Genomic DNA, 72089 nt, shown 5'->3' with positions numbered 1-72089 from the left:
AGCCAGCTCTGTCAGTTTCGCCAGTAAATACAAAGTAAAACAAGTGTCGGTGGCCCCGCGAGTGTTACATACCCGGGCTGTGCTTTTGCATTGCTCTCAATGGAAGCGATCGATGCCCGTGTCACTGTCGCGTCCCAATCGCAGCCAAGTCCCAGCCTTAATCTAAGCAACACCCGAAAAGGCAGCGGCAGCCGCAGCCTCTCTCTCACTCTTGCATCCATCCACCCAACCCCAAATATAATTCGACATATGAGCTTTAACCACTCCACGTTTATAGGGATCAAGCCACTGAAACTCCAGGAGAACACGATAAAAAAACAAAAACAAAACCAAAAAACCCCCTCCTGTCTCTTGTCTCTCTCCTCTCCCCCTCTCTCTTCTTCGCTCTTCTCTCTGTCTCTCCTTTTGCCATCTACATGATCCTTGATTAAACATGGAACAGAGTTAATAAAGGGGGGGGGGCTGAAGGAGAGGAAATGCAACTGTCAGAAATCGGGATGGCCAGATTTCCTGGTGAACCTGCCTCTGTCTGAGTCAGTGTCAATCCACCATCTTCAGCCAGTGAACTTGTCTTTGGGTTTTTGTTTTGTTTGGGGGGGGGGTGTTGTTGTGTGTATGCTTTTTTTGGAAGGGGGGAGGGGTAAGGAAAGGTGGGGGCCGGAGGTGGGGGTTAGGGAGAACGAGTGTTTCTGCGTGTGTTGAGTGTGAGGGTGTCCGTGGGGGGGGGGGGTCCGTGTTTGCGATCTGAACCTTTGGTACCTACAAGGAGAGTGTCTCACCGAATGGTAGCTAAAACCTCACCAGAGCCGTGCGGAAGTGAGGAGACGCGGCCAAAGGCGCCTGCCGGAGCCTCTTCTCTCGGCCGGACCCCGGCCCGAACGCCCGAAAGGAGCCCCCCGCCCGGATTGCAGGTAACAAAAGAAATACCAACCAGTGCACCGTCTTCTAGGGGAAGGGGATAGGATGGGGAGCCTTCTATAACTTGCTCATCGGCAGAGAAACTTTATACAATTCCATAAGAAATTTTATTCTTTTTTCTGATAGAAAAGAACAGAAAGAATGGAGGAAAAGGGGGTAGAAGTAGAAACAAGGCGAGACCCGGCGCATTCCAGCCCCTTTCCCTTTAGCTGCTCTGGCCGGAAGGCGCGTTCGATGCCGGCAGAAGCGAAAGAGGTGAAGTTCATTTGTAGACGCGGAAGCCTTTTGGGGGGGCCGGGGAATGATTCAGTTCTTACAGCCGGCCACAGCCCCTACACACACACACACACACACACACACACACACACACACACACACACACACACGCAAGCGCGCGCGCACACACACACACACACACACACACGCACGCACTCCACTTGCCCTTTGCCAAAAAGAAAGGAAAAGGCTCATGATCGCCAGCCGCGGGCTTGGGTCCTCTGGTCTAACGCACACCCGCCGGCGAACGCGCCCCTAGCGAGCTGCGGCGCCTCCGGGTCCCCGGCCCAGGCGCGCGATCCCGCCTCCTAACGGACCTGCCTTTCGCTCGCCGGGGCCCGCGTAGCCGGGTAGCCGAGAGCTGCTCTCCGCAGCCCCTGGTCCGAGGGCCGCATCTTCCTGTGCCCCAGCCTCGTGCTCGCCCGGCCTCCCGGAACCTCTGCCCCGGGCGCACGGACGCCCGGGCCTCCGTCAGCCCCGAGCGCCCAGAGCCCTTCGGGGAACTTGAGAAGGGAAAAGGGGTGGGGGTAAAAGGAGGGAGAAAAAGGAGGCTGCCAACGTGCGGGGGAGGGTAAAGCGGGGAGAGAGAGGGAGAGGGGCTCCAAGCCCCACCGACCACCATCCAAACTTTCGGAGGATGGGTGCAGAGGAGAAGTCATCCTGATCGGGGTACGGGGACCTGAGGCGAGCGGGGACCCTTGGCCCTGCCTGCGCCGCTGCGGAGCTGACAGCTTCCCCGGCCAAGAAAGCGCCCCAGGCTCGCGGTGAAGCCAGAACCCGAAAAGACAGGAAAAAGGAGAGAAAACTGCTCGGCTAAATGTGGATGATCCGCCACTTAGTCCAAAAGTTAAATCCCGAAAAACGTAGCCCCCCAAAGAAAGTGGAAAATGAGGTTCCTCGGTGCCCTCGCCCTCCCTCAGCAAAGCAAATCCTTGAGCCAAAAAAGGGGGAAAGAGATAGAAAAGGGGGGCAGAGCGGAAGAGATGGTCGGGATGAGGGGATGTGTGCGAGAGCCAGCGAGAGCGAGCGAGCTAGGGGCAGAGAGGGAGAGAGGCGGAGAGGGAGAGGGAGAGAGAGGGAGCGAAATATCAAAGATTGTGCAAGATCAGGCTGGAAAGATAATCGATACTCGACCTAAATTTAACACAAACTACTCAATAAAAGTTAAAGAAAAAACTTACTTTCCATTTCCCCTGCAGTTCTTACTCGATCTTCGCCTTTTTTGTTTTGCTTTTATTTTACTTACAGCTGATCACATCCAAGTAAAACGAGAGGGTTCATTAAAAAATAAAAAAAAATAAAAAATAATCCTCGAACTTTATTGGGTGAAAATAAAAACGCCGGAGCAGAAAGTGGGGGGCATGGAGCGGTCCTCGGGGGTCCAGGAAGAGTTAAAGCATGTGCCGACCGCGGTCTCGCTGTTTGGTTGTGAAGGGGTTGGGAAAAGGAGGAAAGGAAATGAAAATCCGATATGTCTTTATTCTGCTAATTATTATCGTTTTAGCCCTGTTTAAAAAAATGGCTGATTAAGTTGAGTGCGCATGTCTTTGTGTGTCTATTCCCGATATGCACTCTGGGAATGAGAGAGGAGAGCGAGGGAGAGGGAGAGGGAGGGGGGGAGAGGTGTAATTAGTGAGGTGATCAACATTCCCCAGACTGCAAATGACGCGCAGCCGAGACTCAGAGCAGCCTGGGAGACTCGCGACTTCCAAGGCTCCGAGCGAGCGCTGTGGCTGGAGCCCGGGACTTGGAGACCGCGGAGAGGACAGGGGATGGGGACCTCCGGGGCTCGCGCCCCACGCTCGCCTGCGCTCAACTCCCAAACTTCTTTAAACACACACACATCCCAAAGAGAGCAAGAATATAAAACATAAATACTGTCACAGCAGTGGCCTTTAACCATTCGAGATTTTTTTTTATTTTAATGAGGTAAAGTAATTACTATCGGACCAGAGATTTGTTTACTAGGGAGCTTTAAGCAGAAATGAGTTAGAATAAGGAAGGTCTTTTCTCTGACTGTACTACGCACTTGAACGCACTTTAACGGCGAAATGCGAGGCCTGAGCAAATATGCAGATGTATGTAAATAGAGGGTCCCTGACTACGTGCAAACACCACTCAGCCCAGCCGGTTTCAAAGCAGGAATTGCACTCTGCGTCCGCACGCATTCTATTGAAGCTCGAACCTTTCTCCTACGCAGGAGTGAAAACCCAGGGCGAGAGAGATGGAAGTGGTTAGTTTAGTCAAAGTAAACTTCCAGATGAGAGAGTAAGTGATGGTTGCAAGGATGATACTGGGGTACAGTTCTAGCCTTTATGTAATATTCTTGAATATTTTATCAGAGTTGCATAAGTTCAATGTAATAGATTTAAGAAGATTTAGGGGGGAAAAAAACCTTTCATCTTTCGAGTCTGTTGAGTTATCTTTCTTGAAGCACATTATGATGAATTTTAAAACCCCACTACAGATCTCATTAGAATGAAATATACTTGGTATTTTCTGGTGCAAAATTTAAGGTGGCTGATTCTCATTTGAAAATCTAATTATCTCTTTCCAGTATTACAGATGTGAATATGAGTGACACTTTCATTAAAAGATAATTAACTAAAACTTGAAATAGACATACTTTTAAATACCCCCTACTGAATATGGAATATGTGTGTGTGTGTGTGTGTGTGTGTGTGTGTGTGTGCACGCATTGCTACTCAGATAGCATCTTGATTCACTGCTGCATCAGCGGTCACAAGTAGACACCATTTATGTAGTATTTCACAAACAGGACTTCCAGAGAGAAGGCAAGAGTAACAAATCAAATGGGCTAAAAACAGGAAATACTTGCAATGTCCAGCTTCCTGGACAGGTGAGGCATCAGTGGCGTTTGGGCTGACAGGCCTTTGAAGTTCCGGATTGCCAGGATCTGTTTCAAAACCTTGTTTTAGGCCTTAGGCATCAAACCTACTAAATACCAACACAGAGGTTTCTTGCACAAGCACTTGAAACTACAGGAGTTGTATCTTTCTATGCCTTAAACCTTGTGCTATCAGGGAACATTTGGAAAATTCTAGGACTGATTTAGATGGAATTAAAAACCTAACCAAACACCTGAGAGAATAAAAGCAGTGCTCAAAAGAGCAGACCTAGGCCCAGATCAGGAAAGGTTGTTGCCTTCAGCAACTGGCTAAGGTTACAATGAAAGTCCAGAGGCTTGCAGTAGAGAATAAAACCTAGATATGGTCTTTATTAAGGAAAAAAAAAAAAAAGCAAATCACCACCTTAGGAATCTGCAGTCAGTATATGTAGCAGTGTTTTAGAAACCAGTGCTACTAAACGTTAACAGAAAATTATCTACCTCTCCAAAGACACCTTTCCATTTCAAACTTCTTTGGGCAAAAATCTGCTCAAAGTGGAAAGATTTCTAAGATTTTAAAGTTATTTTATTTACAGTCCCACCTTCACACAGCAACTCTATCCCCAATTTGCTAGCAGTATCTGATTGCATCTCAGTGGGGTTTATCCATGTGCCTTAAGAAACATACATGCACACAGGGGTAAAATTTAAATTCTCTGTAACTTGCAAGTGAAAAAGGTGTTTATGTAGCGTTACTGTTTACTGAAAAACACCCCAGAGAGCAAACATTCTGACTTAAAACAAAATTATTTGAGGTGTGTGCATGGGGAAGAGGAGTGGGGGCTTTGAAAGAGACTGAGGGGAAATGAAGGCAGGGAAACTTTCAGGTTCAAATCAGAAAAGATCAAGCCCTTTGCTGGAAAGGGCTCCATGTACAAGCCCACTGATGGAAAAACCATTTCCTGTGATTTCAGATGGGTGAATGCCTGTGATGAAGGAAACACCTGAGAACAATAAGTCTGTTTCAGGCTCAGGTGAAGAAAGGAGTCTATTTCTGCCATGGAAGAATAGGGAAATCATGACCATTTAGTTTTCAAGTTATTTTATTGCTTTTTCTCCCTGCAACATCATCAGTAATATTAATGTCATTAATGTCAAAACAACAAAAGTCAAATCAGGAAAGCCATTTTTAAAATTTGGTGACTATCTCCTCTGTGTGTCCACCGTTCCCATCTTTTATTGGGAATTTCTCTCTCTCTCTCTCTCTCTCTCTCTCTCTCTCTCTCTCTCTCTCTCTCTCTCTCTCTCTCTCTCTCTCTCTCTCGTGCGCGTGTGGTTGGGGGGAGAGATTACTGAATCACAAGAAAACAAAAGGTATTGCGGGGGGACACTTTTACAACCCCTTCTGGAGAGTAGTCCCCTCCTAACGCACATGTGTGTGTGTGTTTTCCTTTTAATCCTCGCTCGTCTTCTTTCACCTCTTCCTAAGAAGAGAGGCTGGGGGTGAGGGTCGGGGGTTAATGGGCTAAGGGGAAGGACCAGAGAGGGAAGAGCGCAGAGTGGAGAGTTTCCTCCAGGGCTCGGCCCCAGTGGCCCGCGGCGAGCTGCGGGAAGAGGAGCGGAGCTGCAGGTCCGGGCGGGGGCGGGGGCGGGGGCGGGCGGGGGCGGGCGGGAGGCGCGGGGTGCGGCGTCGCGGGCAGGGGCTCGGGAGGCGGGCGAGCCCCTGTCTGGCCCGCGGGCTGCTTGGGGCGCGTCCGCGATCCGCTCCGCTCTACCCGGCTGAGCCGCTGCCTCCCGCGCCGTCCTTTTCCGTCTCTCTATCCAGGAAACCCAGCGACCTCACAGGTCTCTGCGGACCCCTTGCGGTCCACCTTTGACCCTAACACCCCGCCCCCCCCATTCAGCTGTCCCTAAACTCTGCGCGAACCCGCCGCAGCACCCCCCCCCCCATAGCTGGCTACTTTTTGATTTCAAAGTGAAACAAGGATAGAGTTCCCTACCTATCTGAGAACTTTTAGATCCTCGTCTACACTTTGCTAAAGAACCCCAGCCGAGTTAAGTCCACTCTAGAGAGCTTGGACCCTGACACTGAGTGCCATCTGGGTTGAGAACCAAACGGATGCCAGGCAGTTAGGTGTTGAATGTTGCAGGCAAGCAGTAATTAAGAATGAGACAAAAGGTAATTTCCACTTCTAGACTTTTTCCTTACCGCGTTTTATTTCCCAAATCTATGGGAGGAGACTCGGGGCTTTACAGTTAATGAGACTTTAGCTGTCTGTGGGTTCTCCTCACCTTCCTCTGTTCTACCCTCACCAGTTCACTAATAAATACCCCACCTCCCTCGCCCCCGCATCCCTACAGCTCAAGGCCAACTCCAGCCCGAGGGAAAAGGGATCTCAGTCTTTTGACCGCGCTTCCGGGGTCTATAGATGAGCTCAGTTTGAAACAAGGCATTACAGAATTTCAGCGTTAGGAACCCTTTCTATCAACACAGACACTTTCAGATCCTCAGCCCGCTTCTTCCTTTCCTCTTTTTGTTGGTACTTCTCCACCCGGGGGCTATTTAACAAAGGAGTATGTTAACTAACATTTTTGTTTAACTCAGCAACCCTTTCCAAAACACACTTAAACTTGAAACCAATGACTGTCATTTTAAGGGTGTGTGTGTGTGTGTGTGTGTGTGTGTGTATGTGAAAGGGAGATGTGAACTTGACAGTAAATGGAAAGGTGCAGGGTTTGTTTGAGAAGGTGTCACAAACACCTTATATTTACAGTAAAATAATTCAAGTGATAGTAGTATGTGTTTGTGTGTGTGGTGGGTTCCAAATCTCATTACTATGCACAAAGTGTATTTGCTTGAGAACTAACAAGGGGGGGGGCGTCAAATATGACTTAACGTGAAGAATGCACATTCACTTTGATGGTGAGAGTGAACTGAAGGGAATGAAATTCAAAAGAGAGGGGTATTTTGAGTGTGTATGTATGTGTGTAGTATTTGTGGGCAGTTAAATCCTTCCCTGATTTCCTCCACTCCTCCAGCCTGACTCTTATTTGCTTTATAGTCTTCTTTCTTTTATCATAAAAATACCCCCTCCTGGTCTACAGTCTCTGTCCTCCTTATCCGTGTATGTTTTTCTATTACTGAAGTCCATTTTTGGATTTTTCTTCTGAATTAATTTGTTTTAGCCTCTTGTTTTTTCCTCTAGAGGTCCTGACCTCCTTTTTTTCTTTTTCTTTTCTTCTTTTCTTTTCTCCTGAAGGTGGGCTTCATTATGTAAGATTAGACACAGGTAAAGAAAGGAATGATGAAGAAAGGAGGGATCATTCAGGGTGTGAAGGAGGAAGAATCAAAGGAGAAGAGAAGAGAAAGGGGAAAGAGAAAAAGACAAGTCAGACACCCTCTGGCCTTTGACAGGTCAGAGCTCAGACAGTCCCATGACCTCTTTTCCCTCCAGGCAAACCGCCCAGTGTTTATAAACAAAATCAGGCAGTACTCTCCTCAAACAATAGCAGGTCACTAACTTCTCTAGCACTTCTGCAGCTCTTATGCAAATTAAGGAGGACCCCTTACCACTATCCTCCCCTCACACCACACAATCACAGCACCCCAACCTGAGATCACAAGCACACCCTCCTCAAACACACATGGATATTTCCTGCAAGAGTCTCCAATGAAAATTTTACATTCTGTCTAGGGAAGAGCTCCAAGAGACATCCAGATGGGAAAAGATAGACCAGTAGAAAAAAAGACAGAAAGAGGCAGAAAGAAATAACTGGTTTCCTTGAAGAGGAGATAAAGTTGTGATCTTTTAAAACCTAAAAGCATCCCTATATAGTCCATAAAAGGCTACATAGGCAATATACTAAATGCTAGCCAACAAATAAAACCATTTAAAACAGGACATTGCATCCATACAAACATCCACATTTCCAAGACAAATCTGCAGATTATTTCTAGATGAAGAAAAGCCCCCACCATTGTATGCAATGCTCCTAAATATTAGACACAAAAGCACTATTAAATAGTACAATAAACAAATAGCCTACCTGATGTAAGTTACAAATGTGTAATTAAACACCTTTAAAGACAACTAGCAGAAACTAAATTAATGAAATATTTGAAAGACAATGTTGTTTGTCAAGGTACATAAATGACAGCTTTACATTAAATTATAACCAAAACTCCATTTCAGGAATGAATTATAAATAGTAGGGAAAAAGGTGAAAGCAAAAACAATACATAAAATGATTTTCAAACTTTTGCTTTAAAATGATTACCAGTGAAAGTCTAAGAGAAAAAGGTTAAAGAAAATATACCTCAGAGCAAAAAGATCATCGCCTTTTCTTCTTTGTCTATCAGTCCCCTCTTAAAGCATATGAAAAATGTTTTCAAAATGCCCAGATTTGGCACATTGTCATTGCAAAGAGAGGAGCACGGTGATGCTGTTGAGAAAATGGGAAATAAATTCAGGATTGGGTACTGCCTCCTTCAATGCGGATTTATCTAAGTTTAATTTAATATTCCGCAATCACTGAATGATCGCATATAATTCTCCAAGATTTTAAAGGGCTTTATATAAATACCTCGAGCAACAAGAGAATGAAATTTAAACCATTTCAGCCATTACTTATATTTTTGGTGTATTTTCCTATTAGGAGAACTTTAAGTGGCAACTTGTAGTAATAAAAGGAAAAACAATGAAGGCTTAGATTTTTAAAAGGCAAAATGTTAAAGGAAAACATTGCGTTTATTAAAATCATTCTGAACATAAAATCAAAAAGCACAAAATGGGTGTTTGTAAAACACTAAACCTTTAATCGATTTTATTGGCATTCCGATCGATTAGATAAACGGAAATCTATAGCAAACATCAAAGCATTTAAAACATTTTCCCTCTCATTTATAAACAAAACTTTTCTTTTCAGCAGAAAAAATGATTATCAAACGACTAACAGGAAATTCTTCAGATATCAAATTACGATAATAAAATTATTTCCACATGGAAAGGGATAATGACAATGATGATAGTAATTACAATAATGAATAATTCAACAACCCTTTGACATGTATGGAAGAACCTCGAGCAGAAACGGCGTTTGAAAGGGGGCTACTTTAAAATAAATTCTTTATTTTGAAAGGGATATTTTTAAAGACAACTGAAGGGGAGTAGTAGATGCGCCTGCGGTCCTAGTGTTAATTTCCCTGCAGATACCAAAAAAAAAAAAAAAAAGTTGGTTTCTTCTCTGGTATTTTCCTTCCAAACTGAGTTACTTCTGATTAGCAAAAATTAATATGCAAATGAAGTGAGAGTGAGCCCTCCTCGGTTCACAAAGTTGTGTCTGGACCTGTCTTCCACTTATTCTAAAAGGTGACTCCCAAATTATAGAGAGAAGCGAGCACTAGTCACCCCAAACCTGAAGGGAAGGGAAACGACTGATCTGGAGATGCGAAAACTGCTGTCCAGAGCAAGCGGCCATCAGAGCTTCTGGCAGTCTAGCTGCGGCCAGGGGAAGTGTTGCTGGAATGGATATTACGTTTATTTGTTAACGAAAATCAATGAAAGTGGCTGTAAAGTAGTGAGTGAGGCGTGTGTTTGGTGACTCCGGCGGGCTGGTGGAGCCGCTCTTCTAGCGCCCAGAGAAGTCCCTGCGCGCCCGGGCGCGGGCTGGCGGCACCTGGCGCCCCGCTCGCTCGCTGTCCCGCCCGGAGCGCGTCCCCGGCCGGTCTCCGCGCCCGCGTCCTCCCTGCCTGGTGCCGCCAGTGGCTCCCCTCTGGGCTCCTGGGAGCTGACTGCGGTTTCTTCCCACGCCCTCCCGCAGCAGCACACACCTTTTCCCTCCTTTCCTCGCACAGATTTTTGTCTTTTTCCCCCCTCCGCACGCTCAGAGCCTGAACTTCTGTTCTTTGCCTTCTGTTGGAATCCCCCTCCTGCGGATCTCCCAGTTCCCTGAAGAATCCTGGACCGCTCTTCTGCCGCTCCCCGCCCCCATCCCCTCTGCTGCCATTTATTCAGCAGCGGGGTCTTCTTACCCTCGCACTTCTAGCCTCTCCTCCAGACATTCCAGAGAGTTCTCATCACACCAGAATGCGCTGTTTCTCTCCTCCTCCTCCTCCCCCTTGGATTGGGGAGTGAGGGGGAATTTCGAATTGAACTCCCAAGGGTTTTATTCTATTCTTTTAACAGCTTTACTTTCCCTTTTCTTCTTTACGTAACCTTCACCTACCTACTAATTTATAACAGAAGCTGTTTCTTTCCCTTTCATTTCCTAGTTTACAATTTCCGTCTGGGCTGGTGCGTCGCACATGCATTTTCTGGCTTCCCCAGCCCCCGCCTCGCCCGCCGCCCTCCCTGGCCACTATTTTCATTCACTTTGTTGCCGCCTAATTACATTTTCTCTTCTTGGAATAAGTTAGTTTCCTTGATTTAAAGTTCTCAACAGAACACCTCTTTATTTCTCAAATTAGGGTATTGCCCAAATGAAGGGTGAGGTATAGAGGAAATTCATCAGCTACTTTAGGAAGCTTTTAAGATCTCTTTGCTCTCAGTCCCAACACTCAACCCGGGGCAATGTCTTGTGCGAATAATAACGAATTCTGGAAGATTTTTCCTCCCAGCGAGTGCAAAGTGCTTATGAGTTTAGTGGCTCTCAAACCCTTCACTTGGGTCTTCTGACTTCCGTGGTCACCATTTCAACCATCCACCCTCTCTTCTCCTTCCCTCGCTGGCGGCCCTGACCAAGGGAGCGAGCTCAGGCTAAAGACCTCGTCCTCTTGGTTCTCCTTTCTAGCTGCTGCAGCTGCTGCTGAAATTCGCTGTAGCCGCTGCCTCTTCCCGCTTTAATCCCAGACCTCCAGTCATTGGGCAGCTCCTCAGAGGCAAGAAGTCAACACCATGGCAACCCGACAAGCCTATCAAATCACCGGCTGGCGTGACAGCGGCAACACTGCAGGCAGGAGTGGGCTGGGCAGGAGAGCAGAGTGGCCACTGAGCTCAGGTACAGTCTGGGAGTGGACAGCAGCTGCCGGCCTCCACGTCTGGCTGTGCATACATGCACCACTCAGCTCCTATGTATCCTAGTAAGTTCTGAAGGAGGAAGAGGGAGAGGAGAATGGGAGAAGCATATAAGATTGGAAAAACTGCGGAAAACTTTCAAATTTAAAGGAATCTAAGCCCTAGAAACTGTAAACTAAAGATGCCTTATGCCCTAGTGCCCCATCCCCCTGTGAAACTATGTCTCAATAGCCTGAGAACCAAAAGTGTAAGTTTTCTTTGCCAGTTCTGTCCTTTGCTTAAACAACATTCATGTTTCATTCTTTTGTAATTTTTTTTTTGGTACTGGAGGAGATCGAACTCATGTCCTTGCACTGCAGGCAGCAGAACCACTGAGCTAAAGCCCCAGCCCTCATGTTTCATTCTTTTCAGGAGTTTCAAAGGGATAAAGAATTTTAAATTTATATTGTCTGCCAGTGGTATATTCTGCAAAAATAAGGTTCAACTTTATGCTAATTGACTGTCTTGGAAGTGGCCTAAATTTTACCTGGAACTGTCTCTTGTTCTTTCATAAATTGTATGTGGTGTGTAATGTTTGTTCTAGACCTTGATTCCATAAAGAGAAGAAACAGAGGAGTCTAGAAAATGTGTGTGTTCCTCTCAGGCCTACCTGGCCCTTGCATTTCCTCATTTGCCTTAAGAAACTCTGAATTAGGCAGAAGGAGGAAAAAGGAATTTCATTAACATTTCAGAGCATTGTGTTAATTACCTTGAGACAGATTGGAACTGCATTGTTCTTTTCTGATTTTAAAAGCAATGTTTTTGAGAAAGACACAACATATTATTTCTTATTAACTTAAAATTTTATCATGAAAACTTTGACAAATATTTGTATGTAGAATGTAGAATGCTATCATTGATCATATTTCCTCATTGATATCTTATCATTGATTTCTAAATTTCATAATTTGAGTTTGCATGCTGAAATTGGATAGAACAAAAAGAGAAATCATTTAATAATGATGTTAATGTGTCTTATTGAAGAAAACTTGTATGAATTCCAACATCTACACTTAAGTCCACTCCACATAAACACAATTCATTAAGTAAACATTTTTTATATCAGTCCAACATTTTTTATGAAGAGGCTTTCAGTGTATATTTAAATTATACTTGGCATACATAAAATACTAGAGAACTGGAAAGGCTTCCTAAAACAGCAATCATCATATTAAGCAGAGTAGGATAGAGAGCCAATTTTTCGGGCTGTAAAGAGAAATTCAACAAAATTTTGAACTTCATTTTCTTACTTTCTCTATATTCCATTGTTGATGGATACCAGTGATAAACACTATATTTTCAAAGTGAAATTCATTGCAGACCAAAAACATGTAATAAATGACAATGGGAAAACAGACCATGATATACCAGAGACAGCTTTTAGACATAATACGATTTTCTCTGTGTTGACCTTCTAATAACATTCTAGTAACTTCCTGTGCCACTGTGCATAGTTGCTCCATGAAGAACCGCGAAGCACACAGAGCTGAAATTTGGCTATAGTTTAAGTGGTTACCTTACTGCAAGCTATTGAGATTCTAAGGGATCTTTGGCTAATTCAATTACATATGACACATGGTAATGAAAACATGAGGAAACAGAATACTATAATTTTATATTAAAATGTTTATGTTTAATCTATTATCTCCTAGAATCAAACCTATACAATTGAAATGTTTTTAAAGAGGAGTTGAATGAAATGTTCAAAAAATTTTCAATATATTTGGCTTTCGAAAGAATAAGTGCACTCAGGAAATAGAATAACTTTAAGAATTTATTCTTTTGTTTAATAGTATGTTTTCAGTTACTGGGATACTTTAAATACTTCAGGATCTATAATATTATTTGTGTTTATAACCAGTATGCTAATAAAGGACAAGCATATTGTCATTAAATGTCCATCTGTATGCAATATTTCTAATTAAAAACATTTAAAATGGGATGAAGTTAACAAGTACCTTTTAAACCAAAACAAATATCTAGGCATTTTAATAGCTCCTTTGAACTTTTTAGCAATTACTATTAATTTTTTATTATAAACTTGTCATTTCTAGATGATTAAAAATTAAAACAATTTTTGCAGATGTTTACTTTAAACCATTAATTAATTTTGAAAACATCCTCATAGATTATACAAATCTGGCCATGTGTTTAAATATAGTCATCTACATGCCACAACATGTTGCTAGTTAGCTCTACATTCAAATCTTTGCATTTTAATGATGTTTTTTATATGTTTAGTGTGTTCAACATGTATGGTGTTGAAAGGCGGAAATTTCTTCCTTTTAGCTAATGAATAGGACAATGAGATTAAATACTGTTTAAATGCTACATTTAAAAAAATCAATGCCAGAATGCCTTGCTTATTTACAGGAGCATGAATACCATCTCCATAGAGTTCATTCTTGACCTTACCTGAGTAAGTACCTTAACTTAAAGTATGAGACTCACCTAGAGGGGTAATACATTGAGCTTAATAGGAAGACAGTTAATAACCTTTTTTCATCCTCATGTGCTATCAATCATGGCTGTCACCAGTCTGCTGAATCAAAGCAAAAGTGTTCTTCACAGATGACTGATTAGAAACGCAAAATCACAAGATCCATCTTCATGGTCACTTTTATTATAGTCATTTTTAAACTGACAGCAACCTGCTCAGTTTCAGCACACTGGGCATCACAAATAGTGTCACTCAGTGCAGTTAAGCATGAGAAGAGGTTTGCTGGATTATACTTAAAAATAATTAGGACCCCAACCCTTTGTGGAGCCCAGAAAAAGGTATTCCTCTCTCCAATATCCCTTCCCCCTCCATAACTTGTTCTGCTTCCATTAAATCATCAGTTTAGCATTTTGAAGGGAGGTGAGTTAGAGTATAGTCTTTTCCTTCTTAATTACCTAGGAATTAGGAAATGAACATGTCTACTTGAGAGTTTAGATAACTTTTTGTCTTCTGCTTTTTCAGAACTTCGTAATAAATAGCATTGCTTTCCTCCAACTCTAAATAGGATTCCTTTTAACCACAAGAATACATGTTTTAAATGAAAGATTTCACGAATCTAGGCAGCAGGTATTTGTAAATGATGCTAGAAGGTACTCTTTTCTGTGGGAGAGACTTAATAGCATCAGTAGAATGTTGTAGTACTGGCATGGCTGAAGGTATAATTATTTAAATATATAGTATTAAAAGTGGACATGATATTAACTATTAGGTAGCTATGTAAATTTTTTGATCTATAAGCTTATGCTATTTTCTTTTCAGTCCTAGAATATTGAAAACATGGCAAATTTGAAGACCAGGTAGATATACATAAAAATTTAATTAGAGGTTTGTCAGTTATATTTGAATCAAATGATAAGTAACTATTTCTTAGAAAAAAAGATGACATTTTCACATTTATTTCATGATATTTTATACAGGCGTTTGGAATATTTTGTAATACTACAAGATATACATCTTCCCTGGAAAAATTTTAATAAAAAGTATTCAAAATGCATTGCAATTTTTATGCTTGTTTATAAACAGGTTAGTTCATAGTTTCAAAAAGAAAGCCCAAATGGATTTAAATTTTAGTTTAGTACTTTTAACCAAAGTGCTTTATTTTCAGTATTCTTGTACTTATGTTTTCCTTTCATCTCACATGTTGACTTTCTTAGTGGTTGTGCAGACAGACACACATACAGACTGAAAAGAAGTGAGAGAGACAGAGGAGGGCATAAAATTATCAATGACATGTCTGTGTATGAGAGCATAGTACCTTAATACCCACTTTTAAACTTGTTAATATTTGACCCTTAATGCTCCTTGGAAAGCAAACAATCTCTCTCTCTCTCTTTCTACACACACACACACACTTTATTTTGCTTTTTTTTGGTACTGGGGATCGAACTCAGGTCCTTGTGCTTGTGAGGCAGATGGCAGAACCACTGAGCTAAATCCCTGGCCCCAAGCACACTTTATTTTGAATCACAAGAATATATGTATATATAATATGTTTATATTTTGTACAGGTGATAATAGAGGAATAAAGTTACTCTATGTATAAGATGCTGATATTAATTTTCTTATTATTATTCTCTGCTTATGTATATTTATCTATAAATATAAAGATAGCACATAAAACAAATCTTATTTGGCTGTCTACTTTGATTCCATATTCTGAGATAAATAAAATTATCTTAAAAGTTTGGATAAATATGTACTAGTTGATATTTTTAAATAGTCCTACTTTATTAAAAATTAACAATAATAAATACATTGCTGAATATGTAAAATAGTGATTAAATGAAATGCTTATACATTTTAGAAGCTACAAAATAACATGTATGACAATGTAATAATCATCTTAATGTGTTCATTTTCAGTTTAACAATAAAAGCAGAATGTCTCAACGAAATGATATGCTTGTATGTGTGTGTGTGTTTAGTTTACATTAAGTTCATACTTTTAAAAAGGATAATATCTCACAGAATTATTACTCTTTTAAAGTTAAATTTGGTGTAATTTATTCTTTTTGACTAGATTATATTTATCAGAATATTTATGGAAGATACTTGATTGAAATTTTTGGACTCATTGTTCAATTTTTACTATTACAACTAAAACAGTGAAATGATATGCATTTTTGACATCTTGGTAATCTGTGCAATAGATCATGAAAAATCTTTTATATTAATCTTTATAGTAAATGTGAACATCTTATAACAATTATAATTTAGAATATGGTTTTCTTCTTTAGATGGGTCTTAATTGAGAAAACAAAAATTATTTTCTATTATATTTAATCACAATAAAACAATAAAAATTATTTTCTTTTAAGAGTTACTATGAAGCTTCAATTCTTTAAGAATTCACTTAGATTTTAAAAATTATTCTTTATTTAGAAAATCTTTTAGTAAATATTTTAGCACCTTTACTTGCCTGAAATATTTGACTCTGTTATTGTTGTTAGTTTTGAAAACCTATCTTAATTTATATTTACTATTTATAATTACAATTTCTTCACCAAGGAACATTCTATTTCAAATCAGAGTATAAAGTATGTAATTTTAATATAAAATATTACATGATAAATGAATTACAATGAGACTTTTATGATTTAGTTGGTAGAAATTACTTTATACATGTATCTTACAGAACACCTTAAAATGAATAAAACCCACAGTTTTTGCATCCAGTTTGAGCTGGAATTTATATTTTTGCATTACATATACTGTCTAATATATGGACTTATATACAAAATTATACTAAGTACTATCATATTTAGGTTATTAATTTCCTTTAAATGTTAAAATGCTGTCACATATAAATATTGCAATTATCTTTGCCGTACCTGCATTTATGCAGCCTGAATATGCAGTTATAGCATTTCTCTTTCCTGGAGTATGATTTTCCCTTGGTACCTGAATTGTTCTTTGTTGAATCTTTGTGATAAAAAAAGGCTGTTATATGAGTGTCAGTTTGCAATAAATGTGTGAGGAGATGTATGGTCAGGATAGACTGGCCATCTTTAGCGTGTTTTTTCTACCTGAGCTGCAGAGCTCCAGCTTCCAAGTAGTGATATTTAAAGAGGAAAGAAAAGAAAGTAAAGGTCAAAGAAAAGTCACCTTTAACCTTTTATACTAAAAATTTTGCAGTATTTATAATAATTTGTTATGTAATTTTATTTTAATTGCTTTCTTCTATTAATTTTCAAAATAGTGCTATTATTTATCACTCCCTATTAAAATTGCTGTTTCATTCAACTCTTACTTTTTAATTACAAAGTGAGATCTAAAACCCTTCAATGTTTCTCAAATCAAAATTATTATGCTTTCTACCATTCACATTCCCCAAGTCCTCCTGCAACTTGGCCACTAATGCTATAGGATGTATTTTATACCAAATAGACTATTTTGATCAGAAGGCATTCTTCTTATTTCAGTTTACAAAGAAATGTGCAAGAATTTAATGGCCATTTTTGTGAATACACTCTAAGATGTTAGTGATGCTTTCAAGTAAAAATTTAGAATAATATGATAGATATAAAGATCTTGTATTTGATAGCTCAAGCTTTTATATGTAAACCTTTACTTACGTATTACACAACCACTGAAGAATTTTAATGTATTGCTGTTTATTTTGTAATATTTGTGTAAACATTCAGGATAGTATTATGTTGCTTAGTTATTTCATTATATTATATTTCACATTCAGATTTTCATTTGAATTTTCCTGTTTTCAACATTCGGATATCATCTCATTAGCTATCATAAACCAGTAGTTTAAGGAGGGGTGATCCTGAAATGTAAACACTCCTAGGATTTTACAGCATTGCTATAGAAGAGAAAAAAAGAGGGGGCTAGCATTACTTTACCCTAAATATTTCCCTGTTATGATTATAGGAAAAGATCACATGCTGAGGCAATGTTTTTCATATGTGATCTTTCTTTAGAATTATTTTCAAAGTCAACTGCTCTTAGACCTTATTTTCATCTCCAAAAAGCATTAAGTTTTGTTTCTTTGTAAAATATTTCTTCATAGCATATCTTAGTTTAATTCACTTTTAGCAAAAGAAACACCCAAGCTCAATCTGGAGACCTCCTTCCAACATAATTTAGCTGGACCTTTTCTTAGTAAAGGTTTTCTGGTTTTCATTTTCACTTCATATTCTCAAATAAAAGATCCTTTGTTGTCTACCATTTGATTGGACTTAATGAAAAACACTCCATTTTAACTTAACAGTATTTCCTTTTGAATTTATTATATTTAAGAACACTGTCAAAAATCAAACATTTAATCTCAGGTTTTTATATTTCAAAATATATTACTATCACATGGCTCAGTGAGGTGATGTAAAAAGTATACTGAAAAGATTTCAAAAAGAAAAGCAAAAGCCAAAAAACCCCGGCTTCATTTTAATATGAAACTAAATACTATGGCTAATGTGCAGATTGGGTACAGCAGCTGACTGTAAAGACTAACATGTGACAGGGTGCCAACAGCAGAATTCTGCAGTATTGACTAAATGAGGTTCACTGATTTGTATTGAGGCTAATATCTTCTTTAAACAATTCCGTGTAAATTGTGCGTATAAAGTCATTGGAAGCTATTTCTCAGGACAGCCTCGCTGGCTAGCTACCTGCTGGAGTGAGGAAGATAATCAATAGGAAGAAATAGAGCTGAGCATGAGCCTGGGAAGCTGCGGAGCAGTTAATGCTGATAAAAGGAGATGATGTCAATATTTGGGAATAGCACAACTCAAGGATAATAGACAAAAGAGAAGTGCATGTGTTGTACAGTGTTCAAAGGGGGGCAAAATTAAAACCTAAGTGGCAGATGATGCCCTGGGCAGCAAAAGACATTATTTATTACAGGTATTGTTAAATTTGTGCTGAAATCCAAATGAAGAGCAAGAACTGCTATGAAAAATGTACTTAACTTTCACCAGAAGCTTAAATACTTCTTTGCATTTCAATGGTCAGTTGATTTCTGTTGATGATTGATGTAGAAGAGATTCTCTTCAAAACATTTTGGTGATATATTTTTACATGTCTTATTAAGAAATTACTGTTTAAAAAATTCTCTAAATGACTTCCAGGATATAAAAAAAATAAAACAACATAAAAAAGAGAAAATGAAAACAGGCTGTCAGTCAAAAGGTGACATTAAAAACACAAACAAACCTAACTGCCTTTGCATACATTTGTGATTATAGCAGACACCTTATTTTTAAAGATAGCAGACTTATTGGAAGTGAGGTAATGGTATATTTTTACTAATTTAATACTGAAAATCGGTTTTCCTCTTGCTGTCAGGTGATGAAATGTTGTTCTTGTGTGCTGATCTTTCTGTTGATGTATTATGACATAGTCTGTCAACATGAACAGATATGTGAAAGGAGATTGGGTGACTGAGAGGTACAACCTGCATAGAACTCTTCTTGAATTTTAAGCATGTTATCATGTTTGGATACAACACATAAGACTGTGCTTGCTTTAAACTGCTGTTATTTTTATATAATTTAAGCCTAAGGAAAACAGGTGGACTATGACAAGGTTCTAAAGCTGAATGAGTGAACCCACTCCAAAACATGTATTTCAGAATCTCTTTTTTAAAGCTCTTTTGTAGCAAAATTTAATTCCTTAGAAAAAATAAAGGTACCACTTGCAAAATATAAGTTTTCTAGACAAGGAGGAGAAATAAATTCACGCACACGTGATTAAACATAGCCATTTTCTCCTAAATTAAACAATTCCACAACTGTTCCATGCTTTTATTGTCACAGATGTTTTTATTGTTTGATGTTAGATATCTGGATTATATCAAACACGTAAGTCTAAGGTTAGGTAAAAGAGCAAAGCCTGATAGTTTTTACTTAAAAGTAAGCTAGTAAACATTATTAGCAAACCAAGTATATGCACTTATGACCTTACCTTTTAAATGTATTTTACCTATAAAATACTAAATTAAATAAATCTTACGCCTGCTTTTCATTTGATGTTTTTATTTTGAGAATATTTATTTTGAAAGATTTTTCAACTTGAGCCAGTCACATATTAGGATTATTAATTCAACACACTAGATAATAAACATAGTAACTTTATATGCCAAATATATAATCTTCATAAACTTTCCTACAAATAAAAATTTTGCTTTAAAAAATTTCTGGTATGCAGTCAGACATTTCATCTTTTCATCTTAAATAAAGAGAAATAAAAGATTCTTTTTTATTGAATTCTAAAGAAGGCTTCATTTCAAATAAAGTATGAATTTTGATTTAGAGACACAGAAAAAAATCTTTTAAGATCTATACTTCAACTAATTTGTTAATCTTGTGCCACTTTCAGCATTTGTCACACATATAGACCAGGAAATTGGCTCCATCTCATTCTAGCTCTGTATTGAATTAAAAACCTCTACTGCAAAGAAGAGCATGATGTGGGGAAAGAATAAATTTAGTTCTTTCTTTAGTAATGCACATATATTTCCATACATTTCACATCCTAAGGGAGCCTATGAATGCATTCAATAAATACAAAACTATAAAGTATAATTCCAGAAAAGGGAAAGGTTTACCATTTTTTTTTTCTGATTTCAACATGCCATTTTAAGTCTGAAGAATGAAAATTACATATTTTCATACATTTAATTTACTTTTTTTTAAACAGTCTCCTTCATTATTAGAAATAAATCTTAAACTATGAATTTTAGTTGTTCATTTCACTTGGGTAATGTTAGATTTAGGTCAAAACAAATTAAATATCGGTAGTGGCAAACTGAGAAAAATGTTTTATGCCATTTGAATGTAGGTTTGCATTCAGTTCACTAAAATGCATGCTGGCTAATTTAACAGCCATTGTATTAAACCACATATGTGTATACTTGAAAAGGAGCATGCATTCCTGTCTCATGTGTCTAGGCTAACAGGAAAGGTGGTTTTCAATAAAGTAAAATAATAAAGAAGTAACTTTTAAGATGATGGGAGCATTTCTATTAAGATTTTGTTAAAAGGAAATATGACCACAGGTGACGGAGATTTCTGGGTAGAAGACAGACTCACTGTATGTACAGTTCACTGTACTTTCAAGTATTTGAATCTGTGACTGCATTCTGAGGAGACGGTGTGGTATGGTAGATTTATGATGCCCTTGCAGAAACAGAGCTAGGAAAGATTATGGCATACTTGTTTAGAAAAATGGTGAACTGAAGGTTCCTGATTTACACTGACATATATCTAGATGAAACCTTAGTTTGCAAATTGCCTTGAGGAGTCATCTTTTATTAAGTGTTTGATAGGTACTGAAATGTACATATCTATTTTAAAACCTATCAACTATGCTGATGTTATATTTCCAAAGATTCTGTTTAACATCTTTTAGATTAAACATTCTTTTATTTATGTACATATATTTTCTAAATATCTTAAAAATTAATATCCAGTAAAATAACCACATCATGGTAAGAAATACATTGTATAATTCTTCAAAACTAGGACCATTTTTAGTATAAAATTTTGAAGAAGTCAAAATAAATTGACATATGAATGTATGAATAGCTTCAGAGTCTTTAAATTTATTCAGAAATATTTATAGTTTTATCAAGGCTAAAGAAATAAACTTTAAAAAACTGTCTTCACTGGTCATTTAAAAACCCATAACTCCCATGTCTCTTTTCAAGTGTTTAATTCCATACTCTCTTCTCTGAAGAATGTAGCTGTTTCTATTGCATTTTTAAGGCTAGTGAAGATACTCCCTAACTTACTTCAGGACTGAGCAAATATGCTTGTGGACATTTTCCTATGGGAAGTCTTAATATCAGAAATGACAGAATGCATGACACAAATTTGTGATCATTCTGCTATGCATTTCCATTTCCTGTGACTTAGTATTCCTGCTGCCCTCTTCTTCATTTTTCTAGAAGCCACTCACTACTCTCTGTTAGGACCACAAATTGTTTTTCCAAAGCCATATACCAATTTACCTTCCTTCACTTAATCTGAGAAATAAGTGTTTGGGGGAAAGATGAGGACATTAGACAACTAGATAACACACCTTTGAAATTGCTGAGACCATAGCCCTTTTAAAATTCTCATTCTATTGGTTCGATTATTCTTGTATTTTATAGTTTAGGAGTTTAGATGCTTAATCCTGGTATTGTATAAAGTGGGTGTTCCCTTAAGTCACAGTTATGAATTATTGTGTGCCCCAAATGCTTCAGGGCATAAAATTTCTCTAACAGACAGCAGCTCACAAATTGGGAGAATGTGGCTCAAAGGGTCAGATAACTTTTAAGTCTAGTGTAACTTTTGAAAATATCTTTAGGTCTGTTTTTTAAGAGATTTAGTAGGAACAAATGGAAGATAGTGAAGCACATATTTCCACAAGTGGCCTACTCTCCTTGTATCTAGATTTCCTCCAAAGCCTCATACGGTTATGGGTGGGACTTTTTGGAGGTGGCTGGATATAAGTGGTGTGATGTTGGGATTAAGGATGTGATGCTGGGATTAAAGGTGCAATGCTGAGATTAAGGGTACCTCACCCTGGGTGGGGGTGCTATAGCAGGTAGCCTGGATGGAATATAAGGGATAGAAAGAAGACTTGCTGCTGCTGCTGCTTCTGCTGTTTACTGCTTGCTGCTTGCTGCCTGTCTGCTCTACCATACTATGGACTGTTTCTCCTCTGCAATGCCCCTCTGCCATGCCACCCAGACTTGGAACCAGATGACTATCGACTGAAGTCTCTACAAACTGTGAGCTACAATAAACCTTTCTTCCTTTAATATTGAATGTCAAATATTTTGTCTCAGTAACAAGAGAAGTAACTAAGACACAATACAGGATTCTTTCCTTCCTTCATTTTTTTTCATTCTTTAAGTAAAAATACCTAACTTGATATTTTCCCTCTTAATGAATGTCTAAATGTACTGTATAATATTATTTATTGTAAGCATTAAATTGCATACTTGCACATTTCTATCTTGAATAACTGAATATACCCATTGAAGAGCAGCTTCTCATTTCTCCTTTCTTCCAGCCCCTGACAACCATCATTCTCCTTTCCTTAGGTACCTTGATAAGTAGAAGCATGCAGTATTTGTCCCTCTGTGTTGGCTTGTTTTATTTGGCTTAATGTCCTCCAGGTTCACAGGATTTCTTTCTGTGACTAGTCATTATCTTTCTCTTCCTTGGAGGATCACAGAACAGGGGGTTCATTGGAAGGTTTAGTATGAAACAAAATAGCTCATTTACTGGAAGCTGAGGGCAAAAAGTCAAAATAGCAAGACTGATTAATTCTTATAGGAAACAAGTACAATAAGGCTGTTAGCCACTGTTTTTGTCATTGCTGACTGTTAGGAAACAAAGTTAATGTTGACAGAGTGCTTCCCCATGTGCCAGGCATGGTGATGAGTGCTTCACTTACATTGTCACGTCCATCCACACAGCTCCCTACTGAGGAAGGTGTTGTTATTATCCCCACTTTACAGATGAAAGAAATTAAGGCACAGAGAGGTTAAGTAACTTGCACAGGTTTATAGAACAGATAAGTACTAGTGATGGAGTTTAGGCTTCTATTTGAACACTGTCATGCTGCTTTCCTAATAGTCACTTAGCAAAAAATGTCCTTCTCTTAGAATCCAAGGGGGTAAAATCATACTCCTTCTGAATGGAGGAGAGACAGCTAGCTAAGAAATAAGGAGAAGCTATCATTGACCAAAGCCTGCTGACTTTGTCTGACTAATTGGTTCTGAAGAAGATGAATCTAAGACAGCCCAGAGTTGAGATGTCAGAATGACGGAGGTAGAAAGTGACATCGTTGAGGTTCTTTTTTGATATTATCTCTAGACCTCCACTATGCTCAGTAGATGAATTTTCTTATGGATTTTTAAAAGGTAAACTAATTTATTAAAAACCACATATTTCATGTGAAAATATCTGTTTGGGAGTATATATTTCTGTAATATGAGTAAGAGTTATTGAGGGTGTGATCTTTTCTAAGAATCCTTTCTTTAATTGTGGTTGTTGAATTTATGTACCATTGTATGTAAGTATAAACCCATGGTACTTGAGGAGAATTTATTATTTTTATTTTACTTTAAATAAATAAGATTCAGTGCACATGTTAGAGTTCAGTTTTCTGCACTCTCACCAATAATTACCTTTATTATTTGTAATGTACTCACTTTTACTCAAAAGAAGTTTTTATTAAAAATTATTTGTTTCAGTGACTAATAATAATTGTAGATTATATGAAAATTGGTCACAACCATCAAATCAAATCCCATTGCACTCTTCAAATATTCTGTGTGGAACCGATCCATAAATATTTTGCTTCAGTGAAAGTGTTACACAATTTATTTATGTATAGATAATACTTTTAAAATAGTAAGTGCTCAATAAATTTTAAATGAAGAAGTAAATATCTGCTTGGATGAGAATCTGATTTAAAGGTACTAGAGGTCTTTGGCCCCAACATTGGTTATTTAGAGGTGTTGAAAATAACTCTCTCCTGACCCCAGGCAGCCAAGTACATAAGAATGTAGGCAAATGCAGTTTGGGGGCACCTATTATTGTGGAAATAGAGAATGAGAGTTACACCCTGCTATTAAGCAAAAGAGAACAAAGTATATAAAAGTAGGGATGAAGAAGTCAAAGAAAAGAGGTTTAGACTTCTAGTTCTAGTTGATATCCTGTTATGAGTTAGCAGATAGATAATTAGATTAGCTGTTGACTAGGCTAGTAATCAACTTTTTCAGGCCTGGTTTCTCTTTGGTACAAAATGAGTGCTATAGTAACAAGAACAGAGGTAACTCAAGAGATGGATTTTAAATATTCTGTGAAATAGCACAGTGCATGGGACTGCGTAGGGTCTCAATAAACTATTACCTATCATTCTTAATTTATAGAAGATTTTAGTGCCTCTAAGTGTATATTAAGCTCAGCATTTGCTATTATTGTGCATGTATGTATGTTCGTCTATATATGTAAAATTATGAATTTTGAAAAGGAGACAAAAGGCCCCCTCATACCGTTTTCTATTTGTAGAAAAAGAAGCAGCACTTTCTTTGTTCACCCTTAAGTGTAGCTACTATTTCCCTAAAGGAACAATTACATAGATGCATAAATTGACAGGCTAGGCTTGTATAATCCAATCGTGTAACCAGAGAAATTGTTTATAAATAGCAAAATCTATTCAAAAGAAATAATGCTTACGTTTTCTGCATTCTTTTATTTTAAGTTTTCTACTTTCTTTCCAAGTGTGCTGGGCAGTGCCATATATAATTTTAGAAAAGAAAAAGTAAAGTCGTTCTCTTTAATACTGACAGGAATAACAAATATGTCATCTCTTACCACGTAGCTTGGGTGACTTGTGCCCTGGTGTGTGACCACAAGGCACCTTTTCTGTTGACAGTTACAAGCAAAGGATACATAGATGCCTTGAAGGACTGTGTGCACTGTCTGTGAGCCAAGATGTTCAGAATGATTTGGGCAGCAAAAGGGTGGCTTCACAGAGCACGGGATAGCCATCCTGCTGGACACTTGGGTGAAGCAAACAAAAGGAGAGCACATGAGCATGCCCCCAACTTCCACCAGATTTGTTAGCAAATGGAAAGAATTAGATGAAAAATAAATTTAGCACTGCAACCTAACTATGCCTTGCATAACATTACCAAGGACTTTCTAACCGCTAGATGTAAAGATATTCTCATACTAGATTATTATTGTTAAAATTAAATCCAATTTCATAGTTTAAGGTATGTATAGTATATTTTATTTTCAAGAGCCATATTAGACAGGATTTTATCCTTTAAACTTTGATAGTAACGATGAAAGCATGCCTGACTGCTGTCTATCACAGGTGTCACCTGATGGAAATACTTATTCCTTAGCGTAACTTGGATGTTCTGTCTGGTGAAGCAATAAAGAATTGAACAGATCCGTAGTGCTAACTCCTTTAAATGGTTGTTCTCTGTATGAATTCTTATCACAGAATTAGGTGGAATATTTTCCGTATCTTTTGGAAATAATTTGTACTAACCCCAAACAGACTAATACTAGAATATCCTGACATGGTACTAACAAGAAAAAGAAGAACTACTACCTGACAGGAAAAAGAGAAGGAGAATATGAGCAAAGTTTTGTTAATCTTACTTAGTCTTTTAATTAGCATATTTTACTCAGGCATATAGCTAACATGTCCTGGGTGCCTAGAGGGACGTGAAAAAGTGACTTTGGAACTGAAGGCACAGAGCATGGACAAGCTTGGAAATCCTGCATAGTAAATGAGGATAAAGCGAACATATTCTTAATGTAACACACAGGCAAAGTTTCTTACGAGAGTTAAACCAGGAGGTCCAATTTGATGGGTGGACATTGTATCCTCAGCTTATTTCCATTGAACTGTAGTTTTTATTAAATTTTTATGCCTAGATTTATTCTTTTATAACCATTCATACTATTAACTTTTAGAGTTTTCTCTAAACTTTTGCTATTATAGAATGAAATTTTTAAATATTGGAAATTTGAAGATAACAGCAATGTCCACTTACAAAGAAATTGAGAAATAAATTATGAAATGTTTTTTAAATAGAGGAGTGTATACCATTAAAATTAATAATGATGGTACTTTTTAATGGTTTAAAAAATGAAAAATAAAGCAAAAACTGTATTATATGCACTTATGAGCTGAACAATTAAAGTTTTGTATGTGTAAGAAAATGCCAAGGAAGGAAATTTTACCAAAATTTTACCTGACAGGCTATATGTCTAAAGTTTTAAGAAATTTGTTTGGATCAAGGAAAATAAATATTTTTATAGTTTTGAAAGCTATTTCTACTTTCTTCTCTAGCTCATTTTTACCAACTCAAATAGGCACCAAGAATATCAGTAATAGTATTGAGGCTAATGAAGAGGAAAAAGAAAATTATCTAATTTAATAAGCTATTTTAATTTTCATTTCTTGGATTAGACTATATCATTACAGTTTTCTTTGTTTAATTTCTAATTACTAAGAGCATTAATTTTGTTTGAATTACATGTAGTGTCTTTATATATATTTATGAATTGTTTTCATTTCTTTACAAGAGTTCTTTAAAAGCTTTAGAATTTGCTGCAGATAGCTTCCTTAGGCTACATTCTTTATATTTTACATTGTTTCCTTTCAGCAGTTTTTAAATGACCAAATTTGTCAATATTTTACTTTCTTATCCTATTTATAATTTCAAATTTTAAGTTATTTGCCTTTCAATCTTCCATAAGTATTAAACTACTTTTGGTAGTTTTACAAGTGTTTTTGTTAGTGTTCTATAGTTTTAATTGAACCCTTTAGAATAGCTATTATAGGACATTGTATTAGTCTATATTTTTTCAAATACTAATAAGTGATTCCAACATAATTTACATATTATTTGATGCTTTCTTTAACTGTATGTATGTATATAATATATACAGATAAGTTTTTATATTCAATATACATAAAACTCTATAGTGTAATGTGTATATTATTATTATTTTTTTTTTTTGGCAGAACTGCAGATTGAACTCAGTACATTGTGCTTGCAAGGCAGGCATGGTGCCACTGAGCTAAATCTCCAGCCCAATATAGTATTATTCTTGAACTTACTATTTGTGTACATCTGTCTAGGAGTTTGTATATTTAGTTATAATACCAGAGGTTTTAGATTAGTATCGCTTTGATCTTAATGAATTGAAATGTTTTATGTTAGTACATATTCATTACTCCACTTTTCATATATTCTAAACTGTTTTTGTCTGTTTACTTTTCTAAATTAACTTTACACCAGTTTTTGTCATGCTTTAAGAAAAAAATCATTGGTGATATTTAACATTTAGAATTATATTAGATATGCAAATTAATTTAAAAAATTGAATAACCTCATAATTTATTTGAAATTCTACTGAGTTTTCTGACTCCTACCAAAATGTTTTGATAATTCCCACAAAGGGTTAAGGAAAACATGATCCCCAACAGTCCTAGATTCTCCTTTTTTCCTATTGGGTTGTAAAAGGCTACACCCCTCACTAACACACTCAAACTTACCTTTCCTGTGTTTTGATAGTTACAGATAATGTTCTGTAATTCAATAGTCCACGAGACTCTTCTCCAAAATGCTAAGAATCAATTAAATATTACTTCCTTAGATCATCAAGGACCTTGAGGGGGAAGACATTAAACCTAAAAGCTGTTCTTCATGATTTCCTAACACCTGAGATTTCAATTTTGAAAGCTTGAAATTTCAATTTTGAAAAGATGCTGACTAGAAAGGAATAATTAATTCTAGGCCACAGGTCAATTGTCAAAAAAATATATCTAGTTTGAGTCATAAATTTAGGACTCTGAATAATCACAAAGAGTCAGTGTCTGTGGAGAGCTATGGAGTGTTGTTGGCAAACATGCTTTCCCTGTTGCAATCTTATGTGATTTGTCAAGCAGGCACTCATATTTGACCCATGATATCAGTTCATGACTCGATTCCTAGTATTCCTTTTAACACAGTTAAGGTGTCTGATATCCACTTCTCTATATCTTAGGCCCAACCTATGTCTTAGTGCATTTTCTCACAGGCATGCCTATTAGTGGCTTTCTCCATGTCATTCATCCTTCATTGAACCACATATATACTTTGTGCCAAGCATAGGTTGCATCTTTTACAAATATTATTTCATTTATTCCTCAGAATATGTCTGAAGGGTGAATATTATTCTGCACTCACACCTAATTTTTACTAGGATTGTTGTTCCACATATCCATCAAAACTTGCAGTTTCTCTGTATATGAACAACTGTCTGGATGATATCCACAATGCTGTTGAACTCTAGAACTTGTGGCCCCTCATTAGATTTTACTTGTTGATACTTCCAACTGGTTAGCAGAGTGAGCTTTAGGTGAAATTGTGTGCTTCCCATGGTCAGCAACTGAAAATGAATTGGTGTCCACAGCACTTACTTCCCACAGCTCTGCTACTGGTCTGTTATTTCATCTTTTTATTTTTCCATTTGTTTACTCACATATTCAGAATTTTTCTTTAACATATTTTTCAAGAATGAAGATGAAGATTTTAATTCTTATGTTTTCTAAGACACAGAAATTACTGTTACGGGAAGCTAGGGTTCTGGAAGCAGTTCCTTAAAATCAGTGTCAATACTAATGTGGAGAAATGTGCTGGCTTACTGGTGTTGATAAAGATTCTGGTCAAAATGATTACAATTTAGTTCCTGATCTGTAGCTCCTATACATCCATGAGTTGACCTGGATACATTTCAATGCATAAAAATGTGCTATACGCTATCAATAAATAATCATTGATGGATGTTATACTCAAGTTACAGGAAAAAGAGGACTACGCTTTGAGCAGGAGAAAATGATTTAATTTTAGGCTGTACTGTATATTAGAAGAGTGTGGGAGCAAGGTTTATTAAACCTTGTAAGTCTCTGTTCTTTTATGTATAAAATATGGATCATATTAGCAAATTACTCATGATTAAATAAAAGTGATAAGAAAGGTTATGAATTCAGGCACATAGTAGGAGATTCAATCTATCAGAAAATAGCTGACAAGTTCAAAGGATCAATTAGTGAGATTTATTAGATATTTTTTACAAGGTATAGACAGTGTTTAGCAAACCAACAAGGAAAGAGATGTTATCAAGAGAGTTCACAAAAAGAAAGGGGATCAAGAGGGTAGTGAAATGTGCAGAAAGAATTCTTCCTTCTGGAGAAGACTACCTTCTAGGAGCTCAGGCTTTGATAAAATAACTGAAACTGAAAACTCTTACTTTATGCCAGTACTAATAGACAAATCCAATCAAAAGGTAGGGGAATAGGGCATCATTGATCCAAATTTTAAAGGCCAGCCTTCTAGGAAATGAGAGGGATGAAAATTGTGCCTTTTTTTTTTTTTTTGGATAAACACACACATACCATTTTATTTCTATTTTTACATCTGAAGATGACATAATTCCTTAGCATCTGATTGTTTCTAGTAGCTTCAACATAATGGAATGTAAAATTTAGCATCTTTCTAAGAAAATAAAAAAATAGTTTATTCTTAGCTAAATATGGGTGACCATGACCTGGATTCAAGTTACCCTGAAGCACATATTCTACTGTGCAGGAAGTTACATGAACTTTTATAGTTTCAGAGTAAAAGAAAGCCATAAATCAATTCATTTACCAATTACACTGGTGGGAACATTGGGCGGGGAAGGGGCTTCAGCAAGGCAGGGAGATTTAACATTTTTTTAAGAGTCAAAATCTTAATAAATTTGCTCTGACATTTGCAATACTATTTTCTTTCAAATACTCAGCTTCATTCTTATAATTGGGAAGTTTTCTCTTTTTTTTTCCATTAAGTTTATTGGTACATTTTAGGTATACAGTACAGTTATATTCATCATTGGGATCTTGTACCTTTATGTGATGCATCTTGGTTCTTATTTTTTTCCCCCTTCCCCTGCCCTCCCTTCACCCCCTCCACTTTTCCTTATTTACAAAGACTTTGTTTCCATTGTTTTCTTTTCTCATATTTTTTCTTTTTCCTTCTTTTCTTTCCTCTACCCCTCCCACTTCTCCCACTCCTTTAGAACTTTTCTTCCTATTACACAATATCAATTATATATTTTGATCCTTATTTACTCTTTTAGTTTTTCAAACCAGAGAAACTATTTGGTATTTACACATGTGTGTCCCATTTATTTCACTTAAGAGAGTGGCCTCAATGTGCATCCATTTAGGTATAAATATCTCTAGTTTCTCATTCTTTATGGCTGAGAAGTACTCCATTTTATAAAAAATATACATCTTTATCCAGTCTCCAGTTGATGAGCAATTCAGATGTTTCCAGGTTTTAGCTATTACAAACTGTGCCACTATAAACATGGGTGAGCATATATCACTATGGTATGATTCTTTTAATTCTTTTGGGAAGATACCCAGCAGAGGGATAGCTGGGTCAAATGGGACCTCTAGCCCTAGTTCTTTGAGGTATCACCATATTGATTTCCACAGTGGTTGCACCAGTCTGCACGCCCACCAACAATGGAGAAGGGGGACCTGGGATTTAGCTCAGTGGTTCCCATGCCTGCCTCTAAAGCACAAGGACAGAGTTCAATTCCTGGAACAAAAAACAAACAAACAAACAAACAAATGGAGAAGGGTTGCTTTCTCTCCACAACCCCTCCAACATTTGTTATTGGTTGATTTCTTGATAGCGCCATTCTTTCTGGGTTGAGGTGGAATCTCAGTGTTGTTTTCATCTGCATCTCTCGAATGACCAGTGAGGTTGAACATTTTTTCATATGTTTATTTGGTGCTTTTACTTCTTTGTCTGAGAAATGTCTGTTCATTTCAGATGTCCATTTTTGAATTGGGTCTCTATATTTGGGGGGGGGTCTGATTTTTTTGAGTTCTGTATATATTCTAGATAGCAGACCTTTGTCTGAGGAACAGCTGGTAAAAATTTTTTCCCACATTGTAGGTTGTCTCTTAGATCTGTTGGTGATTTCTAATAAAATACTTAACAAATATTTAAGAAATATTTGTTAAATGAACAAAAATTTAATCTGTACCCCTAAATTATTCCAAAGACAAAACAGTAAAGTTATGGGCTGAGGCTATAATGCTACAACTGAAGAAGGAAAAATAGAAGAAGTTATTAGGGAAAGGCATTCATTTCTTGAGAGCTGAAAAGCAGAGGTTAAGTAAAAAGCAGTGAGAAGAAATCACAATAGAAACATGGGAAAATTGAGATATTTTAAGAGCAAATGTACTAATGCTGCAATACAAAATGAAGGAGACATACTGTACTATACTACAATATTAACCCTGCTATTGAGACTAGTAAAGAATGATTCAATTTTGAAATTATAAGATACCTAATTTCTTATTGTGTACTTCACTTGAAAGTGTAATCTCCATTTACAAATACACATTCTTCAAAATTTGAGAAAAATTATGCAAAATATAACTTAAGGAAGCTCAACTTTTAAGAATGGTTCCAAAATGAAACACTTTTCTTAATTAGAGAAGTGTATATTTTCATAATTACATTGTTTCACATCTCTTCACATCTCAGGACAATATTCAGAGTTAGATATGGGGGATCAGGAAAGGCTTTCTACATAACTCAGAATAATATTAATACTGAGCATTTACTGAGTGCTTACATGCAGGAGTTACTGGCCTAAATACTTTGCGTGCGATTAATTACTAATCAGTTTTACTAAGAAAAGTTTAACTCTGCAGTGGATATTATTGTTTCAAAAGACTTAGGTTACCTAACATGTTATCCTACCGTTTCATAGGGTGAAAATAATCTTTCCATCAGCCAAAGTGCCTAAGAAAGGGCTATTTCATATTTTTCTCCCTAGTTTCATGATATCAGTACTCATAAATCATGGAAAAACTTCATAATGTCTCTATGGCAGATGTGATCTTTTTTAAAATTGGGTTGGCAACTTTATTGATAGATTGGGAATGATTAGCTTCAAGCTTATAACAAAATTAAGGTGTCCATGAATACATTTGAATTATCTTTGGACATGAAGATTAAGAAAAATTGTGAATCACAAAAGAATGTGCCATGGAATCTCTGATTATTGTCTGCCAAAAGGGATAGTGCTTGGCAAAAACTGAACTTCCATGAATGGGAGAAAATTACAAAAAGTAAAGGCTCTGCATTCCCATGTTAAAAATCACATATAAGTAAATTTAACGAAAGTGAAATTCTTCTATATGACAGGATATTGTTTAAAAAGTAGTAGGAGGGCCAGGGATTTAGCTCAGTGGTTTCGCTGCCTGCTGCACAAGCACAAGGACCCGAGTTCGATCCCTGGTATCAAAAAAAAAAAAAAAAAGTAGTAGGAGGAAAACTTTATTGTCACATATTCTACCTTTAGCCAATGTAGCTCTCCTGAGGCATACTCACTCTGATGTCAAGTTTAGATAATAAATGAGTAAATATCTTTGAGGTATCAGAAAAATCATTAGCAAGAAGTAGAGCTCCTAGAAGAAAATGGGACAGGAACAGGAGAGAAAAATAGACGTATGCCTTTAATGAACAAAAGGATCACACAGATGTTTCTGTAACTGGTTCACCAAATTTCAACAGGATTTTTTACTGAGATAATTATTGTTGTTGGAATTTTTGATTAAAAATTATGGTGCATTTTGACTCATACTTTTATCATCTTCATTACGTTAGATTCCATACTTCACCTGGACTGAGCCAACTGAAGTCTATGTAAATGATTCCTAATTGGGAGATCTGATTTCTGATCTGGACATCCATGTGAATATGTTATCAACTGAATCAAGTTCTATGTAGATTTCAATACACTGACATATACATAATGAGAATTTCCAAAGTAACTCACACAATCTTTTTGAATAATTAAGCCTCTACAAAGGAGTAAATTCAATCATTTTCAGTGATTTGCTGATTGTTCTAACCCACAGACTGATCAGTGTCAGAAGTGAGCTCTTTTTTTCTAGCTTCACAGAATTCTCCATTTTTTCTGACGTAAATTAATACAGGTGTGAGTGTGGGTAGGTGTTTTCTCTGTCATGGGAAACAAAATAATGTGCTTGCTTCACTCGGACAGCGTCTCCATTATGGATGTCAGGGATAATGATCTGACCTACAGGCATAAGCAAGTGTTCCTTAATTAACTGTCCACTCAGCTGTTACTCTTAGACTTTTCCCAGCTTTTATGTTTTCAGTAATAAACAATGAAAAATTAAAATACCATGAAAAAGGAATTATAGAGCAGGCGGTTGCAAATACACTGGTCCCACAGTTTCAACACAGACACACAGACAGATAGAGGGACTGACCTAAAGAGGAGAATAAAAGAACGGAGAAATTTTATGTAAGGTAATAAGAGTAACAAACTAAGGACAAATGATAAGGAATTTAGTGGATAGTAGTACTCCAGTGACAAAATCACCATCAACTACAATTGATCAAGTATAATGGAAGGAAGAGAAAAACTATGCAACAGACCCCCATAAAGTCTTTCTGTATATTAACCTTACAGGTGGTGGTGAAAATGTACAGATTCTAAATATTATGGAACTATAAGGTCATTATTTTACAGGATTTTTTTTACTTTGAAGATATTTACTTTATTTCTCTTGTTTAAGTGTTTGCAATGGAACCATGTTTACATTATAGGTGGAAAGCAAATCAAATGCACATAATGTTTTGTCTTATGTTTTATTTTACCTTATTCACAGAAACACAATATCAATTTTATGAAACTTATGTGCAAACTCAATATATTCATCTATGTGGTCAACTGATGGGAAGTAGAATCAGATATTTCAGTTTCAATACTATCAAGAAAAAGAAAAATCAGTTGTGATTCCAAGAAGAGATGAACTCAGTTGGTAAGAAAATATTTGTTTTATGCATTCTGAAACATCTATAAATGCCGAATTATAAAAATGTCAAATATGAGAGCATATTTTTTTAACAAAACCACAACTGGTATATGAAGGAACATATTCATATTTAAGAAAGATGTATTTTCATGAATATTTAAATTGCCTTCTCTATACGTAAGTAAAATTTAGGTGTCATTGCAAAACAACACTTCTTATATTTTGAGATCTGCATTAGTAAGCTTTCAACCTCTTGAAGACCAAAAAGATGTTTTGGTTTATGTTTTCATGTGTTTTTTTGAATTCACTTGATCATTTTGATCTTATTTTTCTATATACACACAGACTAGACTTATGTATTCTATGCTTATTTTTATTTCTAAATTCAAATTCTATAATCAAAAAGTATAAGCTAACTTGTCAAGTTTTTCTTTTATAAAATAGATTTATTCTTTTTTTTTTGTACTGGGCCTTGTGCTTGAGAGGCAGGCATTGGCACCACTGAGCTAAATCACTGACCCTAAATTTATTTTTTACAATAGCTTTAGGTTCACAGCAAAACTGAGAAAAAAGTACAACAAAGAGATTTTCCATATACAGTCTACCCACATTCATGCATTTCTGTCTTGATTATGAACATCCTCCAACAAAGTAGTACATTTGTTATAATTAATGAACCTATATTGACACATCACTATCACCCCAAATCCACAGTTTACATTATGGTTCATTCTTGGTGTGCAGTCCATGGGTTTGAACAAATTTATAATTACCTATGTTCACCATTATAATATAATACAGAGTAGTGTTACTTCCCTAAAAGTCTTCTCTATTCTAGCTACCTATCCCTCCCATTTGCTGTCCCTGGAAACCCCTGATCTCTCTACTATTTCCATAGTTCGTTTTTTTCAGAATGCCATAAAATTTGAAACATGTAGGACATTTAAGAGGAGCTTGTTTTACTTAGTAGTATAGATTTATAATTCTCCATGTCTTCTCATGGTTTGCTAATTCATTTCTTATTTAGTGATGAATAATATTTCACCATTTAGATGTGCGTTAGTTGATTTATCCATTCACCTATGGAAGGGATGTCTTGGTTGCTTCCAAGTTTTGACTACTATGAATAAAGCTGCCATAAACACCTGTGTGTGTGTGTGTGTGTGTGTGTGTGTGTGTGTGTGTATAAGTTTTCAACTCTTTGGGTAAATACCAAGGAGCATGATAGCTGAATAGTATGGTAAAAGTTTTTTAGTTTTATGAGAAACCTTCAAACTATGTTTTCAAGGTGATATTTTACATCTGACAATGGATGACATATTCTGTTACTCTACATTCACACCAGGACTTACTGTTAATATTCTGGATTATGTCCATTCTACTAGGTGTGAAGTAGTGTCTAATTCTTGATTTAATTTGTAGTTCTCTAATGGAATATGATGTTAAACTCCCTTTTATTTGATTTACATAGCATGTATACATCTTCTTTGTGAGGTTGTTCATTCAGATCTTTGGCCCCTTTTTAACTGGGTTGTCTCTACTTATTGATGAGTTTTGAGAGCTCTTTATATAGATTTTTTATAACAATCCTCTATAAGATGTGTTTTTTCAAACATTTTCTCTGATTTGGTAGCCTTTTTCTTTTATTTTCTTAGCAAAGACTTTCATGGAGAAGTATTTTAAAATTTTAATTTAGTTTAGTTTCTCAATTATTTCTTTTGTGGATCATGCCTTTGGTGTTGTATCTACAATCATCACCAAACCAATGTGTATCTACACTCATCACCAAACCAATGGTCTTTTTTTTTTTTTTTTGTATTTAGAGCTAACGTTCATTTTGAATTGATTTCTGTGAATGATGTAAGGTATGTGACTACTTTTTTTTTGTTTGAAGACATCTGAACCACTTGAACAAAGCATTATATTACTCCATTATATTACCCTTGCTCCTTTGTCAAAGATTTGTTGATTATAATTATGTGGATCTATTTCTGGACTCTATATTCTGTTTCATATATATATTTGTCTTTTTCTCACACTGCCTTGATTACTGTAACTGCATAGTAGGCTTTGAAGTCCAGCCAGGTACTATCTGTCCCCTACCTTTGTCAATATTGTGTTGGGTCTTCAAGTTATTTTGTCTCTCCATATAAACTTTGTTGCTAGCCACAAAATAATTTGCAGGGATTTAATTGGAATTGCATTGAAATTACAGATCCAGGTGGTAAAAATGGGTAGCTTCACAGTATATCTTCCAGAGGAAGAGGAAAATCTGCTCACATCATGGCAGCTAGGAAAAAGAGTGAAGGGATGAGCTGGGAGAGGAGATTCATCCTTCTAGGTCATGCTCCCAATGTCCCACCTCTTCCTACCAGACCCTGCTTCCCAAAAGCCAGCCAGCTATACAGCCCCATAATCCAATCACCTTCCCAAAGCTCCTCCTCTGAGCACATGAGATTCTTGGGTGGGACATCTAGATATAAACTATAGCACTTCCTAGCTACTAGCACAGAATATCCCTACATTCATTTAGTTCCTTTGGTAATTTCATTTCTTTGAGTTGTATAGTTTTCCTTAAACAGACCTTTTTAAGATTTATAAATAAGTACTTCCTCTTTGAGATGTACTAATGTAAATGACATTTTAAAAAGTTTTGAAATTCCTCTGACCCATTTTAGGTATGTAGTAAAGTGATTAACTTTGTAGATTTGTCTCGTATATTAAAAATTTCATGCAATTGCTCGTTAATTCCATGAGGTATTTTATTTGTTTGTTCTTTGTTCATGTTTTGTTTTAATTTGATTTTTGGCTTTCTTGTCTAATTCTTGCGAAGTTTTTACACAAAAGATCATGTCTCAGTGAATTAAGCCACTTTTATGACTTATTCTCCATTTATATTTGTCTCCATCCTTTTTCTTGTCTTATTGGAATTAGGTAGGAATTCCATTATGCTGAGAAGCCATAGTGAGAGAAGGCATCTTTGGCTTGTTCTTATCATCAGGAAACTTCTAATTTCCCACCATTAAGTGTGATGTTAACTGTAGGGTATTTTTTGTAGATATTTTTTATCAAGTTGAGGAAGTTCTAGCTCTGCTCCTGGTTTACTAAGAGGTGCTTCATAAAATTATGAAATTTATCAAATTCTTTAAAAAATGTATTAACATAATTCTGTAAGTTTTCTTCTATTGTTATAATGGACTACTTCATTTCTGAAGGTTCAACCAGTCTTATATAACGTATAAATACCACTTGGTCACAGTGTACGTTCTTTCCACACATTGTTCAATTCGATACTATTTTTTGAAGGATTTTGCATGTATGTTCATGATACATATGGGTTTCTAGTTGGTATAACTGTCTTCATTTGGTACTATGGTAATGCTGGCCTCACTCTGTTTAATACTCTGAACAAGGTTGGAGAGAATTGGTATAATTCTTTCCTGAAATGTTTGATAGAATTCACCAGGGCCCACATTTGCATCTGGTACTTCCTGCTTTGGAACTTTATTAGTTATAGACTCAAAGTGCTTTAATAGGTTTGGGCATATTATCTATTTCTTCTGATCTGAGTTTTGACAGATTTCAAGGAATTGACTCATTTTATTTAAGTTATCAAATAGCTTTCATAGTATTACTTGATTATCTTTTCAGTGTCCGTGAGCTTTGTAGTATTGCTTCTGCTTTTATGATATTTGTAAATTTTGTCTTTTCTCTACTATCCTAGTTAGAAACTTACACATTTTATAAATATTTTCAAAGAAGTAACTTTTGGTATTTTGGATTTTCTGTATTGATTTCCTATTTTCAATTTCATTCACTTTTACTCTATTTTTTATTATTTCTTTCTTCTACTTCTCTTGGATTTAATTTGTGCTTCTTTTGCTAGTTTCCTGTTGTTTCCTATGATTACATATCTTTCTTCTTTTAGAATATATGCATTCTAAATAAATTTTAAAAAGAAAAGAAAAGAAAAAGAATATAAGCAGCCAGTGTTACACATTTTCTCATGGCATTGCTTTCATTGTGTCCCATAACTTTTGATACTTTTTTTTTTTTTCATTTTAAGTTAGTTCATAATTTTTAAAAAATTTCATTTGTGTATTTTTTTCTTTGGTACCAGGGGTCAAACTTGGGACCTTGCACTTGTGAGGCAGGTGCTGGAACCACTGAGGTAAATCCCTGGCTCATTTGTGTATTTTTTATTCTGGTCTTATTTAGAAGTGAATTTGAAGAATATCTTGGTATTTACAGCTCTTTATTACTCATTTAAAGTTCAATTCCATATTGTATGTACTTTGATCATAGCCACCTTCTTTATTGTCCTGTTTTGCTTCCTTACCCTTCTTCCCAGGGTACTTCCCATTCAACCATTTTGTCCTGTTATTTGTAGATAATCTCTGACTTTTAATTGGTAAATTTAGACTGCAGATCATCAAAGTGATTATTAACATAGTTGGATTAATAGTATATTTTGTTACTCTTCTATTTTTTTCTGTTCTTTGTTCCTACTTTTGTCTTTTACTCTTTTTCTGACTTTAAACATTTTATATAATTAAACATTTTATATAATTTTATCTTATTCCTTACTGTAACAACCTTTATGTATGTATATATTACTGTTTTAAGTTGCTCTAGTTTTAAAACTGATTTAGAACTAATCAAAATTCACTCTCAAATAACATTATACTGCTTTTTGAGTAGAATGATAACCCTTCCTCTTCTCGTTTATATCGTTACTCTCAATCATTTCACATTTATAAGCATATATGTACACATACATATACATAATTGAACACATTGTTACAATTTTTATTTATTGGGTCACAAAATCAAGAAGCATAAAGAAAATAAAAGTTTTATGTTACCTTCACCTTTTACCTTTTTGGTTTTCATCGTTTCTTTATGTAGACTCAAGTACCTGACTTATATCCTTTCCATCTCTCTAAACAACCTAGAATTGTTTTCATAAGACAAGTATACTGCCAACAAATTTATTTTTTTCTAAGAAAATCTTTATCTTTACTTTAGAAGGGTAATTTTATTCTTCTCAATACTTCAAATATTCACTCTATTTTTCTTGCACTCTTTCTAAGGAGCCATTGTAATTCTTTATCTTTTCTCCTCCATTTGTAAGATTTTTTTAACCTCTGGCTTCTTTTATTTTATGTGTGATTTTCTGTAATTTGAAAATTCTTAGTCTTCTGTGTGTTTTCTGAATCTGTTCTTTTGATGTCTGACACAAATTTGGGGAAGGTTTTGGACATTATTTCTCAAATATGTCTTTCATTTGTTTTTTCTTTGACTATAATTCCTATTTTGTGTTTACTAAATTTTTATACTTAGTGCACATTTCTTGGATATTCTGTTTTCTTTTTACTTTTTTCTGCTTTTTAGTTGTAAAAGTTTTATGGAGATATTCTCAAACTCAGAGATTATTTCTTCAATCATGTCCTTTCTGCTAATGAGCTCATCAAAGACATTTCTGATACAGTTTTTGGTAGCCAACATTTATTTTTGGCTCTTTTTTATGATTTTCATCTTTGTTAACCTCATCCATCAGTTCCTATATGCTGAATATTTTATACATTGAAGTTCTTAGCATATTTAACCATAGTTGCTTTAAATTCCTGTTGTGATAGTTCCAAATATTCCTGATATGTGTGGGTCTCATTCTGATACTTGTGTTATCTCTATATACTGTGTTATCTTGGATTTAATGGTTCATATGCTTTTTTTTCTCTTCATAGCCAGATCTGTATTGGGTAAAATAAACGGCTGTAAATAAACCTTTGGTAATGTGGTGGTAGGCTGTGGGGGAGGGGGTCTGCAGTCATATGAGGTCTTTCAGTAAGCCTGAGCCCCTAGACTGTGAACTTCACGCATATTCTTTAGTTCTGTCTACCCCTTTTTGTTGAGACTGGATGGCTAGAGTAGGTTAAAGTTGGGTGTTATACTTCTACTATGTTGAAGCCTATAGCCAGCTGGAGTTGGGTATTCTCTCTTCCTCCGTTTGGAGGGTTAGGGCCAAATGAAAGCGACTATTTCATTTCACCAGGTCATCTGGGCTCTATTACAACTGTAGTAGTTTAAATACTGCATAAATAATTGCTCTACAGGGCAGATATTGTTGAAGAGAAAAGAGTGTTCTGGTCTATTCAATAATGTTTCCTTTCTCCTCCTGTCACGAGAACCCCAAGGAGATTCTTCTCTGATATTCCCTCCAAAAACATGATGGAGCCACAGGTGGCACAAATGAACAAAATGTGGGGACTTCCCTTTTCCTGGATCATCCTGGAATTTTATCTTTCAGAGTATTCCTGACTAAATCTTCAGCAGTTCCTCTATTACAGTGCAGGTTTTCCTACCCTGTACCTCACCATTTTTCCTCTCAGAAACTTTAGTTCATAAGTTTTTGCTCCTGTATGTTGTGATTCTCTGTATTTGCTTATAGGTCTCTCCAGTTGGGGGGTGGGGCAGAGGTGTGTGCTGCTATCTTATTTCCCTTATGGATCAGAGAAGGGTTATTGATTTTTCAGTTTGTTCAAATTATTGCTTGTTGTTAGGACATAGTGGCAATTTGCAAGCTTTTTCCAAACTTCCAAACTGGAAGATTATTCCTATTATCTTTTTATTTTCTCTCTCAGATTTGTTATTCTGGACTGGGATATTTCATGATAAAATGGAATTAAATATATTTAATTACCACCTTAGTTGGTCAAATGCTTAATTTGAGGATAGATCATTGAGTGAGGAATTAATCATAAGAATTTTAGATTAAAACTAGCTCAGAAAAAAGGTGCCAGGCAATGATAGGTGTGAGATAAAGTCTTTCAAATATCAAGATACAGCTCAGCATGGTGGAGCAAGTCTGTAATCCTGGTAGTCTGGGAGGCTAAGGCATAGGATCCCAAGTTCAAGTCCAGCATGTTTAACATAGTGACTGAATGCAACTCTACCTCAAAAAAAAATCAAGATGCAAGATGAAAATATCACTCTACACTGAGACGTTTTCAAGTAAGTGTATGCTAATTGTTACAGACAAAACCTCTACCTATTTCCTCACATACATGTTTATTTTGAATAGCAAGTCTAGAAACAGCAATACTGAGTTAAGTATAGATACAGTAGTATTTAGAATTTTCTGAATTTAATTTTTTGGATGTGTAATTGAACTCATTAACATAGAAGTTATTTACGTTTTCCTTGGGCACAATGGTTTTTGTAATCTGGTTTCTAAGAAGGAAGGAATAATTTTAAAAAGAGCAATAAAATAAATTGTTTCGTATGGATGTTTGACACTCATGTTTATTGCTATGTTCTGCCTTTTATAAGATGAATACTATGACAAATGAAAGAGAAGAGATTGCACATCACTATCTCTGTTCTATCCATGTACTGCCAGTGGGCAAAGATTTTTCATTTCATACATCATTTACAACTTCCTACAGTAATTTTACACAGTTAAAATCCTCAGTACAAGGCATAGCAATTATCTATACACATATATGCATGCAAGCATACTGAATATGAAAAGCATGAAGTTCTATAAAGAGCTCGGAAGTTCACACACTTCAACCAATAAAAGTTTGTAAAAACTAGCAAGCTATCTAATTTAAAAACTTTCCAATTTTCACTGTTGTCTGATTGTACACTTCTGAAACAGGTTTCTTCCTTTAGAGTTCTGTTCGTAGCAATAAAATGTGATTTTCTTTTTTCCAGTTGCTTTTATATTCTGAAAATCAAATTAAGAAAGAGATTTATGTTAAAATTTCTATCTACTTATTCTCTTTGTTTCTAAATAGGTAAAAATATAATACTGTATTCTGGAATAAATAAAAACTAAAACATATAACGTCAATTTTAAAAGTAAATAAACATTACGGGTGGATGATACTTGACTGGAATTTATTTATTTATTTATTTATTTTATTTTATTTTTTTTTTGGTACCAGGGATCAAACTCGGACCCTTGCACTTGCGCAGCAGGCAGTGAAACCACTGAGCTAAATCCCCGGCCCTAGACTGGAATTTAAAAAATAAAGTTACAATAGTTTTCACATTTTTTCACTTAAGATAATACACATAACATATAGAGATTATATATTGATATATAAATATATGTATAATCTTTGGACTCTTTGAACCTTTTCATGTGTTATCAATGATCTTGGATTCATTTTAATTTTTTCAAATTTCAGTATTTAGTATATTCTGACTTTCTTAATATATGGGTAGAAAAATGAATGGTAACTAGCTCCTTTCAAAAGATAGCAATTCATTTTTAAATTCATCAAATGTTTTTGAGTCATACTCTGAACTATCATATCTTTTTGGAAGAAATTCAATATATTGACATGGTGTACCCCTACTTCTTTACAAACATGATTTCTTAAGACTCTTTTTTTTTTCCTTTGGAAATTTATTGCATCAAACTTCTTTTTATGAACTACTGTTTGGCATCCATTACCCATTAAGAAACATGGAAGTATAAGTAGAACCAAGTTTTTCTCATAGCTAGGTCTTGATAGAATAAGACTGAAAAAGAAAACTGGTATATATGCCCTACATTTGTGGCTCTTTTGGTTACTAAACTTGGGTAAATGAACAAGAAATGAAAGGCCTACATTCACTAATTTAAACTCAGAAGAGATTTCTAATGCTCTCTGCCACTACTTTCTTCTCCTTGAGCTGGGCTCTCTCTTCATATCTTCATTTGTAAAATGTAGCAAACTATGATTTTACACTTTCTTAATATAAGTAAGATCTGTTTTACTAATCATGATGTCCAAAATAGCTTACTGCATTGCAATTTTATAAAGAGCCATATTTTAAAACTTTGTCAGCATTTTCATTGCACACTCAAATCCACATATTGTGTCTTTATATTTAGTAGGCTTTTTGAAGACTCTTTACTAGGCCATTTAAAATGCCTGAATAACAGAAATAAAATAAATGCCCATTCAAGTGTGGTTTAGAATACCTAAATTGGAGAATGTAGTCAAAAGCAGGTCTTTTAATCAGTTAAACAGAAATGATGTTAAAAAGCTACACCGATGAGTTCTTCATAGTGTTGACTATAAAGTAACACAATGAGCTCTAATGTTATGCATGTAATATATGTGTGAAAGTTACCTTGTATGCTTCTAGAGGCTCAGTAATTTCCTCTGCCAGGGTATTGAAGTAATTCCAGGCAAAGGTAATTAAACCTACAATTCCTGATTGTCATTATACTACCTAAAGCTAACAATCCAGGTATGAACAATAAACAAAATAAATACACAAATACCCAGAAATGAATATATAAGCCAAAATAAAATAGGATGTGATTAAGGAAAATTTACTTGGAAATTAGGAAGTTTGCTTTGCTATTAGCAAGCTGTGTAGCATCAATAATGAAGGTGACTTCTCTTGATCCAGAAGGCATTGGGTCCACATCTGAAAATGGAGAAGATTGGACTAAAATAACTGCTAAAATATTCCTTTGCTTAAAACATCTACAAATCCTAGAATAAATGGAAAATAAAATTATTTAATTAATATTTTACTTCTTACCCAACACATTTGACAGAAGTTTAAATCTTTTTTAATGAGTTGTCTCAAAAAGACTAACCCTACAAAGACTTCAGCTTAATTTAATTGTAGTTTTAAATGTACGCCTTAAGCAATGTGGTAGAATTAATGAATGGGTCTTAGAGTTAGATAGGTAAATTCAAATCCCATCTCTTCCTATCACCAGTTGAGTGACCATTGGCATATTTAATCTCTCTTCAGTGGGTGAAGTTATGAGTACTTACTTAGATTTTTGAAAAGATGAAAAGATATAATATGTACAAAACGTTCAGCAGATTGCTTCATGAACATTAATTTTTAAATAATTATTAGCTATTATAGATTTTATTATTATTGCAATATAATGTGTTACTGTGTTAAGCAAAGGAAATGAAATATATGAAAAGCAAATAATAAACATTCTCTAACTTCAAAGAATTAAGAGAAATTTTGTTTACTGAAATATTTTCTCTTCTAAAATATGTCAATATGTTTAATTTTCCTTGAGATTTACCAGTAAGTAGGGAAATTGAAAGTTAAAATACTCTTTTAATTTTATAGATATTATTTTAATATTTGAAGAATTTATGTTGGATTTCATTCAGTATTCTAATAAAGAATTAAATTAGGCAAACATCCTTATGAAAATATTCAATTTGATATTGTATGTTCTCTTCTTTTGAGAACAGGTTTCCAGGTATAATACTTCATGGTTAGTAATAAATGGGCCATACATAAATAATACATTCAGGAAAAATGAAAGACAAAAGCACTGAGCATCTCTTTTGCTAGTTAGAGGAAACAATTTCACTGTCTGACATTGGAGACAAGACAGTCAATGTAATTTCATAGAATTATAAGCAGCCAAATTCACACCACCTTATCTTTCAAACTCTTTCGCTCTCTACAGAGAAAAATCGCAAAGAATGAGAAATAATCATGGTGTGACAAGTATTTTATTCTGGAGAAAAATTCTCTCCTATAACTCTTTTCAGAAATTATTATTTTTTAAATGGTCTTTGAACTTCTCCCATGACATGAAGACAAGCCCCAAATCAACACCTGCAAAACCACTAATTCCATGTATGTTACTATAATAAAATACCCTAGATGGGGCAATTTATAAAGAACAGAAATTTATCTCTCACAGTCTTGCAGTCTGTGCAGTCCAAGATTGAGGTGTTGGAAGCATTGTTGACCAATGAGGGTCCATACTGCCTCAAAAATGGTGCCATTTGACAAAAAGCTGAAGGGTAAAGACAATAGACACATTCTGAAAAGTCCTTTCATAAAGATACCCAGTTCCATACATCTAAGCCCTAACCTTAACCTTCACAATGTAATCACTTCTGAAGGGTCCACCTTTGAATATTGCTATCTATTTATTAAGTTGATTTTGGAGGTGACATATTCAAACTATAACTGTCAGACATAGAGAAACTTCCTTTGAAAGTGAACATCTTTAAAAGCTAACAAACACATAATATAGATATCAGAAAGTATGGCAAAGATTGACATATTCCACGAGTATGTGGATGTCTTTTGAGGGAAATTGTCCAATGAGATGAATGAAAAACCAACACATTGATAAATGTCTCTTTTTAACTTCAAGGAGCAAAATAGAGATAAATAGGTAAAGAGGAGAAATAATATTAAATAACTGCATTCTCAGTAGGTGAAAATTGCACTAAGTTCTCTTTACTCTGTACCATAGTCTGAACTTGTCTCTTTTGCTTATATTTTTGTCCTGAATTCTTCATTAAATCTCAGATCCAAGATGGCACCTAAGTTGCATGTTTTGTTCATCACTTTACCCCATTTCATAAAGTTGGGTAAGGTCATTATAGATGTTTAATAAAAATTGCCCCACAAATGAATGAGAAGTTGAGGGAGATTTGGATTCTAATTTTCCTTGCTACTAAGAAACTAGGCAATCTTAAGATAACCACTTAGTCTTGTGGAGGCTAAAATAAGTAATGAAGCACACCAAATGGCTAACATTATTAGCAATACTAACATTCATCGATAGCATGCATGTTTTGAGGCTTTCACATGATATCTAATGTTTTTATAGTAACTTCTCTTATGTAATGTTATATTTGACAAATCTTGTTTTTCTGAAATATATGTGCAAGATACAATTTATTATGTTGTTAATTATTGGTGCCATCATTAATGTGTGCTCCATATTCCTGATTAAAATAATGATTTATTATCTGATAAATCCAGTTTTGGTTGTTTAGCTGTCCGATAAAAACAAAAATTCTTCTAAGTTGACATTGAAGTTTCTTTCTTTAAGAAATCTTCATTTATCTTTCTTTTGTGCCTGTGGTAAATGTAAATTTCTATGCACTTAATTGAATTTTTAACAAATTATAACTTCAACACATTATCAGATGATTAAATTCACAATTATAGAAAGTTTTATTGATAGCAATGAAGATACTTTAGGTTGTTTTTCCCCCTTGTAAGGAAGTTTTAATTTTTTTTTGTCTATCTGATTTTTCCTCATCATTGTCAAAGTGTGGTATACAATATTTTGACAAGGTCGACTCATAATCATATTTTAAATATAAATGACCAAGTATGATAATACAAAGATATTAATTTTTCAACATTTATTATTTTCAAAATATTTTCAGCTCTTTTATTTTGCAAATGGAAATATGAGATAGGAATAATCTCTAGAGAAAGAGAGTGCTCCAGTATTTGTATTTAAGGAATATTTACAAAATTTATATTTAAAATGGTGCTCTTTATTTAGTTGAATTTACTTGCAAATTGAATAAAAATGTTGCAAGCATTATTTGCAGATTTCAAAATTCTTGGCACATGTATGGAAAATGCAAGCTTATAAAACTTGCAAAACATTTATGTTAATCATTTTTATTGACTTGTCTTCCCCCTGGACCGTAAGAAAGTAAAAGTAGCCCAAACTAAAGTTCCAATGAGAAAAAAATGGAGCTAGTAAACTCTACTGACATTAACTTCCTACAAATTTCAGCATACAATTTGCCCATACAGGTTCCATTAAAGTTAATGGGAGTCGTGTGACTAATTCTCTCTGTAGGGTACTAAAAATGTACCCTGCAGTATTAAAAAGTCTGAACTTAATTTTTACTTTCTCTTAACCTTGATTATGTTACACTAAAGATAGATACTTTCATTATCACACACACACATATATAGTAAATTTTATATATAGATTTGAAAATAATCTATTTAGGGAGAGGCTACAGTTATATGGGTCAGAGTAGAATTTTAATTAGTGTTGCAAATATAAGTACTGCTTTCATTATAATGATAAAACAAGCATGAGTATCTTTAATTTACCCTCTAGCTATACAAATGAGAACTTAAACCTCAATGAATTCAATAAATGAAACATTTTCGAACACTTACTTAAAATCAGGTCCACTTTTTAATCAGTCATGGTTTTAAGGGAATGCTTATTAATAGATCATTAATAAAAGATGCTTATGGAATGAGATTTCAAGAAAGAGGTGAGATGAATGAAGAATAAAGAAAGTAAAAAACCTAATGGATAATATTTAATTTTATTCTAAAAAATTTACTCTATAGTAAGCTACATATTTATTTCAAATTAAAAAATAAATTTTAAATTTTTTTCACTTCTTTAGGGAGATAAAATATTACAGATAATATTGCCTGTGAATTCAAGATCCTTTCATACTGCCCAAGTTCCCTCTGCTTTTGACATTCAAACTGAAATATTAATCTCATTTTTCTGTAAATAATTTCTGCATGGCTTCTATCACTACCTGGGGGATGAAGTCATAAGATCTTATTGTAAAAGAATGCAAAAGAAAAACTATATACATGAATAAATACTCTTACATACATTTTTCACTGAAATCAACATGCTACTCTGCAAAAAAAAGGAAATGCACAAGATATTTCCTAAGCACAAAGAACACTGGGAAAAAGCAGGCAATATTGCAGAACAATAAATAAAGCAGAACATGCTCCAAGGGCCCAGATTTGGTTTGAATAACCTTCCAGAAGGCAGAATTCTTGCCCAGCACCAACACAAACTGCAATTAAGGCTGATGTTTTTATGTTACACATTTATCATGTTCTTTATATTTCTATTACAAGATTCTGTGTCTAAATTACAGTGGAATCTTAAAGCTGGGTGGGGCCAGGGAGAAAAGTTACTATGACTACTAAATTCACAGTTTGAATTTATCGAACCTGATGTCGTACACTTAGCTATTAAACTTCATCATATTCTTAAAGTACTTCCATCTCAAAATCCCATTATTTTGAACTCACTTTGAAGCTTTCAATATTTCAGTTGTGTGCTGAAACTTTGTTTTCTGGATCTGTAGGCTCACTGCAAGAGGCTGCAAGCATTCTGCTACACTGGGCTGTTTGGATTCCCTGGACCCCACTTTCCAGACTGATTTGTGGCCTTGACCTCAAAGCAGCAGAGGCAGAAGATATTATAGCCTTCGTTACTTACAAATTACTCTTAAATGAAAATTAAAACCTCAAATGAGGCTTCTTAGAAATATGTCTGGCACACGCCAATGGCTAGCCAAGCCACATAACTCTCAAAGGTTTAACAAAATTCTATTTTGAATTGTTCTGATTCTTAAGCTAACTTTATAAGGAACCACTCTTTCTTCCTTTTAAAGACATAATGAGTAGGTATACTTTGGATTAAACACAACTTTCCTCCACTGAAATATCTATTCTTATTTTTAATTTTGAAAAATAAAGATATTATGTTTAGGATTTTGCAGGGTTTTGGAGATAATTAGAAGCACCCTGGAATACTATGATTATTTGTTACAAATATTAACAAAGGAACTTTTGGCCCACAGACAGTAGAAATGAGACTGGCCCAGATATTGTAAGCACACACACTCCTATGTAGGCAAAGCTTTATTGGAGAGAGATTAAAGGGGGTGTCTTAGTTATTTTCTTGATGCTGAGACAGAATCCTCAACACACAAGTTTAAAAGTGAAAAGATTTATTTCAGCTTATAGTTTGTAGAAGTTTCAGTCCATAGTTGGCTGGCATAGAGCGGAGGGGCATCACAGAGGAGAAATTGTCTATTGCATGTCAGGCAGAAGGCAGCAGCAGCAAGCAGGGAAACTGCAGAAACCACAACAGCAAGCCTACCTATTCCTTTTATTCTATCCAGGCTACCAGGCATTTGGATGATGCCATTCACACCCAAGATGGGTCTTCCAATTATTCACATCCAGAATTATGTGAAACCAATCAGTGGACTAATTTATTAAGCACACACATTTAATCCTAGTATCACACCATTAATCCCAATATCACGCCTTTTTAACCCATTATCACACCTTTTTAACCCCATTATCACACATCCTAGATCCAGCCACCTCCAAAAAGCCCCACCTGTGACCACATAAGGCTTTAGGAGGACATCTAGATACAAGGCATAACAAGAAATTTCAGCCAAATTTGGACTTCAAGTGAAAGGAGCAAGAAATTAGTAGAGAGAGTGACCAAGGTGCTGCTCCCAGACAAAGAGAGCAACAGGTTTTTATTGATTTCTTGGGGTGAGGTAAAGTATAGGAATTTTCATTGGTCAGATACATGATTTCAAATGATGTTTGTTCTTGTGACAGAGTTGTACACCAGTGGTCATGGTCAACTTGTCCTAGATGCTATTGCATCTTCATATATCAGGTAACATCATCCTGCACAAAATATCCTGGTCTTGTGGTGGTTGGCAAACAGGTGGTTAACTTTGCTTGGGAACTGTTGAATTACACTTATAGTTGGTGTCATCATTTTGGACAAACATTCTGGCCTTATGATAGGACTTGTTATCGTTTATGTCTAGATGTCCCCCCCTAAAGCCTCATGCAGTCGTAGATGGGTGAATCTAGAGTATGTGATGCTAGGATTAAGGCCATATGATTAGTAAACCACTACACTACATGTGAGTGATTGGTTTGCACCGGCCTAGTCCCATAAAAGGAGCAAAAAGACACTGTTAAGGTCTCTTGTTGTTTTTGCTCTTCCGGCACCATGAACTATTGCCCCTCTGCCACCCTGCCTTGGAGCCAGCTTAGTATGGACTGAAACTTCTATGAACTGTAAGACAAATAAACCTTTCCTCCTTTAACTTTGAGTGCCAGGTGTTTTGTCTCAGTAACAAGAGAAAAGTAACTAAAAGGGCTGAAGGTCTATCATTGTTTGAGCAGTTGAAATAGTACAGTACAAGGATAGGGTAAAAGAAACATACCATCTCTAACAGGCAACAGGTCAAGTTAACTCTGTATCACACATTCATGGACAAAACATTGTGTAACTCATCAACATGTCTAGTACAGAGCTGAGTAGAAGATTAAGATAGCAAAAGGGACAGACACAATGTAAAGACCGAGTTTATCCCATTTTAGTTAGATTGTGCAGGCCCAGGAAATGTGCAGACTCAAGTAAAGAGTCTGTGTTCTCAGCAAAAGATGGCCTTCAGGGCAGTGGGACGTAACCTAGCCATCAGCAAGGATAGTGGGGATATTGTCTATCTGTGTGACTTCCAAAATTAGTGATTTTAAATTGAGTAAGATCAACTGAAGCTTAGGTAGGTGTTTCTCTTGGTAACAGCTTCTCATTTCATGCACACATTCTGCTTTAATGGTATTACCAGGGTCTCACAATGGATCTATTGAAACATGTCATGTTACAAAGGGTGATAGTTTATTATGCTCAATTTATTTTTTTCTCATCCCAACCTTCTGTCTCACCACTATTCAATCATGCCGGTTCATAACTGTCTCAGTTACAAAATTTAAAAATGTTACTGACATACTTAGTGATTTTCTAAGAAGAAAACAGGATGAGTTGAAAAGAATGAAGCTCAGATTCAGTACTATGTACAGAGAATACACAATATTCTAAAGTAACATACCCACACAGTATATATAAGTATTTAACAGAAGGACTAACCCCTTCTCACTGGGATAATCTTTGTGGGTTTTGATAGGAAATGCTTTCATCATTTGAATTTTGTGACTCCATTTCTATTTTTCATTTTGATTTATTTTTACTTGGGATTACTTTAGTTAACGATAGTTTAAACGCTTTGAATTTGGCTATGAAATTGCTCCTATCTATCTCCTATAGCACCCAAATTATACTGAATTACCTCTTTAGGTGTCTTTCAGTTTCTTCACAATGTCCCTTGAAACCATGTTTCACTGACCTTTGCACAACGATTGCTGAGTGAAGTAGAATGACATACATGCTTCCAGAAAGTTCTCAGTCTTTCTGTCTATTGCTACACATTGGATTTTTAATTTGAGAGCTCTAATTTGCATTACAAAGCCTCGGTTAGTAATATTTCTCTGTTTTTAGCTATTTCTGTCCCAATTTTTAAATTTCATAATTTTTTTACTGTGCTGAAAGGTGAAGTTCTCTTTTTGCCCACTTTACATGAAAATACTCTACTAAAACTTTCTGCAAAGCATGCCTACAGGATGCCTGCTGCTGGTGATCTTCTCTGGATCCCCTCTTCCCTGCATGCATGCTATGCATATGTGTTACGGAAGTGGAAGCCAGACAAAGAATTGCCTTCTCTGCAGATCCCATGCAGGGATGGCTAGGTCTGCATTATGTGTTATGTGATGATTCAGTTCACCCCACTTTGCCCTTTGGGAACTGCTGTGAAAACTTCTTTTGTACAGTAAATTGTGCCAGCATTTGGCCTTCATTTGGTGGTAAGTGCATGGTTTATATATTAAAGACATCTCTTTTTTCCCTTTAGAAATACCATGTGGCATCCATTTGTTTGTAAGTGCAAGTCAAATGGCAGTTTGGGATCCTCCAGATGATCCATAATATTCTGTCTTAAGTTTTTAAAGGTTATCAGAGTAATAAAAGTCTAACATTGAAAAAAATTGTGAAACTAGTTGAATCCCCAGGACTACATCCGTTTACTCACATAGAACCTCTGATAGTAGTTGGAGAAAATCTATTCTGAAATTTTTAGAATGCTAGGACATTAATGGTACAAGTTAAGTTGTAATATGCTATTTAGAAATATGCAATATCTATCTATCTATCTATCTATCTATCTATCTATCTATCTATCTATCTATCCCTCTGCAGAGATGAAATCTGTTGTTTCTATCTAGCCAACAGAATTTTACATATTGGTCTTTAATGGTAAATGAGTTTAGAATACTGAAGAAGATGTAGTGGCAATTTTATGGCTTTAAGTTTTCAAATTTATCATAATGGTCAAATACAGTAATTACATGAGTAATTGCTCTTTGTTCTTCCTCCAGCCTCAAAAGTTCATCCTAGACTCTGCAACATGGGTTTCCAAATTTATTCATCCAGCCATACTTGTGGCTGTTGTGGTTGGTCTATGGCCTGAAGCTTAATGTGCCCTGTAGTTCTGTTTCCCAAAATAGGCTTAGGAAGTTTGTGACCATGTTTGGTTTGTTCCAAAGTGGTTGCCATATATTTAATGAGGTTGTGAACATATACTAAGATTTGTATATGACTCATCAAATAAAATACATCTTCAACTCACTTTTAACATCAGTGTGTGGTTTGGAGTGGGCTGTTTTACAAGCACATGTGTTTATCATATGAATTTATTTGGGGACAAACATCACTTCTTACTTTAGGGATACAGTTTCTAAGTAGCTGAATACTCTGTTTCATCCTCTTATTCAAGAACAAATATTAAAGTTAGTGGTCCTTTCCTGCCCCTGCCCTGTTTTATAGGATTCTCTGAGTACTAAGGTGTCTTACTTCATTTATATATGCCCATATAGCATAAGAGTGCAATTTTTTTTATTCATTAAGTTTATTGGTACATTTTAGGTATACAATATGCTGACATTCATCATCGGGAATTTGTACCTTTACATGATGTATCTTGGTTCTTATTTTTTCCCCATTTCCCTGCCTTCCCTTCAATCCCTCCACACCTCCCTATTTACAACATTGAGGCCTTACACTTAAGTGAAATAAATAGGACACACAAGTGTAAATACCGAACATTTTCTCTGCTGTGAGAAACTGAAAGTGTAAAGAAGGATCAAAACATATAATAGATAATGTGAAATAGGAAGAAATGGTCCAAAGGGGAAGGTGAAGTGGGAGGCATAGGGGGAAGGAAAGAAGGGATAGAAATAAATATGAGAAAAGGAAAAAAAAAGGACAGCAATTTTTTAAAAAGCCCTTTTCATTCAGAAATGCACATAACCCATAACTTCCATGAGCCATGGGGGAGTAGAGCACATCTTATCAGTTACATGCATTTATGAGAGCAAGGTGATCCATGGTTTGTGCACCAGACAGGGAACCAGGAGATCTTGATCTCCTTTAAGCCTCAATTTCTGGGACTTTCAGCAAATCACTTTGCTCTAAGGTAGCACTGGCTCCTTCTATTTTATATGAAAATATCTTTCCGCAGCACAACAAAAGGAGGCATTGTGACTAATACCGAGAATAACTATAGATTTTGTTTTTCTTCTTTAAACCTCTGTCATACAAAATGAAGCAACAAAGGAGGTCTTTTTAGTAAATGAACCTTGGCAAGTGGGTGAATGACTCACTCAATACCTTCTAGCTTGCTGAACAATGTAATAAATTATATTCTGTGAATAAGCCAGGTAGATAGAATATCTTTCAATTGGTAATTCAGATCCAATGCAATGAAGCAGAATATTCCATAGAGTTTATTTCCTGCAATTGTAGGAGATAAAATAGATTTTTCCATTTTCCCTCATATTTTCCTCCTACCCCCCAGGTGTTTGTCACAGTTATAGATGGTGAAAGAAAACTAGAAAAAGATTTGTCATAAAATTTAAAACTCCATAAACTTCATGGTGCTTCACATGAAAAAAATGTAGAGCTTGTAATCTGTATGAAATTCTGATGTGAATCCTTTACTTTCAAACTTTGTAAGACAAGAAGAATGTCTGAAATGGAGATTACACAGTTTGTCTAGAAGCAGAAGCCTCAACTTGAGCATATTTGGAAACTACTGGCATTCCTCAATGCAATTCAAATGATATTGAAAAGAGTTAATGTGGTCCTTTCTGCTTGCCTTAGAGCTGAGTCAAGGTTGTTGTCAGTGCATTCAGCACATAGAGGTTAGGGGTCAGAGATATGTCTGGCACCACTGGTGTGTTAAGTGAGATCAGATCTTGGTAATTTACACTGGATTGAGCAAATAATATAAACAGAAAATATCTAGTGCCAGGTAAAATTCTTGCAATTATTAAGTTTTACAGTATTTCAATATAAAAATAGGATAAGTTTTTCAAATCTATATGACTTTGAACAATAAGTTTACCAGAATATCTTACTTTAAATTTAGCTAATGTAGAGCATTATACATATTAATGATATGCTATAATTATATATTTATATACATATGATTTTTCCTTCCAGCTTTTGTTGTGTATTGTGTTTATAGACATACTCTTATTATTTAAATTTCTCTAATAGTCTGATATATTCCAGAGTGAAAGAAAGAACCTTACAAGGCAGTTTAGTAAGATGAAAACAGACTTTTGAAAGTGTGAAAAATTATTTTGAGTCTAAATAGTCATAATATATTGGTCTAAATGAACCATAGTGATAGATTTGTATACTAAATTGGGATTAAGTCAGAAGAGAAATATATTTAAGCTTGTTCTGATTCTTAAAATATGACTCAATTAAAATCTGCTCTAATAAAGATGAGTGCATTAGTTAAGGCTGCCTAAGGGAAAGACTGATTTGTTTTCTGGCTATTAATGAAGGCTTTATGAGACTACTTGCCCCTGTATGAAATGAAAAGAGGCACTCCCACAGCAACCCCAAAAGTTAATGTTAATATTCTTTTCCTATTGAGGACTTAATGTATACCCTATATTTCTCTATTAAGTGATATAAAACAGAGTTTGGGATTTTTTTTTGGAAGTGTAATTTAATCCACATTTCCTTTCAAAGTTGATTTCACCTACTCAGAAACCATAATTTACATTTAAAGTGCTAAATCTAAGCTAATTTCCATTCTTGTAATTGGCTTTTAAATAAATTAAGCAATACCTATTATGTTGCTTGACATGGCTCATGGTAGATGATGCTTCATTTGGCCCCAAGAACACAAGATCCTTGGCTAGGAGGCATATTCGTATCATATCTTCAACATATGCATGCTGGACAAGCTGCTTCTAAATCAAGTATTGTTGCCATTGGCTTTCAGGCTCTATTCAGGAAAAGGATTGTGGAGAAAAGATTCTCTCTCTCTCTCTCTGTCTCTCTGTCTCTCTGTCTCTCTCTCTCTCTCTCTCTCTCTCTCTCACACACACACACACACACACACATGCATAAACACATACAAATAGCAGAATGATTCATAAAAATAGCACAATTCTTGCTAGTTTGAACTAAAATACTGCAACATTGCTTAGTGGTCAGAGAAGATGCTATGCCTCTGCAACAGATAAAGTCCTTATATGTAGAGAAGCTAAAAGAATCTATAAGATACATGTTTAAGGCTTTTTATCTTGATGGAAAACTAATGAAATGGTAAAAGCAATATTAACATGAGGTATTTACTCCAATATATTCACATTCCTGTAGCATTATGTGAAAAAGCAGCTATAAAGCAAATGAACAAATAAAAAACCCCAAAACCAAACCAAGCAAAACCAAAAAAACTGAAACTCTTCTCCTTGAAACCTCATCTTCAATTACAATTATGATGTCAACCCTACAAAATAAAATGCTGTTATCATCTCAGACCTGTCCTACTGTTGAGCATCAAGCCCTGCAGCCTTTCATGGTCTAGGTGTAAAATATTTACTGGATGAAGTAGGCTGATGGGAGAGACACAGGGTTAATTGGCAATGAACTTTTTCCTACTTACCCAGGAATGTCACATTTTTAATTTGAAGATCAAGTGGATTCTTTAGTTTGAAAGTCAGACTAATTCATTTCTGTTTTTATATTTCTAATAAAAAGGTTTTTTTTTTTTTGATATCAGGAGTTGAACTCGGGTCCTTGCGCTTGTGAGGCAGGCGGCAGAACCACTGAGCTAAATCCCTGGCCCCAAAAGGGTTGTTATTAAAGACATTTTAATTTCCCTTATTACATACTTGATCCTTTTAAAAATTACTGCTAACAAAATCTTTGGATTCAGTGTTATTTATTTGAAATTTCTCATTAAATATCTACAATGGTTCCATGTAAAGATAAGACATATATATATATATTATAATACATATATTAATTGCAATCCAAATAAAAATGAAACGACTGCTTTATAGTGACACACTCTCTAGCAGGTATAAATACATTGATCTTCTTAAATGCATCTCATATACTATTTTTTGTCAATGGATTTACTATTGTTCCTCATATACAAGATTCTTTTTCATAGATTTGTAAAGTTGTAGTTCAAGAGATTTTTTTTTTCTAACTAGGAGATTTCACTCAGGTTCTTCATAAACTTATTCTCTAAGAGCCCTCAAAGGACTTAGGTTTTGATATTATTTTGGGCCACTCAAATCCCATAGAGAGATCAGGCAATGACTTGACTCAGAAAATTCCACACTTGATGATCATTTACTTAAGAATTTCTGGAGGAGATCAAATGAGATTTATGCCAAATAAGATTTCCTTTCACAAAATCCATTCCTCAAATGGAGAATTTTAATGGGAACATGTACTTCTGGATGGCAGAATGGAAAAGGATAATGAGGGGAGAACAACCCTAAATTTGTAAAGCAGATTGATGTACAGAGATAAAAATCCTCCTAGTCTCACCAACTCTAGATGGTGTATTATGAAAAGATGTAAAAAATGTCAGAGAACCAGTTAGATCCCTTGATGAATCTATATGAAACTAATGTCTCAAAGACTTAAAACTTAAGCAAGTGGGTAATTATCATACAGCAACATTGGAAAAACTATTACAAAAAGGAGATCATATGGGAATTGGTTATATGATCAAGTAGGTAATAGGGAATGCTGCCTAGATGCTATAATGGAATTATAATGCTCATTAATGTATTAATGAAATTGAGAATACTATTTAAATTTGTTCAAACTTATTTTACCTCATAACTTTTTTTATTGAAGAGGAATCACAAGAGAGCTCTAATATAAGGCAATACAAGCAAGCACCATCTACTAAGTGCCAAATTCATAAACACTAAAGGAAAATAGGGAAAAGGAAGATAAGAATGGCTTTAGTTTCAGTTTGTTAATTTTTTGCTGTGTATTAGACTGTAGAATGTTTTCATGTATAAATAACAAATATACACTGAGTACTTACTGTATTTCAGACATTGTTAGAAGCATTTTATTTTCATTGTTTGACTCAATACTTACTTTATCCTTAGTGAGTGAAATGATTATTTCCATGTTATGAATGAGAAAGTGAGACATAAAGAGGTTAAATGTCATGGCCTTAGCACGCAGCAAGCTGATTCCAGTACATCAGGAAAGAATGCCATATTGTATTACATCTAACAAGAACACAAAGTATTAAGTCCAATACTAATATTTTAAATAATTAAAGAAGTAATTTTTTTTCATTTAACAGATGGAAGAATTATCCTAAGGGAAGCTCTTTGTGAAGTGTCACATAGCTAATAACAATAATTATGCATGACCTGCTGAAACAAGGAAAAGATAAAAATCGCACCATGTCTTTGGAAAGGAGATAACAGGAAAATTGTTAGGTTTCAATTGCTTATTTGAGAAGGTCATTATTATTTAATCTATAAAATGAACATCACTAAATAGTTGTTATCTTAAAGAAATAGTATTTTAAAAATAAGTATTGCCTGGACATCTAAAAATGATTGCGAACAGTTTTCAAATGTTGACTCCTAATACAGCGATTGTAAAGATTCAGTCCATTGGGTGAGATGTTGTTTTTAGAAATGATCTGCCTTCTCTGTTCATTCATATTCAATTCAAGAAGTAGAAAATTATTCTGGAGTCTTTTTCTCATTATGGCTGTGATGTGAAATTCATTTCGTGGTTGCTGAGCATCTTGAAAAAACAGTGGATGGTTGCAACTACATATTCCTCTCTAGTGATTTTACTACAACTGCTCAAATAACAGATGATACATTGTTTTAGATTGCATACTATTTATTTTATTTTGCATATATACTAGTAATGTTGAACTTGCTTAGTGTTTTCAACAAGAGTTACACTTTAGAATATAAAAATAGTACTCTAAAATTTTATAAAATGTGGGTAACAGAAATAAATAAATATGATCCATAGAAAAGCATATATGTGGTTTAAATTTATAATCAAAATAAGTAAAATATGACTGCTATAATATTTTTCTGCTCTAATCTTTTCTGCATACATTAATTACTCTAACATACCTTAAGATATGACAAGATAAATTAACTTTTAAGATTTAATTAATTTTTGATCAGAGCCCAGCAGAAAATAATATTTAAATATTAAATAGAATTATGACTTCTAGATTTCCATTTTAAGGTCTTCCATGCTAGTGTTATCAGTCACGTAGGTTCATCTGCTCAAGTCCTTTAGCTCGATGCTGATCCAATCAAAGAAGCTGTTCTTTTTGGTAAAAAGGATAAACGATTTACTCAGAGCTTGCTCTGAGGAGATAGAGGAGCTCATTTGTCTCAAATCACCGTCTCACCATGTGCAGGTGTGTTGGAGTGTTTTATAGCAAGGAACAATGTGAGAGAATGGATGCAATGAAATAATAGACACACCCCGGTTTGGTTTGTTTCAACCCTTTCTGGACACAGAGTACTCCCTCCCTTGCCTAAGGAAATGAAACTGGATTGGACTTCCTAGTTCTAGTATCTGTATATTCTGCCCTCTGTCCATTCATCTGGGCTGAAGACAGGTGGGGTGGTAGTTCATGTGGTAGGCCTGAGGAAGTTTAGAGAAGTCACTTGCCTCTAAAGGAAAAATCTTACATTTAAAGTTCCATTTTGGGGTGCTGGTTACACTAGGAGGCAGCTATAATTAATTATTAGAAAAAACTTCTTCAATCAAATCCATTTCAAGAAATCAACCAATAACAAATGCAGGTGAATCTGTGTGGAGAAAGAAATGCTTCTCCATTGTTGGTAGGACTGTAAACTCATACAACCACTATGGAAATCAGTACAGAGATTTCTTTGAAGAACTAAAAATAGAAATTCCATTTGACATGGCTATTCCCCTTCTAGGTATCTTCCTAAAAGAATTAAAGACATTATACTACAGTGATGTAAGCATACCCATGTTCATAGCAGCATAAATCATAATAGCTAAATCTTGGAAACAATCTATATGTCCATCAACAGATGAATGGATAAAACATATAGCATTTATACATAATGGAGTACTACTCTGCCATAAAGAAGGATAAACTTGAGTCGTTTGTAGGAAAATGGATGCACCTTGAGACCATGATTTAAGTGAAGTAACTCAGACACACGAGCTTAAATATTTCATGATTTCTCTTATGTGAAAAACTCAGTATATACATAAATATGAAATAAAAGACGGATAATAAGAAAAATGAGAAAGAAATAAAAGGTATTATAATCCAGCATGGATAATTTATGTAAAAGTGACCTTGACTTAGTACAATTGCTTTACATGTTTTATTTGTTCTTTGGCCTATTAGTCTGGTTTTCAATCTGTGTATATGATACTTAACTTTATTAGGTCACATAAATAAATGAATCTGATGTGGGAAAGATGAAAGAAGGGTGAAGGGAGTGAGGGAAAATGGAGAATTTAAATGTGCTGTGTACATGTACCAATTCCTTACAGTGAATGGAATTGTTATGGACTGCAAATATGTACTAATAAGTGAAAAAGCCCAAAACAAACACAAAAATCAAATCCATTTCAAAGAAAAGTTGATTTATTTTCACAACTAGGTAACATTTCTCCCAAAATTTGAAAAGATCTTTAAAAGTTACTTTACTTTGTCTTTTAAAAGATATTTCTAACATTTGACAAAGATTTTGCTTACACTTTCCAGAGCTTTTCCCATCCAAGTTATGATTTATTTTTAGTGCAGAATCTAATTCATATACTACTAAAACTTTAGGACATTATTTCTAATTTCAATGATATGGACATATCTCCAGAATAATTTATTTTGGGCTTGTTTAGCATTACTTGAGTGTAGTCAGGATAAGATGGATTAAATACTTCTTACCAATATGGTCCTGAAAACGTAAGTTCTGAAATATACTTCACACTAGTTTTCAGAGAATCAAAGCAATGAATCATATATATATATATATATATATATATATATATATATATATATATATCAGTTATTTGACAATGCATTTATTTTTAGCCCTGTAGAAAAGAAGACCCGTCTGGCCAATACTACTGATACTAAGTTGGAGCACCTTGGTGTACAAACCCTCCTGGCATGTCTCTAATGGCAAGCTGCAAAGTTTTGACCTCCTTTTCTGCTTAATAAAAACAGACTCAGGTAAGTGAGAGTAAGAGAGTGTATGAATTAATATTTTTAGAAAATTTAATGTTAAAAAAATAGCACAACTATTTACTGGTTTTACATGAAGGCCAGCATGTAGGTTTGAAAATGGAGCATATATAGAAGAGTTATATGAAATATACTTAGAAAAGAACCATATAAAATGAAATTAGAGGTTTTTTAGTTAGCAGCAAACTCAATAAATCAACAATAAGATGATAGGGTACAACTGTTCCCTTGACTTTTGCTGTTGTTAATGCAATATTAAAAGGTACAGACGCTTAGAGAAAAGATGCTATTCTGGGGAAACACAACTGGGACGTACTTTCATTCTTGCCTGTACGTATATAAAGTAAGGAACAGGCTGGAACATATCCAGGAGAGAACACCAAAGGGCTGTGGTTCTGGGGTAAGTATTCTATTGGTTGAAAGCAGTGAAACTGTTTTGACTGAAAAAGTGAAGGTGCAAGCCTCTAGTGGAGTGATGGTGAGCCCTTTAGAGATGAGCGTCCAAACTACAACCCCAAACCCACCTATTTATCGCAAAGTGCCAACACTGCAATTAAACCTGAATACTGAGGTTTTAGTTTAGAAAAAAAAAAACCCCATGCATTAACATCTTCTGGCTTAAAAGCAAAACAAATAACACATGTGCCTTAGGTTTGCCACCACTGCTCTAGTCCTGTAATCAGGCAGTAGGAATGCAGACAAGGGCTATGGAGATGTACATTTTGACACTACACAGAATGGTGTTTTCCTAATCACTATCACTATTCATCAATGGGCTAGTTTGTCTTAGAGGAGTTCTCAGCTATGTGTTACTAGCAATATTAAGTATAACCTTTACCTTTCTTTTCTTTTTTAGAATCCATTACAAAGAAGATGTGGTTTGAAAATAGCTACATAATATGACTTAAAAAGGACTGAATTACAGTAGCCAACAATATTCTTCATTTTGTTTTCTGGATGCAATATAACAGAGAAAGGAGGCAACAAACAACTGGTCTTGGTTTTGAGTGAGACAGTGACTGAAGTGAAAATCTGTTTTGGTTGCAGAATATAAGGTTTACTGAATAAAGATACTCATCGGGGATGCTGCATCAGTTGCTATGTGCCAGATCAAGGTGCTTTGCTTCATTCTCCATGTAGATCTTTTTGTTATAAGCATGCAACCCGTAAGATTTTTCAAGTGTCATTATTCAGTGTGTTGGCTGTTGTTTTTGTTCTCTTTTATAAGGCCCTAGGTCTTTCAGTGGTAAAGTAGTTTTCTGAGGTTCTCAAGAAATATAATTGCAGCTTGCGAAGGTGACCATTGTTATCGGACTATTTTACTATTTGATTATTCAATCCTCCTCCACTTCAAGTTAGCCCGTGACTATATTCTGATTCTTTAAAGCACTATGTAAATCTAAGAAGCAAATGCAACGTCTAGTTTTACTGGATACCGTGTACATTAGGTTGAATAATCCTAGGAATTTTGTTACGGTCGTGTCGTGCAGAATGATGACCTTCTCGGCCCACAGGAACATCATTCACTTACTCAGCATTGATTTTTCTCATGCTTTCCTTTATGGTATTTAAGCAGCTCTCACATCTCTCCTTTTACTGAGGTGGAATGCTAGATAATTACAGACAGGCTTTGCTTCCCAGATTCATAACGCTGTATGTTTCTAAATCTTTTGGAAACAAATTGATATGTCACACTGATTTTTAAGTGAAATCATTGTTTTCAGAGGTATGGTATAGTAAAACAATTTTCACTGAAAAAATATTTCAAATGCCTCTGTACCAGAAAAAAGTTTACAATTAAAAAGATTACATCAACTATATAATTTTTACCTAAAAATTTCCCAATAAAAGTAGAAGTCTTAATGGAAAATAATAAATACATATAATTTCAATCTCTAACCTTATAAAATAGAAATGTGTTAGTTTTAAAAATATGTTTACGTATACTGGGTTTATAAGAGTTGTTTTAGAGCAAAAATTCTTTGTGAGATCAAATTCATTTACAACTTTTCAGCAAAATGTTATATTATTGTCTTCTAAAATCTGTTTTCCTATTATTCAAATTGAGGCAAATAGTCTCATTCTTTTTTCATGAAACTAGTAATACAATTTTCTCATGCCTCTGTTTGGTGCATCCTCGCTTTGTAGAAGACATACCCCTAATATTTTCTACTCAGTATTATAAAAATTTTCAGAAATGGTACTTTAAAAAATCACATTAGCCACTTAACTTCACCTCTACTGATTGTAAGAAATTATACAAAGAGCACTCTGGAAAGAGGTAGCACATTTAGCTCACAGGATTTAGCTTTATAAATACTAATAACACTTCTGGAAACATTATTAGACCATTTATTCCATCTCCTTTGTAATATACATTTCTTTCTTTTAACCAAGGCTTTGTATAGTCTCATTTTAATGTTTCAGCTGAAGGAACTTTTATAAGCTAAAATACTTTCTGATTTGAATTACTCTTGCTCATAAAATTATTTCTGATATTTAAATTATATTCCTCTTCATTCAATTGTTTTTTATACTATCTTAGAAAATTAATTTTACTGATTTCCAACTTAAACCATTGTAGGTAATCTCAATATTTTCTCTTTCCTAAGCACATACTTGTTTTGCTTTTAAATTTACAGAAAATCTGAAGATAATTAATTTCCTTCAACTTTTCATCTTTAATGAAATGATGCAGACATTCTCATTTAAGTATTATATCTTAATCTTAAAAATAGTAAATTAAGGTAATTATATTAGAAGTTTTTGTCAGTTTTCCTATTTATTTGATATTTCCATCTGATATACAAAATACCCATCAAAAATATTATGCCCACAGTGGAGCTGTTGACTTTCTTCTTTCAAATAAATCCCAAGATAGAAACCTAGACATTGTCCTTTAACTTTCATCTTTCCTCAGCCACATCACACATTTAATCTAACACAAATCCTGGTATTTGTAACTTTAAAATGTAGTCTGAATCCATCCATATATTTTTTATCTCTCCTGACACCACCTTTGTGCAGGCCACCACTATTTCTTGCCTGAACTTTCATGAGTCTCTTGTCTGTTCTCCCTGCTTCTGTTCTTACACTCTTCTAATTTATTTTTCACGAAGCAGCCAGCATGATCTTTGGAACGCATAAGTCAGATCATGTCAGTACCCACGTTAAATCTTCCAGAGGCCTTCCTGTTCCACCTAGAATAAAGTCTGAATTGTGTGGCTTACTGGTTCATGCCTGTCTTTCCAGTCCCATATGAAACACATTCCCTTTCTCCCTGACCATAGCCGCACTCGCAGCAGTGTTACACAGGTCTATGTTGCAGCCACTGTGCCTTTCTGTCATTTGTTGACATCAGAAATCTAACTCTATTGACATCAAAGTCTTTTGCCTTTTAATTTTTTTTGCCTTTCCTTCTCCACACTCTTCACATGGCTTTTTCCTCTTCTTTTTTTTCTTCTTAGGGTCTCACCTTAAATGATACTTTTTTAGAGCATTTCCATAGCTACCATAACAAAAGCTGGGCTCTCTTAAAATCATTTCATCTGTTCATATTTTATTACAACTCTCACAAGCTATAGTTACATTTTGTAATATAATAATTTCTTATTTATTTTTCTAGCTTCCAATAGAATATAAACTCTGGAGCATTAATCAACCATTGCTTTAAGGATTCCACTTCTTTTATTTTATTTATTTATTTTTTTGGTACTGGGGACTGAACTCTGGACCTTGCTTGCACTTTCCAGGCAGGTGCCGGCACCACTGAACAAAATCTGTGGCCCTCCACTTCTTTTAATAAGAAATGGTATTTAGAAACCAAGATCTGGGTTTTAGACGTGCATATGGCAATGGAGATAATTATTTCCAGTTCCTCATAGTGAATAAAGCCAGGATTCCCCACACATATCTATTTATGTTTCATGTATTTATATGTCTCTATATTATTATTAAAAACATGGCCTGTTTTCTTTCAAAAATCAACAAGGACTGAGGAAGTATTTTACATTAAAGAAGACTAGTAAGATACTGTGATTATCTTTTTAAATTCTATTTTTATTTATTTTATTTATCTTTTCACTTTTATAAATCCATGTTTGCAGTACATAATGATTACATTCACCATAGGGAACTGGTACATGTACATAAACACATTTCAACATCATATTTGAAAGTAATGTGTCATTCTGAAATGGATCCTAGATTGGAAAAACTTTATGATTATATGGACTGTGGATTAGGTAATAATATTGCAAAAATGTTAAGTGTCTTGATTTTGATGATTGTCTTGTAATTAAGCATGGAACTTACCTTGTTCTCAGGAAATACATTATTAATTGTTGGGGTGCTTATCATTAAAAAAACAGCTATAATTCACACAACTCTCTGCATCCTCATCTATTGAGAGGAGAATAAATTACTAACAAATGGGGCAAGATATAAATAAGTGAATATGAGTAAAAGGCATATGAGAGCTTTTTGCTACACAAATTTTTCAACAGGCTTATATGTAAAACCAAAAATTTACATAATTATTTTTCAAAATTTGCACTGTGTCTCATGACACTGCCATGAATGATTTAGGAATGAAATGATACTTTTTCTTTACCAAGTAAAAAGTAAATATCCTGAGCTAAATAGCAGTATCTACAACACTCAAAACCAAATTTTTCACAAAGGACAAATGAAAATAAGATTTATTAATGTCCTTTTTTCTTAATTAAATCAACTTTATAATTGATTTATTCAATCTTTACTAGCCGACCAAGTATAACACCAGATAGATTAATATTATTGCATAAGGTTTTTCCTACACAAAGAGAAAATCTCAACTGCTTAAACTTGCCTAAAGCACTTTCAAAATGACTACCCAAGTGACTTCTCAAATTCCTAAGCTATTATCTGTCTTGTTCAAATCCTTTTTCTAACTTTTCCCCAATTACTCCAACCATATAATTGTGAAGCTAAGATTCCTATAGACTATCTCTATCAATAGATCAGGATAAGGAATGATAAACCTCTTAACAAAAACTTAATTCTGATTCTTTCCCCAGATTAAGGTATCTTAGCAACCTGTGAAGTATGTTATCTGCTGATTCTATCATTCTGAGCACTTTCTTGAACCCTTGAGCTGACCTTATACCTGTGTGTTTCCCCTCTTCTTGGTTTTGTTGGTCTAGGTTATAGAAAATGAGATCGACAAACATAAAGCAATGTGGCCACACATATCTAAATGTATTTAGCTTTTAACATGACAATTGGTTGTTTATAAATTTATGAACTGGAATCTTTATTTTTTTGCTTTGTCTCCTGGGAATTACATGTCTAGCTCTGATACACAGGTGGCAGAGATAAGGAATAAGGGCTTATTTTTAGCTAATATGAACTTTTAAAATGACAGAGGGTCAAAGTGTAATGCAGTGGCGACACATGTACTGTGGTAGCATTTCCATGAGGATGTTCCTCATTGCAAGATTCCTACTTCTAAAAGAGCATCCAACTACAAACAAATTCAAGTATTTTGAGTTTCAATCTCGGGACACTAGTTGATAAAATCAAAGAACTACTGTTGATTGGATTGAGAAATTGCTTTTTACCATTTGTTGTGCTTTCTTTAATTTGACTTTACCTCATGGGCTACTTCATCTCAATTTCTATCAATAAATCCTCCTCATCTACCCGACTGTATGGGAATGTTGTGGATTCAGCCTTCAAGCCTTTAAAAAAGTTTACCTCCTCTTATTTGCTGGGTGACCTCATGCACTCTCATGCCTCAAATATCATTTATTCTCTAGACCCTCATTTTTTTGTTGTCTAGATGTATTCAGAATTTGATTCAAGACTCAGTGCAGAGACTTTGTAATCCCTAGGTGTATAAATGTAAAGGCATCAAAAAGATGTGAAAAAGCAAAAACAAAACTCCTGGTTGTAACTCTAAATCAGCTTTTGTAAAGGGCTACTCTAATCCTCCTGTTACCAGGACAAAATAATTCTTAATTTCTCTTTCTCTTATATTCCTCATGCAATACCATTAGCAAATCTTGAGGCTCTATTTTCAAATATCAAAAAACACCACATTATTTTCACTCTAGTCTAAATAGCCTTTCATCTCATCTAGAATACAGTTAGTCCTCCCTGTCCCCTATAACCCCACCCATGGGCACATGTTCAAGACCATCAGTAGGTAACTGAAATTGCAGATAGTACTGAACCTTTCCTATGTTTTGATGCTTTTACCATCTTAACAAACATTTATCACTTATTGTGGACATAACTTTTCCATTTTGACATTTGATAGAAAAACTAGCATGAATTTCTTTTTTATTCACCATTTCATGGATGGAATATTTGTTTACAACATACATCTTAACAAATTCAGCATGTAATTTGTTCTTTCCTTATTAAGTCATGAACTTTTACCTTTACATGTAAGGGAAGTGATTTATGGCTTCACTTTTTTACATTGCAATTTTAATTTCAGCATTATTACTCTCATGCTTTGGCACCATTATCAAGTAAAAAAGAATTACTTGAACACATACATTGGGATATAACAGTAATTGATCTGATAACTGAGATGGCTACTAAGGGACTAACAGGCAGGTAGTGTGCATAATGTGCTTCTGCTGGATAATGGGAAGGTAGGAGATTTCGTCATGCTACTCAAAATGGTGTGCAACTTAAAAACACAGATTGCTTAATTTTGGAATTTCCCATTTAATATTTTTCACCATAGTTGACTTTGACAAACAGAAACTGAAGAGTGTAAAGCTGAATTGATACTGGTGACTACTGTATTGCAGTAGCTACTTACTGGTCTCCCAAATTCCAACCTCATTTGTCCCAGTTCATATTGGTCAGCAACCTTAATAATCTTTTTATTTTTTAATTTAAGTTGTTTTAACATTTTGGAAATTCTTAGTAATGCATATATGAACACTATGTACAAGTTTTACATATATTATTTTATGTAAATATCGAAAGAAAAATTAGACATCATACTCTCAAAAAACACATTAAAACTGAATCTTGAGATGGCAAGTGACATTCTCTCAGGTTGTAAACACAAAATGATATAGACTGCAAATGGAAAACTTTCTAACTTTGAAGCTCATGTTTTTATCTTACTGTTAAGACATTCTCCTAGACTATAAAAAAAAATCAGAATACGACCGTATTAAAAAATGGGGATTAAGAAGCAAGGCAGATAAAAATTGGCCTTACTCTTAGGTTATTTGAGTTGGCTGACAAGGAATGACTAAACTAAAGTTTTGGTTGTGTCACTAGAATGACAGCCTTCATAGAGATGGAGGTGATGACACAGATCTACACTGTGCTGGTCAGGTCATTACTGGGAGCATGTTTGGATCTGTGTGTCAGACTTTACAGCTTATAGACAAACAAAAAACTATTCTGGGGAAAGCAGTCAGTATGACTAAAGGTCATATGACATGTTCCCAAAAGAGTGGCTGTTGAAATTGGGGATGTGTAAGTCGGGAGTGGGAAAGAGTCAGAAGAGACGAATGATCTTGTAAGCCAGACATTTCAGGCACTCAGTTTTGCTCCAAATTAAACTATGTCTAAAAGTAGAATCTGTATTTCGTAGGTGAAAACCTCGGCATCAGGAGCTATTGAATTCTATGTTACCAAGAGAGTGCAGGGAAGAAAACGGAGAGCCATAGGGAAGTTTCAGAGGAATTTGTGGATCAACTGGGAGGTTGAACTGAATAACCTTGAGGTCTCCTCTGACATTTAGATTTCAGCTTTGTTTGAAAAGACTGCCAGACTACATCCGGCCATTTAGAGATAGCATTTAGGCAACTATTATATCCTATTTATAATGAAACATACATATTTGATTAAAATGTTAAATCTAGATCTCATCTGAGGTCTCTCTTATTTTCCAAGGGCAGGATGAAATAGACTCACCTCCTACATTTCAATCTTTGAGAAATTTAAAATGATTGTGTAATATCAGTTGTTGGAGTACGAGTTGGGTCAAGGGGGGACGAGTTTGCATCATTTATATCTCTAGGTTTCTGTTAACTGAAAACATTTTTTACTTTTCTCAAAACTAATAAAAAAGTAAAAAGCACTTTCGTCAATATGACTGCATTTACTAAAATTTAATAATGTTTAAAAAAGGGGAGAGTCGAGACAAGGCAGTGTTTATTTGATAACAAAGCAACTACACTGGGCATGAAGCATACTTGATTTGAAATTATCCTGGGATGTCCTTATACTTGGTTATTAATTTGCGTAGGAATGAGGAGCAATTCAAAGTTTAAATACTTGCAAGAAATATTACTGGAAAAGTACTCTTTTTGTTGCACTGTAATCCTAAGGAAACCTACATATAGGCTGATTACAGACCTCCTGACTAACATGATGTGAAGTAATAAAGTCCACTAATTACAAAGAGAATTTTGAAATAATTTGCACTTGACATGATGTATTTTCTTTATTAGTGTGGAAGTAATATGGAATCATGTTTATTTTTATTTTTTGGTTTCTGTCATTTGATTTTATGTCAAACTTTTTCCTCCTAAAGAGGAAAGTCTTTTCAAAAAGAATTTTGAAAATGAAAAGCAGAGGAAATGAAATAGGGAAAAATAGACTTAAAAAAATTGGAACCTGTTTTAATGAAAAGCCACCCCCCCCCCCAAAAAAAACCCCAAACTAAAAGTCACACTCAGAAAGAAAACCAAACAATTGGAAAGTCCTTTATTAAATCTCATCAAGGAAAAAGAAAATATAAATAAAAAGGGAAAAATATCAACCTAGATGCAGACAATAATTTGGTAATTGAAAATAAGAATAATCATGGTAATCTGGTAGAGAAATCATAAAGGAGCTTTTGTTTTACCAATTATCAAGACTTACTATAAATCTACAGTAATTAAAGCAGTGCAATCTGCCACAAATAGGCTAGAAGAACAGAATAATGAATTTAGAAACAAGCCTTAGCATTAGGGAGCATCCTACATTACAAGGGTGCCATTTTTACTTACCAGGAAAGAACTGTGCAGGAACGAGAGACAATCCACCTGAAAAGTGCACTAGCTCTTTAACAGTCCTCATGATAAGTTCAGATAAATTAAAATCCTACATTTGAAAATTAGATCAGTAAGACAATTAGAGAGACTAGGAGTTAAAACCACTCCTTTATCTTCCCTCCACCAATTCTATCCACTTATCTACATATATATCCTCATTCTGGATAAAAGGGTGAAATTTTCCCTCTTTAAAGGCTGAAATTTTTTTATTTAGTTGTCCATTTCATTCTTTCTCTTCTTACTACTTAAGTCTGAATCTCTTTGCTCTTACCAATCAATCTCTTACCAATTTCTCATCCATTTTATGAAATTCATGCAATAAACATCATTTGCTATTACAGCACTGAACTAAGAAAAATGTCTCCATTCTAGGTCTCTTATTCTCTTCTACTTTGATCACCATTTTTAAAACCAAAAATTATCAAGAGTTGTCTCTATTTACTTCCCTTCTAACCAAAACTCTCCAGTCAGATTTACACTTCTACTAGCCTTTGGAAGTGGCTTTTGACAAGATCATTGAAGATTTAGCCAGATGTAGGGGCACACATTTCTAATCCCAACACTTGGGAGGGCAAGGCAGGTGAATAACTGCAAGTTCAAGGCCAGCCTGAAATGCATAGTGAAACTCTGAAAAAAAAAGTCATTAAAAACTTCCATCTTGCCAAGTTCAGGTCTTTATTTGTCTGACTTTTCAGCAGTAACTGACACAAATTGATCATGTTCTACATTATGTATCACTTTCTTCTCCTGGAGACCAGGAATGGGCTTATGGTGGAATAATACAATTTAGTCTGAAAAGAATGACTCATTCGTACCTTAAAATACTTTTCTTTTTAAAGAGGGTTCCCTCCCCAAATTGTAAAAGCAGCTGATCTCCCAAAGTATGGCTTATTCCTCGTACGAAGATATATCATGTATGACATTTCTCTGATTTTCATTGGCAAGCAGTAGTTAAAGATCTTGGCTCTGGAATCAGATTAAGTTTAAATCATCAAATATATTTTGAATCATTTTATATATTTAAAAAAATATAAGTATGTATATAGAAACCTTAAAATTTTTTTAATAAATAATTTTTTGAAAGAATGTGCTTGAGTTGTTTCTTAAAAAACATAAATTATGACATATATCTCAATGATAAGCATAAAGTTTCATTAAAAATTAAACTGAAAAAAAATGCCTAAAAATCCATCATTTTTAGTGGTAAGTCCTTTCTATAAGTGACACACAGACAGACACACACACACACACACATTCATCAGGCTCAGATATATGAATTTGATCAATATTGTGAATTCCTCTGTAACTTAAGCTCTTCTTGAATATGTTAAAGAGGGAGATCAAAATCCATTCATTGAAAATAATATGCTAATAGTAAAACCAAGAAGAGAATAATAAAAGTAAACAACAAGACAAAACAAAATAAAGCACTCAACTTAATTTCTCACTCATCAATTCATTAATAGATATATTTCCAGATAAAATATTAGATTACAGTGACACTGAAAATGTCATATTTTATAATATAATTTATTATAAGAATATAACTATGATTCTATATTAAGAAATCTACCAATGTAATTTATTCTTTTACTAAAGAAGAGAAAATAAATATGATTATCTCAAGCTCCTGAGAATATTTTCAATAATATTAATTTCTCAGTAGTGAACATTACTGTTTTTATGTAAGCTAAGTGTTGATGAAAAACTCCCTAACTTGATGAAGGTTATCTATCAAAAGTAAAAAACAAATGTAAAAATTAATGATAAGATATTATTAAATGGTAAAGTTTGTGTAAGTAAAAATATCTGCTTTCATTATTATTATTCAACATTAGCCTGTAGGTCTTAACTAATACAAGAAGACAAGGAAAAGAAACAAATATCAGAAAGAGACAAGTTTATTATTATAGAAAATTGATATTATAATATCACAGAAAGAGCTTAAAAAGTTCCAAGATCTATAGAAAACAACTTTCTATAATCCAGAAATATGCAATGAGAAAATAACTGTAGTTTTATTTTTATACAGGAAAACATAATAAAATTTATATGAAATAAATGACAAGCTTTTACTGAAGAATACAGACCTGATGAAATGGGTAGTCTACCAAGATCTTGGAAGGTAAAATATAATAACATAGAGAGGCTAATCCTTCAACACAAAATTGAGACGTCTACTCTACAAAGAGCCTATAAACAATATTTAAGAAAAAAATATATTTAAAATTTGATGTCAAATATACAAGAAGTTATCCATGTGTTTATTTTGTAAATCTGTATGCATCAAATATAAGATTATAAAATATGAATATGTCATGTATGAGGAAAATACATCTGTCTATATATGATAAAATGTTACTCTTTCCTATACTGAAATATGTGCTACTTTTAGGGGTACCAAAAATATAAAAACAGGAAAAAGTAAGGAGCAGTAACGCACTATAGAATTATATTAAGGACTAAGACATCGTACAATGATCCTCAACCTCATTAGTGGCAAGTAAATACTTATAAAAATGTAATAAGATAGCTTTTTATACTATATTTTAAAGACATTAAAAGTCTGAAAATACAAAATGTTAATCAATAAGAAGAAATGGATAATAATATACACTGGTAGTATATTCTCAGTATTAATAAAATTTAAAATATTCAAACCTTTCTGGTGCAGCAATTTTATTTTCAGAATCCTTCTTAGAGATAGAAACACAGGACAAGAACCATCTTAATGTTATCAGTTACAAAGTGGCTAAATAAATAATTGTATTTCTATCTATGAAATTCCATATAACCATAAATAAGAATATACTGCTATGTTAAGATCTTCATAATTACTTGAAAATCAACATATAAAAAACAAAGGCGATTTGGTATTATTTCATTTGTTAACAAAAACAAACATGGACCGAACCCACCAATTCTATGTCAATAACTGAATAATGTCCCAGCTGACATCTCAGATATACAAGAAGCGTAGGGTTATTTCTAGTTTTTAAAGCTGATTGTAGATCCTGTTGTATTT

General features: G+C 34.8%; 1 protein-coding gene and 1 long non-coding RNA gene across 8 annotated transcripts in view; one reads left to right on the top strand and one right to left on the bottom strand.

The window, feature by feature from the left end:
* Zfhx4 (zinc finger homeobox 4) overlaps nucleotides 1-2785 on the bottom strand; it is a 189845-nt gene extending 187060 nt beyond the window's left edge. For 4 of the 7 annotated variants that reach the window (XM_087190504.1, XM_087190508.1, XM_004842035.3 and 1 more), the window contains exon 1: nucleotides 2376-2784. The gene's annotated coding sequence lies outside the window, so the exon portion shown is untranslated. Of the gene's footprint in view, nucleotides 1-72; nucleotides 576-1511; nucleotides 2350-2375 lie in introns of those variants that run through there. The other 3 variants (XM_087190507.1, XM_087190505.1, XM_087190506.1) reach the window with 3 other exon arrangements.
* A 30894-nt stretch (nucleotides 2786-33679) lies between these two features.
* LOC110348550 (uncharacterized) lies at nucleotides 33680-61804 on the top strand. The gene is made up of 3 exons (XR_002393876.2): nucleotides 33680-33978; nucleotides 59853-59993; nucleotides 60862-61804. It is a non-coding gene; the product is annotated as an uncharacterized LOC110348550 (long non-coding RNA).
* Nucleotides 61805-72089: the final 10285 nt, after the last annotated feature.

Source organism: Heterocephalus glaber, unplaced genomic scaffold (assembly GCF_053883595.1).
Source record: "Heterocephalus glaber isolate CG9 unplaced genomic scaffold, H.glaber_assembly_v1.0 deba00001553, whole genome shotgun sequence".
In the NCBI taxonomy this organism is placed as follows: Eukaryota; Metazoa; Chordata; class Mammalia; order Rodentia; family Bathyergidae; genus Heterocephalus; species Heterocephalus glaber.
This window is presented reverse-complemented; position numbering and strand designations above follow the sequence as displayed.